General features: G+C 33.8%; 1 long non-coding RNA gene across 11 annotated transcripts; it reads left to right on the top strand.

Annotated features, from left to right (window-relative positions):
• Positions 1–41,777: 41,777 nt before the first annotated feature.
• On the top strand, positions 41,778–46,014 carry LOC131599045 (uncharacterized). Of its 11 annotated transcripts, none has more exons than XR_009282514.1 (8): positions 41,778–42,332; positions 42,440–42,739; positions 42,838–43,006; positions 43,226–43,403; positions 43,516–43,950; positions 44,083–44,513; positions 44,598–45,453; positions 45,647–46,014. It is a non-coding gene; the product is annotated as an uncharacterized LOC131599045 (long non-coding RNA). The 11 variants fall into 11 exon arrangements; XR_009282513.1 differs by having other exon boundaries at positions 41,778–42,355; XR_009282519.1 differs by having other exon boundaries at positions 41,778–42,739; positions 44,083–44,252; positions 44,433–44,513.
• The last annotated feature ends 26,075 nt before the right edge of the window (positions 46,015–72,089 follow it).

The raw sequence follows: 72,089 nt of genomic DNA, 5'->3' as shown, positions 1-72,089 counted from the left end.
TTTTGGTTTCATTTACATTGACATCCTGAATTTTGTAAATATTCGATTTAAAGTCTATTTTTAAAATATAATAGTTTACTATTAAATTGTTATATTTTAATAAATAGCGAAATATTGACTGATGCTTCATAAACTTTCAATTGACTTTTTATTTCGAATAAATAATATAGCACAATTGGTAAGGAAGCAAGGTTTGCAGGTACAGGGTCTCGGGTTCAAATCCCACTTTTGACATTTTTCCTTTTATTTGTTTCTAACTTTAATTTTAATTTTATTTCAAAAATCACAAAAAAATTTATTTTTTTATTGAATTAAGCATTTTTTTTATATTCAATTTTATGCTTTTATTCATTTTTTATGCAAAAATAACCAAAAAATTATAAAATAAAAAAATGATTTAGATGTTATTTATTCAAATATTAGATTATTTTAAATATATATAATTAGGTAGCTTTTTTATAATTATCATTAGCTTTATTTTATTATTTAGAGATTTTCAATTCTTTCCAAAACAGTGAGCGGACAAAATCATTCAACCTTCAAAAACAACTTCAAGACAAAATCTTCAAATATTGAAAGAAATTAACACCGTAGACAAAGCTCATAATATCGGTTAATGTGTTTGTTCAATACCATTTGTGACATGGTTTCAAGACTATAAGGGGGACTAACAATTTCCATCGGCCACTGACCTCAATCTCAAAAAACACCGGCAGCTTTTCGTTCAACACTAACCATCGGACCACATCCAAGCTATTATCTTCATAATCCACCATTACATAAACCAATTTCTCAATGAAATCAGAATTCAATAACAACACAACATCCTTCATCTTCAAAGAACCACTACAAACTCCAGCTTTTCACAAATAAAGTTTACTACCATCATCAAAATCGTGCCTAATAAAACTAATTTTAACATTACTCTAACATCACCCTTACAAAACAATTTCCACAAAATCCAAGATCCAATATGCATCTTCTCCTGCAAATTGCATATAAATTACTTTGTTTTTTTTTTTTACAGTTTGTTTTTGCAGATAAACAGAGAAAAAAGAAGAACTACTCCGCCGTGAAACACATCAACCGCGCACAGCTTCAGTTTAAAGTCGAAGCTCCGACGAAATCATCCAACCACCGCCGGGTCTGGCGCTGCTCAATCCACCATGCCGCCGTCCACCAGCCCCTACGCCTCCATCGACCGCCACGAAATCTCCGATCCGCACACTCCCGCCGTACATCCTCCGATCAACTATCGGTAACGTTTTTTCCCTCTTGTGTGATGCTTGTTGTCTGTATGTTTGGATCTTGTTTGATGTTGCGGTGAAATCGAAAAAGGAATTTGAGAATGTTTTTGTTTAATAAAAAGAGGGATTTCATGGATGGGTGTGTTGTTGTCGTGAAGAGCGTGAGAGAAAGAGGACCGAAGGATTGTTCTCTCTGTTTCTAGAATTTTTTTTTTGAATAACCAATTTTTTAAAAAAAATTTCAGAAATAACCAACTTTTCAAAAAAATTCCCCAAATGTCCATTTTTTGCTAAAAAATACACGTTGTCGCCAGGGGGGTGGCGACAACACTGGGCTTTAAGAGAACTCGCCAGGCCCACTGGTGCCTATATGCATTTTTTAGGTGTTGTCGCCACCCCCCCTGGCGACAACACCCCCCCCCCCCCCCTATTTTTTTTTTCTTTTTTTTTTTGTAATTTTTTTTCTTTAACATTAATTTCTCTTAATTTTTTTTAGTATTTTTTTTTAATAACTACAATTTTTTAATAATTTTTTGTTAGTTTTTTTTTTAGTTTTTTTTTAACAACAATTTTTCAATAATTTTTTTATATTGTTTTTTTTATCTATCTTGTTAAAATTATTTTTGGAATATAAATGTTAATTAACTTATTTATAATTTAGTGTCTGAACATGGTTAATAATATATATTTTATTGGTCAATGAAGTAGTGGAAGTAGTTAATGAATTATAAGTAAAATAATTAATTAATAACTTATATTTTTGTGGTTAATATAGTTGTGAAGTTGGTTAGTAAAACAATGTTATATTTATATTATAAAATAAATTTTAAGATTAAATATTTTTTTAAAAAAATAATATTATTTTAAAAAATATTAAATACATTAAAATATAAATTGGACATTCGTTAAAATAATTATATATTAAGATACAATAACGATACATTGACGATAGAAATACATTAAAATTAAAGACATTTCAAAAAACATTAACGATACAAATACATTATAATTAAAAACATTACAAAATACATTCAAGATACAAATAAAAATCTTATTGCGCGCCACGTGGACCATGGTACGATCCACATTGAGGTTGCCGAATGGGTCGTGTAGACGGGTCACGAGTTGGTAAAGCCCCCCTATTCCCGCGACCACGCCCCCTTCTATTTGGTACGTCTTGTGCCATAGTCGACGGTCCCTGAATGAAACCTGGGTCTTCAACATCTTGACCTATAGAATTCCCTCCATAGGATAGGCGGGTGCCCGCGGCGCTGTCGAAGCTGTGTCTAGGCGGGTTAAAATTTCTCCTAGTGGGTGCAGCCTGGAAGTTTTGGAAGTTGGTGGTGGATCCGGTTTGGTTAAAATACAATGGTTGTGGCGGTGTGTTGAAGTCAAATTGTTGGCTGGGGTACTGTGATGTGTGTTGGTCGAATGTGGTGTATTGCGGGTATTCTTCTTCTATGCCCATGTCGGGGGTCATTGGTGGTGATCTTGAAGAGCCCCCCGCATGGAATTCCTGGAAATGTGATCTAGAAGAGCTCCCTGCATTGAATTCTTGATTTTGTGGTTGAGTTTGGGATGAAAAAAACGGGTGGAGTTGTTGGGAATGTTGTTGGTAAAAAGGTGTTTGTGGTTGCATTGGTTGTTGGTGGTAACTTTGTTGTTGTTGTTGTTGGTGTTGTTGTGGGTAATGTTGTTGTTGGTAATTTGGTGGTGGTTGTTGTTGTTGTTGGTAATTTGGTGGCGGTGGTTGTTGTTGTTGTTGGTGGTAATTTGGTGGTGGTTGTTGTTGTCCTCCAAAATATGGAGGTTGTGCTCGCGGGTCAGCTAAATAGAAAGGGGCAGACACAATCATTTCAAGATTTGTGACGGACCTGTACCAGTTTACATACTCAACAGTTGGCTTCATTTCTCCCGGCGCCACAGGAAATTCTAGAACCGTTTTTGATCGACGAGCCCATATTTTACGCTGCTCTATGGCAAAGGACTTGTAATTTTGTACGTACCACTGTTCGCTAACCTTCGCAAGATGCCAACGTCCCAAACAGTCAGGCTCAGGTGGGTCAGGGATACCTTGATGCATGCCGAATTGGAGCTTCACACGGTCACTCGGGTGCATCTCCACAGTGGTGAACCGTATGATGGGTGATTTTGCTGTCCAAATAGCCGCCTCGTCAAGGTCGGGTACGTGGTCCAATTCCAAGTAAGGACGCCAAATAAACTGCAAAGCAAATAATATTAATTTCAGAATATAGAAGATAGTTATTTTTAAAAATATATTTAGAAAATGGACATTTTTAGAGGTATTACTTCTTGGGGTCCTAGTCGATCTAATAGCTGGCGGTAGAAAATGATTTTGGAATCAGGCGTTTTGGACCAATCCATTCCGAGTGCATTGAACCTAAACACATTAAAAGATATAAATCAATATAGTTACAAATAATAATAGAATAAAAAGCAATAATTAAAATAAGATCCAAAAGTTACCTTGAAGCGTAAGGGAAGGCGTAACTGTTTGGATTTGCAGGGGCCAATACCGGCATCCTCCACCATGCCCATGCTTGTAGCAAGAATGCACATCCACTAAATGTACAACTATCCTTTTTTGCATATTTGCATAAGGAACTATATAGGTATGCCAACACAGCCGAACCCCAACTATATGTCTTTATTGCATCAATGTCCCCAAGTAAACACAAGTACATAAAATTAACACTATTTCCCGTGCCTTCGGGAAATAGAAACCTACCAAACAACAACATAATATACATCCTAGTTTTCCGCAGTATAGTTTCTTCGTCAGAAAACTGATCCAATTTAAGCCCAACATAAGCTTCCTGAAGGCCAGCAAGCTTTATACCTTGGCCCCTACCCCTTTGTTGCCCCTCACCCTCTATTAAATCCACACCCAACAATTCGACGCATAGGGCGTTTGGTTGTTGGACATTTCCATACACTGCCTTTCCATTTGTTTTGAGACCCAACAACATGTACACGTCCTCTAGAGTGACGGTACATTCACCCATTGGAAGGTGAAAAGTATGAGTCTCAGGCCTCCAACGCTCACACAATGCTAATATAAACTTCATATCAACTGAGGTATGTGTTAAGTTCATTACCTCACCAAATCCCGCACGTTTAACGTAGTCCACAATCAAAGGGTCAGGAGCATTCATCTTACCAGCACGGGTCCTAAATCTCGTGACATCCTATAAAAAAAACACCTCCCATAAGTATTTGAAATTAGTAAATTTAAGTAAAAAAAATTAAGTGTTTACTCAAACTTACATAAGTGGCAATGTTTGCAATGGTGCCTCGATGCTCTTGACCCATAGTTAGGAGAGACATGTTTGTTGATGATGAAACACAAAGTTGCTCTGATGATAAGTTGCACTGATGAAAGTATAAGAGGTGATGAAGAAAATGAACAAGTTTGGGAACATATTTATAGCCAAAATGCATAGGTTATTACGAGATTCCCTGCAGTGTCTTGTCCCGTCAAGTCTGTGGTGGGGACGAGATTCCCTGCAGTGTCTTGTCCCGTCAAGTCTGTGGGGGGGACGAGATTCCCTGCAGTGTCTTGTCCCGTCAAGTCTGTGGTGGGGACGAGATTCCCTGCAGTGTCTTGTCCCGTCAAGTCTGTGGTGGGGACGAGATTCCCTGCAGTGTCTTGTCTTGTCATGTCTGTGTTGGGGGGACTAGATTGCTATAGAGGCATGCATTCTTGTCATGCTAAATTATGTTAAACCATTGCATGCACCGATTTATCATATACTTTTATTTTTTATTTAGATGTTGAGAATTTTATATTATAATAGATTTTAATTCATTATCATAATTTGTGACATGCATTATCATAATTTTTAATTCATTTAAAACATACAATTATAATAGATTTTGAGACTTTTATATTAAACTAGCGCAGATATATATTATGGAAAACATTAATTCATTCATTAATTAAAAAGGTTCATTGACAATAACCAACACAGAAACCAAAACATCTAAGAAAATAACACATAACAACTTGTAGTACACGCTCGATCATTGCAACAAACACAACAACACTTAATCTAAACTACTCGAGTATCACTGCAAGAACAAGTGGATTTTCAACGCCTCGGTTAACCTCTCCACTGTGTGTCCAAAACATTAGATCCACGTCCACATCGTCTTTCACACGGTCCCAGTAATACATGTAGGTGCCTTCTGGATTATTATCCGTCAACGTAATGTATGGACAACGGTAATCTATCTGTTTAACTTTTCTGTTCGGACCATCTAGTTGACGAAACCCAGTGTTGATGGCTCTAACAATTCTCTGGAAATTCCAATGGGGGTTAAGGCAGACACGCATGTGACTACCTTCCTCAAAAAAAACGACAGCCCAAACTGAGTTCATTTTTAGTGTTTGCAGTAAGAATGAAGAAAGAGTTGGTACTTCAACTCCACACACACACACACCTTTATTTATAGTGGGTGAAATACCGCGGAAAATAATTTTGCTAATTATTAATAACTTAAATACTAATTGGAAACTTTGTAATGTTAACAAAACATTTCATTAATATATGCTCAGAGCATTTAATTGGACGGTACAGAAGTAGCTGAAATGATAAAGAAACTGCAACATCTAGGATATTACAACGGTTAGGACAATGTCTTCTCTGTCCTCCATCATTCGAGTGCATTGAATGTCGTCCTCCATTGTCTCCCACCAACGCTGTCTTTCAAGAAAAGCACCTCCCCTTGTTCTAAGACTCTTGATAGATCTGATTTGTTCGCCTTGACTCCACTCTCCCTCCAAAAACCTGAGAAGGGTTCTCTTAAGCTGGTCCATGGATTGAATGTTCCAAAACATTACCTGCATGGGAGGTTTGACGGCAGAGAAAATAACGTATCCGTTTCTTCGAACAATGGGAGGTTGATAGTCCAAACGCCTTACAGGTGGTGGAGGCTCAGTAGTCCGGTGCGTGCTATCTGGCCTTATTCGAGATCTCATTTTTTTCGTGTGTGTACTGATGCACACAAGAAACCCTAATTTATAGAGGGACAATTAGGGTTTCATTTACAAGGGAAAAACATAAACAATAATTTTGAAGAATAAAAATTAGGGCCCCACATGGTCCCCATCTGTTTTCTGTCCCTAGCATGCGTCCGAAACGAGTTCCTGTACCCTAGCATGCGCCTGTAATGATTCCTGAAGCGATTCCTGATAGATTCCTGCAACGATTCCCCCTATCTTCATGCATGCAGCCCTATCTTTTGTGGCATGCATTAGTCATGTCAAAGTTACTATCTTGTGCAGAATTATTGGTTCATTTCTTGCATGCATTACCCTTGTGTAAGAGGTGGGGACGAGATTCTCTTGTGGCATGCATTAGTCATGTCAAAGTTACTATCTTGTGCAGAATTATTGCTTAATTTCTTGCATGCATTACCCTTGTGTAAGATTTCTTGCATCATATATAGGAACTACTTCACATACTATTTTTTACAACCATCACAACTTTCCCAAACATTTCTTCCTTTTACAACACAACACAATTCTCACATTTCTTCTTTCACAAACACATATCAAAATTATGGCATCCACCTCGCAGTTCAAAGTTCGTGTTCATATGAATGGTGAGACATACCACTGCGACACAAACGGTTTTCTATTTAGAAACACAAACTCAACACGTTTTGCTCTAAATAGACAATCAGATTTCTCTTATCTAAAAAGGAAAATCGAATCCAAAATAAGAGAACAAGTTTCTCAGATATTTTACCGACAACCCCTTCTTCAACCTAACAACTCAGTCATATTTTGTCAATCACAGATAACAACTGACTTAGAGGTTCAAAACATGTTCCTCACCCATGAGCATTTTGGTTATGATTATCTGGAACTGTACATAGTGGTTGAACAAAATGCTCCTTCGCAAAATATTCAGTCACAAGTTATTGATCCTGTTGTTGATGACGAACAACAACCCGAGCATGTCATTGACGAAGAAACTGATATAGAAGATGTTGTTGATGAGTTGGTGAATCGTGAATCCGAAGATGAAGGTGACGAAGAAGTTCCAGTACCGGATCGAGTACCGAATACACATGCATATTCACCTCCGGCACATTTCACAACGCTTAATTTAGGAGAGGACGAGCCATCGTCCGATATGTTCTACAATCCATACATGAGGTCAAGCGAGGAGTTAAAAGAGGGTGACACGTTTCGTTCGAAGGATGATTGTCTGTTGGCTATAAAAAATTGGCACTTAGCAAATTGTGTTGATTTTAAAGCCGATCGATCAAATCCAGAGAGAGTCACTATTGCATGCAAAAACCCGGAATGTGGATACATGCTGAAGGCATCGTTCAGAAAGAAGTTTAACGCGTGGGTGATACGTTCGATATCTCAAGCCCACACCTGCGTCACCACTAACATGGCGCAAGATCATCGAAAACTCAGTCATGACATGATATGTCATACCATCATTCCTCTGGTCGAAACTGACCCATCCCTGAAGGTGAAGACAATTATTTCTCATTGCGTTTCTGTGTTCAAATACAGACCTTCGTACAGAAAGGCTTGGTTGGCGAAACAGAAAGCAATTGAAAGAGTCTACGGCAACTGGGAGGAATCGTACCAACAACTTCCTCGCTACCTGGCTGCACTGCAATTGTATTCACCTGGGACTGTTAGTATATTGGAGACACTGCCGGCACAGTCCCAGGACGGAACCCCTCTCGAAGGTAATGGAATCTTCCATAGACTATTCTGGGCGTTTCAACCATGCATCGTCGGTTTTGGTTTTTGCAAGCCGATTATTCAAATTGATGGAACGTGGCTGTATGGGAAATACAAGGGAACTTTGTTGATGGCGGTCGCGCAGGATGGAAATAGCAACATTTTTCCAATAGCATTTGCTTTGGTAGAAGGCGAAACAGCTGCTGCTTGGGGTTTCTTTCTGAAGAATCTCCGAGCTAGAGTCGCTCCACAACCTAATCTTTGTTTGATTTCTTACAGGCACGCTTCTATTGACAGCGCATACAACAATCCGGCAAATGGTTGGCACAACCCTCCGTCTAAGCATGTCTACTGTATTAGGCACATAGCACAGAATTTTATGAGAGAGATCAAGGATAAATTTTTGAAGAACCACTTGGTGAACGCGGGGTATGCCTTAAACCAACCTGGATTTCAATACTACCGCCGAGAAATAGCGTTGACAAATCCAGATGCAGGGAGGTGGATTGACAGCATTGATAGAGCAAGATAGACTAGGTCATACGACGATGGGGCTAGGTGGGGCCACATGACTACAAATCTTGTGGAATCAATGAACGGGGTTTTCAAAGGCATACGAAACCTACCTGTAACTGCCATTGTTAGTGCTACGTATTTTCGGATGGCAACTTTGTTCGCCACACGAGGTAAGAGGTGGAATTCAGTGTTACAAACACAACAGGTATATAGCGATGTCTGCATGAAATATATACAACAGGAATCTGCCAAGGGTAACACTCATCGGGTGACCGAGTTCGACCGTCATGGCCACACCTTCAGTGTAAAGGAAACAATTGACCACAACCAGGGACTTCCACGACAACAGTATCGCGTCAATATCCCAGATCGTTGGTGCGACTGTGGCCAATTTCAAGCATATCGCATGCCTTGCTCCCATGTCCTTGCAGCATGTTCACATACTCACTTTGATGCATTATCTTTGGTATCAGAAATTTACAAGGTATCAACGTTGCTCAACGTATACGACAATTACTTTCCGGTGGTAGCAATGGAAGCATATTGGCCTGTGTACGAGGGGGAAACAGTTTGGCATAACGATTTAATGCGTCGGAATAAAAGCGGTCGACCAAACAGCAGGCGTATTAGAACCGAGATGGACGTAACTGAAAAAATGCAGAGGAAGTGTAGTATATGTCGTGAGGTAGGACATAATAGGACCAAATGTCCCAATCGTGGATCTAGTTCCACAACATAGTTATTAGTTTCGATGATGTTTGTAATTTACTCTTTCAATGAAATGAACTTTTTTTTTATAAATTTTATGGGTTACAACACAAAAAAAATTACTAAATAAAAAAAAAGTTCATGGTACATATTGAAAGAAATTACCAAATATTACCATGGAAAAAATATTTGGAACCAATAAAATTTACAAAGATTTAAGAGAAAATAGTACCGAAAACATTAATATTGAAAGTAAAAAATTACCGAAAACATAATACCATGAAAAAAAAATTATTTAAAAAATCCATTTTGAAATAATAATTGAAAAGTATAACATAAAAAAAATTAAGAGAAAATAATGTTAAAGAAAAAAAATTACAAAAAAAAAAAGAAAAAAAAAATAAAGGGGGGGTGTTGTCGCCAGGGGGGGTGGCGACAACACCTAAAAAATACACATGGGCGCCAGGCCCACTGGCGAATGCTCTACAGGCCCAGTGTTGTCGCCACCCCCCCTGGCGACAACGTGTATTTTTTAGCAAAAAATGGACATTTGGGGAATTGTTTTGAAAAGTTGGTTATTTCTGAATTTTTTTTTAAAAAAATGGATATTCAAAAAAAAAAATTCCTGTTTCTATGTTGTGTTGTTTTATTTTTTTTTCTTTTTTAATTATCTCTTTGCCATGTGTCGCAATCTCGTTGGTTATTTGGTTAAGTTTGAAAAGTCAAAGATCATTTATGTGGTCCATCACTAATTTGTTTTTCTACTGGTAGCATGAGATTTGTTCCATAAGTTCCTTTTATAATGAGACCATGTCCATAGTTGCTTTTGGTGAATGAGAAGAATTAAGAAAACCAAGTTTTGGTGATGTCTAAAATTAGGGCGCAGCCCCATTTGAGTTTTTTTTTATTATTTTCCATTAAATTTAGTATTACCAACAATTTCAATTTGTTAGATTAACTTAGTTCTAAAACAAAACAAAAAAAAAATCAATTTGGTTTATTTATTTTAATTCAATGAAGAATAATGAAAATATAAAAAATGTTAGAGTTAGACTTTAGAATTAATTTTTTTTGTTTTTCTTATTAAAAATACCAAAAAAAAAAAATATTTGTTTAATCTTTAAATATTTCTTTATAATTCATGTGTTAATTATTAGAATTCTCTTAGTTAATTTTGAATAATACTTTTTCTTTTTTTTCTCATTATTTTTATGCATTGCTACTAACATTTTCTTGCTTCTTGTGAGGTACAACACTCGAGACTCTTGGACTTTTGTGGACATTCGCAATTTTATACTTAATGTTTTGTATATACTATTTCTTTTTACTTCCGCTTTAGTTTTTGTTCGGGTTTGTAATAATTTTCATCCTCGTTTTGGTTATGTACCCCCCATCCCCGAAGCCATGTAATAGCGTAGGAACTTTATTTTTCCGCACTTTAATTTTTTGTAAATATTAACTGCTAGTAATTAGGCGTGTATGCTAAGACTAAAAACAAATCGTAGCTAACACAATTCAAGATAATATACTCGAATCTAACTCACTCGCACACACTCACCTCTAGGGTACGCCCCTCTTGGTTGTCTTACGAATTAAATGGTCAAGTCCCTCGAACGTAGGGATGTCTTAGCAAGGTTGCCTACAAATAAATCATCATAGCCCCTTCGATAAAAAGATCATGGTCCCTCGATGTCCCTTCGATGTTGCCTACAATAAAATGATCTTGTCCCTCGAGTTGCCTACGAAAATGATGATAGTCCCTTCGAATGCTATGGCATCCTTACATGTTGTCTTCTATGACCATTCGACGACCCTTCGATGTCCCGTACACGTCCAATATAACAAGGACTACCTACTTCTATATAAGTATGGATAGTCCTGGGAACTTTAAAAATTACAGAAAAAAGATCAATCAATTAGGGTAGTGCTCTTAAACTGCCTAGCTCAATAAAAACATCTTTTCAATATTCTTTCAAAAAACTAAGGCTACGCATTTACGCTAAAGTCCTTATACTCATTTTCAACTCAAAAACAAACAAACATGAGCTAAGCAAGTTAAGAGCCCGTAGATAACTACGGATGAAAAGGGTGCTTGCACCTTCCCTTTTCATAACTTACCCCCCGAGCCCGTTTTCTTTCAAATAAGGTATTTTTCTGTACTTTTTACCTTTCCTAACATTGGACAAAATAAAAGTCGGTGGCGACTCTTGCTCACCGCAACATTGTTTGCGATTAAAAATAAAAGTCAGTTCACCGAGTTACAAATCTTAACCATGTGACTCTCACGAGATCCACATCAATCGCACGCCATTTCCTCACCTATTTAAACCATTGATTAAGCCAGTCTGATCCTTCTCCTGTAAGGGCTTCAAGTTCACCAGGTTTTATATCTTCAAGTAAGTACATGTAAGCCCCCAAAGGAGTAACTTTGAACGAAAATAAACCCTCATAGTGGAAAATTTGTTGCATGATGTAAGTGAGTCTTGGGTTCTCCGTTATGCCCACGCAAGCCTTCTCGAATCTGGTTAACTCGTCATCCCTTTCCTAGAAATTTAAGTGTATCGTAAAGGTTTTTCCAGGTAAAGAGTCATGGTCACCATTGCCATGAAGTTTTTTAACCTCTACATAAGACAGCCCTCCAGCACCCTTCGTGCGGTCACCCCTCGAACCAATACCAAAAAAACAATCTTTGTTGTCGTCAACTAAGAGAACATTCTTCAATCTCTCTCTGATAGTCATCCCAACATCCTTATTCTCCTGAAACCTAACTTGTTTTCCCATCACATCGTTCCTCTTCCGATGCAGATCACCCCTATGAAACTTAAGCACATTAGCAAAGTGCTTACTACTATCGATAGATAGATTATCAATCTTGTTTTCCATGATTCTCACGTCCCTAACATCAAAAAAACGAACAAAACCGAACTTCTTCCCTCTTTTATCCCTCCTGGCAGGAATGATCACCTCATCAATACCTCTTAGAGTTGCGAAGTGAGAGTAGAGATCTTTTTCCCTCAGACCTTCGTGAAACTCAGTGAAGAAAAAGGAGGTTGTGTGACGAATACCCTTGACATCTTCCTTCTTCTTAGCTTCTAATCTACCTTCAAGAAACCTTCTGTTGTTCTTGTGAGAAACCCTTTTCCAAGCTTCATGAGCCTTACCTGTAGAAGAATGAGCCATCTGTAACAGTGAAGAGAAAACATAGAGAGAGGTTAGACTTTCCCTCTCATTCATTCCAAATGAAACACTCACCAACCACTACAAATATAACAACATAGACGTTCTTAGGCATTGCAGAGGACATGGTTACATTGCGGAAACAATGACTAAAGAATGCCTTATATATGTGAATGCGTTAATCCCTTCATTTATTTCTATTAATTTACATTTTTTATATTTATGAGATATTTAAAATTTGATTAATATATATATATATATATAATCAAGATTTTATAGAAATAGTAGACAAATAGACAATAAGTTGCACCGCTATCCCTTTTTGGATGACAAATTCAATTCTCTTAAAAACTACATCATCGTCCTAAGAGAAACAACATTATTATTCATGGGACTTTACACTATTTGTAAAATATCTAGTGTTTCTGGTGCTAGAAAATAAAATGTTTCAAAGACAAGTGGTACGAAAGCATGTTGATTGTCATAACACGTTTTCTCATGTTAGGCCACTGTACTTGAAGCGGCTTTGACAGTTATGTGTCCCATACTATAACCTCCACTCCTCAGTCTCACAAGTTGGGAAACCTCAATCAAGTCTACACATACATATTTCTCTCCTACCCACACATACACAAGAACATATGTTAGCCTATGTGTCAATCTTCCCTCATGTGCGTCACATATACCCCAACACGCCTCTTTCTTCACTGTTTTGTTGGCACATCAAAATATATCAAATAAGACATCACTAATATAACCATGTAGGTATAAATCTTTTAATAATTTCCAGATTTTCCACCTCTTCTTCTTTTACAAATTTTTGTTGAGTTTAGAGCAAGGTTTTAATACATTTTTCATTTCAAGAGTTGCAACTATAATGTTGATTATTGAAGAAACTAATAACTACAAATAAGAAATTTTAACCTCAAAATATATTAGAAACCACAATCTCCATTATTTATAAATAAATTAAGATATGGCAAATCACTAAGAGACCATTATGAAAACTTGCAAATGAGATGCCATTTGAGTCTTTGTTGTGTTATTGATATTCTACTTAATCTTTGAGTTCACTTTTGACATGTTGTAACTTTGGATCCGCAATCCATATATCCTTGGACTAGAGTTTGTCTATCTTAAAGAGATGTTTCGTGAGATCTACTTTATTGACCATGGGAAAGGTGGGTGTTTTATAGGGGGTAAGGTGTGGAATATTCAATGGAAGAGGTCTCTTCAAATAGTGCAAGGGGTTTTCCTTTCGCACAAGAGTGATTGATAGGAGTGGCATGGTGGGAAAGAAAGGTGAGTACTCAATTGCTTTTACTTATTTTTTTTCTCCTTCATACTAAGTTTGGTTTTAGTCTTCATTTGAATAGAACTCATTGGATCTTGTCTTGTCTCTAGTTTAGCTGAGCTCTGTCCAAGATTGTAGTCTTGTTTTGTCAACTTCTCCTTGATAAGTTTTTTTTAGACAGAACATGTTTAAGGGTGATGTTCTTTTGGACCCAGTTGGGATGTCATGTGGCCTACGTGGTGGCTCCTTAGAGTCGGTTTCTCTCTTTTTTTATTTGTGAGAAAGTTATTAACCAAAGTTCAATTATTAAATTTATTTAATGATCAATGTATCTGGTTTAATTATTAACCAAATATATTAATCATTCTATGAATTTAAAAAGTAAATTTTAACTTATAATAAGAATCAAAGGGAGTATAATCCCTGAGTGACTAAGGTGGTCATTATTTGTTCTTGTTAGTGACGTTATGTTGCGTTTTAAGACTTTCTTATGGCTAAATGGCCGACCTAGGATTAGAGGAGGGTACTTATGGTTTGGCATGGACATGGTTTTTTTGGGCTACTACCATTTTATTCCTTGCCATATAAGCGACTTTTAGTTTTTTCCTCTGTAATATTTTTTTTGTTGTAAAATCACCCTTGCCATTTGAAGATTCTATTGTTTTAAACCTTGAAGTCCAATGACACACGACTGATGCTTATTTGACACGTTGACTGGATTTTTTTTGTGTTTTAAAATTTAAATATGATGACATGACTTTATTATATCTATTTTGAATTATTTATATTTCCACATGTTATTTTATTTTCTTTTTTCATTTATTTTAGTTTTAAATTATATTAAATTATTAAGAATACAATAGTTTTGGAAAACTCTGGTAGGTCAGACTTCAGATGACATGCCTAGACATCTGATCCAACATTTAACACAGCAAGGTATAAACATAGCAGACAAAAAAACAATAATCAACACCAGAATTGTTAACCCTGTTCGGTGACAAACACACCTACTCTGGGGGCAACCAAGCCAGGAATGAAGTTCACTATCAACAGTATCAATTCGAAGCTAAACAATTCCAGTTTACAACTTCTCACTTAATCCCTACCCAATGACCCTTCAACCTAGATCCTCTCTAGATATGGAATATCCCCATCCCACTTTCTAACACCGCAGTTATGTTGTACAGTTCTGCAGTCCCAGGAGCTGTAGCAACGACTTAATCACTCTCCTAATAATGATTACATTCTTCAGCATACTAAACTTGAAGTTACTTTAAAGCTTCCTTCAAGAACACTACACCTCTTACCTACATGCTTTAAGGTTCATATGGTAACCTTCCCACAGCCCGGGAGGGTTACCTCGACAAACCCTGATGATTACATCTTGGAATGCTCGGTTGTCCACACCAACTTAGGTTACAATGCTTCTATTTATAACCTATTCCCAACTGGATTTGGGCTCCTAATCATAACATATTTGTTGTCACCTTTTATAGAAAGTCTTTATTCTTCAATATTCTTCTTGATTATTTTTTAACTTTTATTCTGCGTCAATTAGGATTTGCATAATATTCTTTTGAATATTCTGCATCTGTTTAAATCAAACTGAATCTTCTTGAATACAACTCAGTAGGCGCAAATGTCGAATGCAACAAGTCTCGACATCTTCTAGGATATGTTGTTTCAGAAGTTGAATACCTTCAACCCAACATGTTTCATCATCTCCCGTACCTGTTCTTATAAAGACATACTATATTCCATTCTTGTAGCTAGTATTTGTTTTACAAGAACTAATGCCAATTCTAAAAATACATAACTTACAATGTATTCTGGTGTTTCAATGATGTTTGTGATTATGTTAGGTTGATGATGATGAGTATTAGTGGTATGTTCATGATGATGGTCGAGTTAATGTTGAGGGATTGTTTTAATTTTATGGTGAATAGGTGTGAATGAAGAAAATTGTGGTTATGGTATATGTGTATTTGGGTTTCTTTTTGAGAAGGTGATTAGTGTTTTTGGAGTATGCTTTAGTGTAGCACTTAGAGGGAAGTTACACCTGAAAGAGTGGAAGATAGTGTTTTTGGAATGAGTGTGCGTATTGGTGTGGTTCCTTACCTTTGGTGTTTGACTTGTGTAAAAAAAAAAAAGAGATTGACTTGGGTGTTAGAAATTGTATAAAGAGTGGATGTAATTTACTACATATACAATTCCTTGACAATAATAATAAACAAACATACAATGTCACAAAAAATTACATATATGACAGAGAGATAAAATGGTATTTTATACAATTCCTTGACAATAATAATAAACAAACATACAATGTCACAAAAAATTACATATATGACAGAGAGATAAAATGGTATTTACCCCTGTCTTTTAAGATATGCGTGTAAACATGAAGGACTTAGAAGACATAATCATTGTTTTGTCGAAATATTTTAGAAAATCTATAAATTATTCATGTCGTTTTTATATTTGATTGGAGAACTCAATCCTTTGTCTTTAATAGCATCTTTTGTCTATCTAAGTTAATAACAATTCAAGTGTCTTTGGTAAATTTTTTTTTTTTTTTTGGTTTGGAGTGATCTTGTTGTTTTCCTAAATGAATGTCTTTTTTTATATATCCATATACATAAAAAAAAAATCAAAAAAGGTTAAAAGTGAGGTGAATATTTGAAAATTAAATATTTAATTTAAAAAACAAATTAAAATTATTTAAATTTTGTAGAGGTCAAAATAAAAAAGTGTGAGATATATTCTTTCTAACACAATTTATTTTAATTACTTTAGTTTTATGATGTGTTGATCTGTTGATGTCTCAATATGATTTCATCTATTTTGTAAAAGGTTCTATCTTTTTTTTCATTGAAATAACAAAAGCTGATTTTATTACTAACAAAAATTTATCATTTTTAAATACATACTAATATTTATTCATTTTTATATTGCATGTTATTCTTGTGTTAGATATGTAAATAAAATATATATATATATAATTAATTTACACAATCAATTTCTGCTTATTTATTGATGTAGATATTTTTAATTCAGAACTATAATTGAAGTTCTTGCAAGATATATTGAATATGCTTAATTTTGTAGCTATTAAAAAACAAAAAAGCAAAATACAATAAAATGAAATGTTGAAGATATCTATCTCAATTGTTGATTAAATGCAGAAACAACGACCCCAGTGGCATGTTGCATTCAAAGGAACATGGCACCAATCAGTTGAAGCACAATCAGAACTCGACTTGCAGGAATCCAAAAATGCTGTTATGTGAAACAAGAATAAATAAAATGATAAAAATAAATTATTTAATTCAAAATTGTAAGATAAAGATAATTACCTCCTCTAACTTCAGTTGCAATGAAAAATAGAACAAAAGAGAGGAACATAGCATATACAAGCTTGAAAATTTTAGTCATTTATTTTTAGATGTAAGTATTACAAACATGCAATTATTTCATCACTATATAATGTAAAATTTCATGCTATGTCAACTTCAATATATTAATGTATCTTGTTTGTCTCTAGCTCATTAGATTGATCGTATAACCTTTTTTGCACTTAAAAATATTTTGTTTATTTTCTTTTTTTTATGACCAATGTTTCATTAGTTTTTTTAATTTTCATTTTAGCTTTTCATGATTGACATGGAGCAAAATGAAAATTCATGATAATTGTACACTCATGGCAAACGTTATTGTACGATTAATGCATCAATGTAGTGACCACAAGTTTTGATTTGTATTGTATATTGAATATTGTTTAACTTCTAATATCAAATTCAATGTAGAACCTCTTAGATGGGATAGAAGAACACATGTTCACTACGCCAAATAAGCTATTTAATAGCGTATTTTTTTGTTTTTGATAGCGCTTAAAAGCGCTATTAACCACGCCGCTATTGTAAACGGTTTTTGTTTAATAGCACTTTAAAAGTGCTATTAAAATACTGTTTTTTAATAGCATTTTTCTTTAAGCGCTATTAAAGAGGATATTTCGCACATTATTTTATTTGATTTTGATAGCACTTTCAAACTAAGCGCTATTATAGGACACATGTTTGATAGCACTTACAAACAAAGTGCTAATATATAACACATGTTTGATAGCACTTTCAATGAAAGTGCTAATATATGTCTCATGTTTGATAGCGCTTTTTCTTAAAAGTGCTATTATAGGATGTTTCACTAATAGCACTTTTTACAAAATGCTATTGTAGTACATTTTTATTTTTTATTTTTTACACAAAATCATTCTTTTGGTGTGCAAATATAAAAAAGTTACATTCTATTCAATACCAAATAATGCTTTAAGTTACTCATTGCATACATATTATGATCCATTAATACCAAATAACATTTTAAACCAAATCCACTTGTTTACAAATATCATAACATATATAGAGGGCATATAGTGTACTAAAAAAATAGGACATTTGCATAGCCAAATTTGTAGATGCATACATTCCAACTAAGAGTATTTCAATCCAAATTTCAAAGCAAATAGTCATATTCTCTAAACAAAACACCTAAGAAAACAAGAAAGGACAACAAAACAATACCAAGTAGTAACCAAACTTCATGAACCAAAAGCGCTGAACCCACATATACAATCACTTAACTAGGCAAAATAACTGCTTCTTGTTTTCCTGTATCATAGAAGGAATATATTGATTATGTATTGTACAATAAAAATCAATTCAAGATATATAGAGTAATTAAACATTTACAATAAAAACTAGTACCGAAGTTTGATATAAAAAACAAAGTTCAATCAAGCATGGTTAGTAGTGAAGATTAAAGAAAAACCAATTGAACCGCGTTGAAAAAATTGATTTGTGACTTAAATTTCGCAAAATGAACTCAATGGTTCTAATTGTCATTCCGTAGAAACAATTTAGTATAGTCAGGTTCATGAAAAATCGGATAAACTCAAAAAAGTACAACCTGATTCATTTAAAGGTAGTTCTGATATAAAATCACAAAACGAATTAACCAAATTTCTATACCAGTTCAATTCGGGACAGACTGTTAACACAATTTGATTAATTTTAATCGAACTATTGCACCTATAAATTTATACTGTTTTATTATCAGAGTCAATCTTATTCAAGATCGGCAGATCTAACCCGAGACATTACACTAAGAAGTATACATATATGTTGATAAGTAAGTTGGCATTGTGAGTAGCCTAACAAAACGAGTGGATCTGAAAGTGTAACGAGTGGAATCGAGCAAAAATGAATTGATGTTTCTCTTGTGTTTAGAGGGCTGAAAGTGTAACATAGTTTGGTACTCTAACAGACTTATTGAAAGTTCTTCTGTGATTGGGGACTGATTTGACGGGTGATTCGGAGGCGAATCTGAATCGACCGTGTTTCCTCTTTCCGATAATGAAACGATGGTTGACGAATGTATTTTGTTCGTTCTTTCTTTCAGGTGAAACGGTGATGAATCGATGAAACGAAAGAAGGGCTGACGGTGGTGAATCGATGGATGACGAGGAAGAATCGATGAAACGAAGGAAGTGAATCGGTTGGAGAATCAGTGAGACAATGAAGATCATGTTTTAGTTTTTGGTAGTGAGGGTCGTGTTTTTGTTTTTGGCCGTGAGCGTCAAAAATATGTGGCCGAAAACGAAAACTTTCTGAACAAAAGTGTTTTAATTTTTTTATTCATTATTAGTTAATTATATATTATATGAAACATAGCGCTTTTGATAAACGCTAATATAAGTAATCAAATAATAGTGTTTTATAAAAAATGCTATCTTAAAGAAGAATATTAATAGCGTTTTAGAGAAAGCGCTACTATAGTGAAGTTTAATAATAGCGTTTTGCCAAAAAGTGCTATCAAAATCACATTGGATGTATTTTATAATAGCGCTCAATCATAAAGTGCTATTATAGATATGTTTTTTCCTTTTTAATAGCACTTTATTTAAAAGTGCTATTAAATAAGGCGATACAAAAAATCAATTTTGGCGTAGTGGTTCCTCGCCAATGCTCCCTTGTTTTGATCGTGGGCCTTTTGTCCTGGACTTTGTGAGTGGTTCGAAAAAGTTTTCTCCGAAGCCCTTGTGCCTACTCTACAAGATGAGAGTTTGTCGTGCACACTCTAAGTTGGCTACTTTGCTTGAGGAAATGAAGAGCCTTGACGAGACATCATTGTCGGACATATGACTCCTTACACAAGAGGGAATGAGTTATAGGAGTTTGAAAAACTTTGGTTGAAAATAAAATTATTTGCAAAATCAGAGTTTTAAAACATTTTTGTTAAATAAATGAATAAATAGAAAGCGAAAAACCAAAGGAAAGAAAATTACGAAAAAATAAAGGGATAAGGGAAAGAGAATAGAGCACAAGAGAATTATACAGGTTCGGCCTTAAGATGACCTACTCTTATCCCAAAGGATTATTCTTGAGAGTATCCACTAAACTTGAGAGTTTTTAGAAGGATGTGCCAATGAACCTCCTTATATAAGGAAATGACGTTTTCAGGCTAACTTCTAACAAAACACCGAACAAAACAAAAAATTTCTACGGGTTGATCTCAAACCAAGGCGGAGTTTTGAGTTAGTTATCCTCTAAACCGAATCGAAGTTTTACACAGGCAAAACACGAAGAAAAATTATATTTTTATCAGGCTGATCTCAAACCTACTGAGCTTTTACATCAAGCTGAACTCAGGAATCAAGAGATATTTTAACTGGGCCACTCTGCCATATAAGAACTTAGGCGGCGCTTATAAGTGTTGTTTATTCTAGCGCTACTATAGGTATAGACAACGTTTTTTTTAATGTAAAAGCGCATGCTTAAGTGCACTTTACGCTGCCCTTTTTGTTAAAAGCGTTGGCTTTAGTGCACTTTAGGCAACACTTCCTGCTAAAAGCGTTGGCTTAATTGCATTTTAAGTAGCAATTCCTGTTAAAAGTGATGACTTAAGTGCACTTCAGGCATCACTTTTTGTTAAAAGCGTTGACTTAAGTGCACTTTAGGCAGCGCTTTATGTTAAAAGCGTTGGCTTAAGTGCACTTTAGGTATCACTTTTTGGTTAAAGCACTGACTTAAGTGCACTTTAGGCAACGCTTTATGTTAAAAGCGTTGTCTTAAGTGCACTTTAGGCAACACTTTAAGTTAGAAGCGCTGGCTTAGGTGCACTTTAGGCAGCGTTTTTTATTAAAAGTCCTGGCTTAAGTATACCCTAGACTACGCTTTATGTTTAAAAATGTTGTCGTAAGTTCTCTTTAGGAAGCACTTTCCAATAAAAGCGTTGGCGCAAGTCCTTTTTAATATCAATATCAAATTTTTCTCTTCATTTCAAATATTATAAATTCTAGAATTCTCATAATCATTGATAAATATTGTATGATGATCAATAATAACCACAAGTGAACTAACTTGAATTTGCATAAATTTCATAATCTCTATAATACAATTTCAAAATTACATATATGGAGAAAAATGATAACCTATATCTATTTAAAATTATATAATTTCCATGATATATTGAAGTATAATTCCTTCTTTTTTGATAATATGATATGTAATTACTTCAATAATGTCTTCTTTCAAATCTTTCATTTTTATATATCCTACACATAAGACATTTACGTGATCAATTAGCTTATGTCATATATATCATATTTATTATATTTCAATCAACATTTTAGTGAGCAATCATCATATGTGATAAAGAAATTTTGAAACTAGTAAGTATCATATTTATATATATGCCAATTGAAAATTTTAGTTCACCAAAATGCATATTTTCAATGATTGCATTTAAAGTGGTGGGATAAGCCATTTGAAAGTAAGCCAAAATGACACTCAGATATTATATCTGTATCATATTTTTTTTGGAAAAATCAATTAATTAATGTGAGATATTGGATCGAACTCTAGTATTGTCGAAGGGTAGCTTCTTGGTTCGACAGTTCGACAGAGTTAAGCATGAAGTCGAAGGATTGTTCACATGCTGGTGTCGAAGTGTGCATGCTGTAGTCGAAGATGGGTCTAGCATGCAGATGTCGAAGATGCTAGGGTTGTTAGCATGTTAAATTAGGTTTTAGTGTTTAAACCCTAATTTGTTAAGTTAGCTTGTTTATTAAGTTGGCTTGTGTAATGGGCCTTGCTGAAAAAGCCCATTAGTTAGTATGTTAGGTTTTATTATAAATAGCATACTAGTCTCTCATCATTGCCAAGCTGCAAATCCTAATTTAGGGTGAGAGAGGTTATTTGTTATTCTTGTAAACTTGTAATCTTGTTTTAAGAGAAAGTGAAAGAATAGCAGTTATAACCAATTCTTGTGTTCCTCTTCTTCCTTGTCCTTTATTCTTCCTTGTTTTATACTTTGTTCTTGGCATTGAATTCACAACAAATTGGTGCGGTGAGCGTGGAGAAGATGCCTTCAACAAAGTATGAGATTGAAAAGTTCACCGGAGTGAATGATTTCGGTCTGTGGCGCTTGAAGATGAAATCTCTACTGGTTCAGCAGGGTTGTGTGGAAGCGTTGAAGGGAGAGGCAGCCATGAATACAGAATTGACGGCAGCGGAGAAGACGAATATGATCGAGAAAGCACACAGCGCAATTTTGTTGAGCCTTGGTGATAAGGTTCTCCGGCAGGTATCAAAGGAGACGACGGCATCAGGGTTATGGGTGAAACTTGAAAGTTTGTATATGACCAAATCGCTGGTAAATCGACTCTACCTGAAGCAAGCTTTGTATTCATTCAAGATGATTGAAGATAAAGTATTGGCTGAGCAGTTGGATATGTTCAACAAGCTGATTCTTGATCTTGAAAATATTGATGTGAAGATCGATGATGAAGATCAAGCGCTGTTACTATTGTGTTCTTTGCCTCGATCACATGCTCACTTCAAAGAAACTCTCTTGTATGGAAGGGAGTCCCTGACGTTTGAAGAAGTTCAATCAGCCTTGTACTCTAAAGACTTGAATGAACGAAAGGAGCATAAACCTTCGACTGTTGGCGAAGGTTTGGCCGTTAAAGGAAAACTCTTACGAAAGGATGGTAAGTTCGACAAGAAGAAAGGCAAAAGCCAGTCGAAGACTTACAGTGGCGAAGCATCTGGCATTCGATGCTACCATTGTAAGAAGGAGGGTCACACAAGAAAGGTGTGCCCTGAACGCTTGAAATATCATGGAGGTAAGGATAATGGCAACGCTGCCATTGTTCAAGATGATTTCGAATCATCTGATGTTCTTGTGGTTTCAAGCAGTGACTCTAAGAAGGAGTGGATTATGGATTCAGATTGCACTTGGCACATGACTCCAAACAAAGACTTGTTCGAGGAATTATGTGATCAAGATGGTGGATCAGTATTGCTGGGAAACAACAAGGCTTGCAAGATTGCAGGTGTTGGATCTGTGAGATTCAAGCTCCATGATGAGTCAATAAGGTTGTTGACTGAAGTCAGGTATGTTCCTGATTTGAAGAGAAATCTGCTTTCTCTTGGTGAATTCGACAAGAAAGGATATGTTTTTCAAGGAGAGAAAAGTATCCTAAGAGTCATGAAGGGTTCGAAGGAAGTCTTGAGAGGCGTGAAGAAACAAGGCTTGTATACCCTTGAGGCTGAAGTTGTAAGTGGTTCGACAAATGTTGCATCCACAAAACCTTTGTCGAAAACAGAAATCTGGCACATGAGATTGGGCCATGTCAGTGAAAGGGGTATGGTCGAGTTAGGGAAACAAAATCTGCTTGGTGGAGACAAAGTCGAAAAGCTGAAGTTTTGTGAACCCTGTGTACTTGGAAAATCTTGCAGAGTGAAGTTCAACAAAGGCAAACAAAGAACACATGGATCCCTTGATTACATCCATGCTGATCTTTGGGGGCCTGCAAGGTGTCCATCACATTCAGGAGCAAGGAATTTTCTATCCATAGTAGATAATTATTCCAGAAAATTATGGGTATTCATCCAGAAAACTAAGGATGAAACTTTTGAGAATTTCAAAAGTTGGAAGACTCTGGTTGAAAATCAGACTGGCAGAAAGGTCAAGAGGTTGAGAACCAACAATGGCCTTGAATTTTGCAATGAGGCATTCGACAGTTTTTGTGCTGCCTCTGGTATTGCAAGGCATAGAACTACTGCAGGTACTCCACAGCAAAATGGTTTGGCTGAAAGGTTTAATCGAACTATTTTGGAGAGAGTCAGATGCATGTTGACTAGTGCGGGGTTAACAAAGGTGTTCTGGGCTGAGGCTGTTTCGACAGCAACATATCTGATAAACAGATGTCCTTTGACAGCGTTAGATATGAAGACACCTGAAGAAGTTTGGTCGGGACATCCACCAGATCTCGACAAACTGAGAGTATTTGGCTCCGTAGCCTATGCTCACATTAGGCAAGACAAGGTCGAACCTAGAGCTCTGAAATGCATGTTCATGGGATACCCTGAAGGAGTCAAAGCTTATAGGCTATGGTGCCTAGAGCCAGGTCACAGGAGGTGTATCACCAGTCGAGATGTAATTTTCAATGAAGCTGAAATGGCTTTTAAGAAAACTGATGATGTTGGTCGAAGTACAGAAACATCTGACGAAGAGCTGGAACAGGTAGAGATTCCTGTTGAGGTGGAGCATGTTGATGCTGAATTGCATATCCCAGATGAAGTCGAAGAAGAAGCAGAAGATGCTGAAGTTGAGGAAACTGACGATGACTACCTATTGTCGAGAGATAGGTCGAGAAGAGTCATCAAGCCACCTCAGAGACTTGGATATGCAGATCTTATAGCTTATGCCTTAATCTCTGCAAGTGAGGTTCTAGACGAAGAACCTAGAGACTATAAGGAAGTTATGAGGAGTCGAAATAAGACTGAATGGCTGAAGGCCATTGATGATGAGATAAAATCTCTTCATGATAATCATACCTAGGAACTGATCAAGAAACCTGCTGGGGCAAGGTTAGTCAGCTGTAAATGGATTTTCAAAGTTAAGGAAGGAATTGAAGGAGTGACGTCGAAAAGATACAAGGCAAGGTTAGTTGCAAGGGGTTTCACTCAGAAAGAAGGTGACGACTTCAATGATGTGTTTTCTCCTGTTGTGAAGCATAGGTCCATTCGAATGTTGCTTGCCATGGTGGCACAGTTCGATCTTGAACTGGAACAGATGGATGTGAAGACTGCGTTCTTGTATGGTGATTTAGATGAAACGATCCTGATGAGGCAACCTGAAGGGTGTGTCGAAAAGGGGAAGGAAGATTATGTGTGCATGTTAAAGAGATCTTTGTATGGGCTGAAACAATCTCCTCGACAGTGGAATAGGAGATTCGACAAGTTCATGGCACGCATAAGTTTCATTAGAAGTCAGTTCGACCACTGCGTTTACTTCAGATTTCGATCTGGTAATTCATTTGTTATTTTGTTGCTTTATGTGGATGATATTCTCATAGCAAGCAACAATGTTGAAGATGTGACGAGGGTGAAGGCTGAACTCAATAAGGAGTTCGATATGAAGGATCTGGGAGCTGCTTCCAGGATTCCTGGAATTGACATTCGAAGAGATAGAAAGAAGTCGAAGTTATGCTTATCTCAAAAGGCATATCTACGGAAGATTCTTGAAAAGTTTGGTATGTCGAATTCGAAGCCAGTTGTGACTCCAACAAACCCTCAATTCAAGCTGAGTATTGATCAGTGTCCCAGTACTGATGTCGAAAGAGCCTATATGAATAGCATTCCGTATGCTAATATAGTTGGTTCTTTGATGTATGCTATGGTTTGTACTAGACCTGACATAGCTTACGCAGTCAGTCTTGTAAGCAGGTACATGGCGAATCCTGGAAAGGCTCACTGGCAAGCATTGAAGTGGATTTTAAGGTACATATATAGGTCTCTGAATAGAGTCCTAATTTATGGTGGAGCCTTGGGTGAAGATAGTAAAGCAGTAATAGAAGGATATGTCGACTCTGATTATGCAGGTTGTATGGATTCCAGAAAATCTATTTCTGGATATGTTTTCACTATGTTTGGCACTGCAATTAGTTGGAAAGCAACACTTCAGAAGGTTGTTGCTCTATCAACCACTGAAGCGGAGTATATTGCCCTAACTGAAGCTGTGAAAGAAGCATTGTGGCTTGAAGGTTTCGCGAAGGAGCTGAAACTTCAAGGTCGAGGTATCACTGTTAAATGTGATAGTCAAAGTGCAATACACCTGTCGAAGAATTCAGCCTATCATGAGCGAACTAAGCACATTGATGTGAGGCTGCATTTCGTCAGAGGAGTAATCGAGCGTGGAGAAGTCCAAGTGCTGAAGGTTTCGACTGAAGACAATGCTGCTGATATGATCACCAAGACATTGCCGAGTTGCAAGTTTTTCCACTGTATGCAGTTGATAAAGCTGCATGAAGAAAGCTAGTTTGTTCCTTGACGTTGTAGAGTTAGGTCCAAGGTGGAGATTTGTGAGATATTGGATCGAACTCTAGTATTGTCGAAGGGTAGCTTCTTGGTTCGACAGTTCGACAGAGTTAAGCATGAAGTCGAAGGATTGTTCACATGCTGGTGTCGAAGTGTGCATGTTGTAGTCGAAGATGGGTCTAGCATGCAGATGTCGAAGATGCTAGGGTTGTTAGCATGTTAAATTAGGTTTTAGTGTTTAAACCCTAATTTGTTAAGTTAGCTTGTTTATTAAGTTGGCTTGTGTAATGGGCATTGCTGAAAAAGCCCATTAGTTAGTATGTTAGGTTTTATTATAAATAGCATACTAGTCTCTCATCATTGCCAAGCTGCAAATCCTAATTTAGGGTGAGAGAGGTTATTTGTTATTCTTGTAAACTTGTAATCTTATTTTAAGAGAAAGTGAAGGAATAGCAGTTATAACCAATTCTTGTGTTCCTCTTCTTCCTTGTCCTTTATTCTTCCTTGTTTTATACTTTGTTCTTGGCATTGAATTCACAACAATTAACCTTTAACTTCTAGGATCACAATTGATAACTTACAAGCTTCTCTAAGCAACTATTATTTGACATATATGTATTCACTCTAATTCTCCTTAATTTTATTCAATTTATCTTCCTAGTAAGTAACACTTGAAGTCATCAAAGTACTGCATAAAATAACATAATATGATTAAGTTAAAATTAATTAGAAAAAAAATCAGTAAGTATCAAAATAATAACTAAATGATAAAGTCATACCATTTTTAGAATATGATATTCACTATGTACTCTAATCTGTGTAATGTTGTTTGATTTAGTCTTTGATACTCAAGCTCTTATTTGATAATGTTCCACTATTTTCTTTATACTGAAACATTTTCATTGACAAACAAACAAGCATCAAATTAAATTTATTATTACTAAAGTTATCTTACAATTAAGAGAATCACTGTAACCTCTCTCTTGTCTCAAAATAAAGAAAATGCCACAATGCTTCCAACATTCATTATTTTGAATTGGATAAAATGAAATTTAGTAATTGAATTAGATCCAAAACCACTAAGTTAATAGTAAATCTTACAATATCACATATTGCTTTCATTGTCCTACATGTTTCAATTCTTCATACAATTCTTACTTTTATTTTATATAGATATAATTAAAAAAAATTGTATACTTTTTTAACATGGTTCAATCTTAACAACTATTAAGAATTGATTTCTAAACTCATTATAGTTATTTGTAACCAAACAGAAACTTCACTAAAAACTCACAAAATTAAAAACTAAACCCTAAAGAATCAAATTAAAAATATTACACTAAAAACACAAAAAGAAACAAAAAATTTCATTGTAAGCTCAAAGAAAAAGAATCAAAATATTTCAAAAATCTTAAATAATAAAAAAAATCATAAAACATACAAAAGGAAAGAGAATAAGTGAAAAACTCTTAAAATAATGGAAAAGAAGGGAATGAAAAATAAGAGAAATAATTGAGTAGAAAGAAAAATAAGAGAAATAATTGAGTTGAAAGATAAATAATTTTGTATTTTTTTAAGTTTATTTTTAAAATATTTATTAACTATTAAATAAGATAATAATAGCAAGAAATATAGTTGAGTGATTGAGAAGTTTGTGGATATCCCTAAAAGCATGGCTTCGATCCCCTGTTATAGCATTTTTGTAGAATTTAAATTATATATATAAACGAAATTTCAGGGGTTCGATTCTCACATATATTAATTTTTTCAGAAATTTTAATTAGTTAAAACTTTAAAGATTCTAGGTGTACATTAGACAATATTTTTAATTTATTTACAGTCGCCGCCTAAAGTACTACTTAAGCTAACGCTTTTATTTATTAATAAGTGTTGCCTAATGTACTACTTAAGGCAGTGCTTTTAATTATTAATAAGCGCTGCCTAATGTACTACTTAAGGCGACACTTTTATTTATCAATAAGCGCAACCTAATGTACTACTTAAGGCAACGTTTTTATTTATTAATAAGCGCCGTCTAATGTACTACTTCAGGTAGTGCTTTTATTTATTAATAAGCGCTGCCTAATGATGATTTTTTTTGAAAATTTTAATGATTCTATGTGTGTATTAGACATTGTTTTTTGTATATTTAAGGGTGCTGCCTAATGAACTACTTAAGGCAACGCTTTTATTTATTAATAAGTGATGCCTAATGTACTACTTATGGCAGCAATTTTTTTATTAATAAGCATTGCCTAATGTATTACTTTGAGAGTGCTTTTATTTATTAATAGGCATTGTAACGCCCCGAATTTAATTAATTAGTTAATTAAATTATTTAAGAATTTAATCACTGGATTTAATCGAAGTTCGTGGATCAATCGGAATTGTCGGTATTATTTTGGGAAGCGTATTTGGATTATTAAGTTAAAGTCGGATTTTATTCGGCTAGTCGGAGAATTAATAAAGTTGATTTCATGAAGAAATAATAGTAGAAATAATATTATTATTAATATTGGACTATTTGTATTTAATTCGAATTTTATCGACGAAGTCGGAATTATTTTATTAAGTTGGCATGGTAATTAATCGGATTAATTTGGTGAAATAAAGTTGAAGTGTTATTTTATTAATGAGCTTAAAAATAACTTTGGGTTTAATTTGAGTTGTTGTGAAGTAAGGAGAGGGTATGTCACTTAGGCACAATTAAGTTATTTAAGTGATTAAATAAAATAACCTTACTATGTTGGATTTAGAATTGGAAGAAGGAAGAGCTATCATAACACAAAGAGGAATAGGGTTTGGAGGAGAGGTGAAGAAAAGAGTCATGGCGGAAGAGAAAAGCTAGAGGAAGTCCAATTTTCGCAGCAAGTTTCTGCCGTGAGACACCTTAGGAAAACGGACGTTTCTCCCAATCCAACCGTTGGATCGTCGCGGTTCTTGGACACAATGTTCCAAACTCGTAGAGGTAACTTTTGACCGGAGCGATTTTCGTTTTGATGATTTTAAGTCCGTCTGACAAAGCGATTTCCGAACAGGTTTTTGGTTAGTCTCTCCACGTTGTTAGAAAAGATTTTCGGAGAAAAGTTGGAAGCGGCGGCATAAGCTATGGCAACCGGGAGAGTAGAGCAATCTCATATCCAAGGTTAGGGTGGGGTTCTAGCTCTATAAACGGGATTATGATGAATGATATGTGGGGGTTATGGTTGTGTGATTGCCTCTGTTTTGTGTGTTGTGATTGTATTGTTGAATGTTGAAATTGATTGACGTCGGTGAATAAGGTTATAAAAGTTCAATCAATGGTTGTGGGAAATTAACCTAGGGTGTATAATTATTATTATTGAGGAATTAGTTGTAGAAAATTGCTAGATGTTGGTGAAATATAACTATAATATTGCTATGTTCCTGTGATGGTCGAAATTGAATTGTACTGGAATCGAAGGAAGAAAATTGAGTTTTAATTTTGTTGGAAGATGCTGTCAGCGCAGGTAAGAATTTCTGTAAGACTCAGCTCGCGGCGCCAAGGATTGGACGCGGCGCAAAGAGAGGTTCGCGGCGCGTGCTATACGAGTTTTAGAAATATGTTTTGATTTCTGGCTGTTGATGTTTTATGTTGGTTGTTGGGATCAAGCCTTAGTAGGATTAACTTGAGAAGAATTATAATTATTATTAGTGAAGAAATTGGTTTAAATTAATTAGAATATTATACCGTTGGAATTGATTAATTTAATTAGTAGAAATTATAGTGACGATTCTTAGTGATAAGATATGTAGTTAATGGATTAAGTTGTATAAAGATGGAATTGGTGTGAAGAAGAAATAGCAGTAGTAATAACGATGATATATGTAGCAGGCTGAATTAGTAGCATAATTGGAATTAATAATATAATTAACGAATAGTAGAATTGGAATTAGAATGATAAGAATTGTTGGTAGTAGATTAATTAATAAATTGAAGAATTAGTACCTAGATGTTTAGGGGCTGTTTTGTAATGATTAAGTTGATGCAATTGATGCATGTTTAAGTTGTTGTTTTCGTTGCTGTTGTTCTGGTTGTTGTTGTTGATACGTTGATTAAGTTGCAGGTCTTATGACCAATGTTATTTAAGTTATTGATGATGCGTTGATTAAGTTGCAAGTCTTATGACCAAGGTTGATTAAGTTGTTTGCGGTTGTTGCATTGTTGTGTTGTGACGTTGTAGTTGTTGTTATTGTTGCATGCATACATTTGCATATTACGTTGGCCTGGATTGGCAAAATGTTTAAGTTGGCCTTGACGGCACCTGTTTAAGTTGGCCTTGACGACACCTGTTTAAGTTGAAATGCCTCGATAACCTGGCATATGTTTAAGTTGGGAGTTCTGCTCCAATGGTACCACATGCATTTGCACAGTTGAGTCGCATTTGAAGTTGTTGTTGTTATTACGTTATTGTTGTTGTTATTGTTATAAGTTGTTGTTGTTATACTTGTTGCTGATGATTGTTATTATACTTGTTGATAAATAATTATTATAACCGTTGTTGCTATTTGTTATTATAACCGTTGTTTGAATAAGTATGAAGTGGTGAAATTGTATGATCTAATCTTAATATATTATTTATCATACGCTTGTTTATATTGTTGGATATCTCACCCCTTCTGAATGATGTTTCCCTACCATGGGAAATGGACAGGTACTCAAGATACCGGTGGAAGTTTGAAGTGATTTTATGAAGTCTTTAGTTACTGTTAGTTCGAGTTGGGTCTTGTTCTGATACGTAGCACTCGGGGGGATGAACGATTGTCTTTTAATTGTTGTTATAACTATAAGTTGTTAACTTTTAAGTGGAATTTATGAAGTAATATGATGTTGGTGAAGTTGTTTTAGTTTAATAAAAATATTATGCGAAGTGAAGTTGAATAATTGATATTATTATTATTAATAAAAGTTGTTTTATTTTTTAAAAGAGTAAACAGGTTTTATCGGTTCATCCGAGTTATGTGCTATGTATCTATGATATATGTGATTAAGTTATTTGTTGTTTTACGTTGAATGTGACATCCCAATTGTATGTTGAATTTCCGCACTTTGATTTTATTAAATATTCTTGGGTAGATTTGGGGTGTTACAATTGGTATCAGAGCAGGTCGGTCTGTCCGGCGAGTGTTGTCTAATATTATTTATCCCTTTGTATGCGACAAGTGTATGAAACAATGTCGGTACTTGTTTATTTTCTAGTTGTTGGTTGCAGGAGTTGGCTTGAAGCTAAGTGGGGGAGAAGCGGTGCTTCTCGGATCTATTCAGTTGTAAGATGTTGGTGTGCTGCAGTTGGCGACAGTGCAAGTATTGTTTAAGTTGTGTTGTTTTCCGAGGTAACACAGATTTAAGATTTTAGTTGTTTGACAAGTTGGAGCGTCTTGAATGAAGAAAGGATGTTGGTAGATCTTGGAAGCAAGAGAAAGAGATGGAACTTATGTCCATCAACCTCAAATTTTGATTTTTGCAATTATGGAACAGCTGTCAGTAAAAGGGGCATAACTTTTTACTCGTGATTCTGATTGAAGTGATTCTGGACTTTTTAGAAAGCTTACGAAATTCCCTATAGTTTGCATATAATATTTGTCTTCAAGAAATTTGTGAAGAGGAAGAAAAGTGCATTTTAATAATTGGGTCTGATGCTGATTTTTGGAAAATTCTGCATACGGGAATTCTGGACCAGTCCCATTGCAAGGATGATAACTTTATACTCGTAAACCGGATTTAAGCGATTATTGAAGTTCTGGAATCTACACGAAATTCCCTTTATTTTGGAATATAATTTTGTGTCTGGGAGGTATGTATTGAAAGAGATAAGTGTGTTTGAAGTTGGGTGATTCTTGCTGAAAATTTGGAAAAAGTTGTAGAAGTTGTTGAAGTTGTTAGGAAGTTTTGAATTGTGAGTTAGGATCGGAAATGCGAGTCGGTGAGTACAACTCGGAAAAGAACACTATTAATGTTGGTAATGATGGTTTATACTTCGATATCGTTGTCGTCTGTCTATTGACAAATTGAGGACTTGTTCACCCTTAATCCCTTGTTGATAGTGGTCGAAAATCGTGTTGGATGGTATAGACGTATCTTGCTATCTTGATGGTGAGTAAAGTGATGGATGCTATAACGAGAATCTTGTTGATAAGAGTATGTTGTGATGTTGTATAGTCGAGTATAAGCGAGGTTGAGGATGGTTGTGTCGGATAGATTTTCGAGGACGAAAATATTCAAGTGGGGGAGAGTTGTAACGCCCCGAATTTAATTAATTAGTTAATTAAATTATTTAAGAATTTAATCATTGGATTTAATCGAACTTTGTGGATCAATCGGAATTGTCGGTATTATTTTGGGAAGCGTATTTGGATTATTAAGTTAAAGTCGGATTTTATTCAGCTAGTCGGAGAATTAATAAAGTTGATTTCATGAAGAAATAATAGTAGAAATAATATTATTATTAATATTGGACTATTTGTATTTAATTCGAATTTTATCGACGAAGTCGGAATTATTTTATTAAGTTGGCATGGTAATTAATCGGATTAATTTGGTGAAATAAAGTTGAAGTGTCATTTTATTAATGAGCTTAAAAATAACTTTGGGTTTAATTTGAGTTATTGTAAAGTAAGGAGGGGGTATATCACTTAGGCCCAATTAAGTTATTTAAGTGATTAAATAAAATAACCTTACTATGTTGGATTTAGAATTGGAAGAAGGAAGAGCTATCATAACACAAAGAGGAATAAGGTTTGGAGGAGAGGTGAAGAAAAGAGTCATGGCGGAAGAGAAAAGCTAGAGGAAGTCCAATTTTCGCAGCAAGTTTCTGCCGTGAGACACCTTAGGAAAACGGACGTTTCTCCCAATCCAACCGTTGGCTCGTCGCGGTTCTTGGACACAACGTTCCAGACTCGTAGAGGTAACTTCTGACCGGAGCGATTTTCGTTTTGATGATTTTAAGTCCGTCTGACAAAGCGATTTCCGAACAGGTTTTTGGTGCGTCTCTCCACGTTGTTAGAAAATATTTTCGGAGAAAAGTTGGAAGCGGCGGCATAAGCTATGGCAACCGAGAGAGTAGAGCAATCTCATATCCAAGGTTAGGGTGGGGTTCTAGCTCTATAAACGGGATTATGATGAATGATATGTGGGGGTTATGGTTGTATGATTGCCTCTGTTTTGTGTGTTGTGATTGTATTGTTGAATGTTGAAATTGATTGACGTCGGTGAATAAGGTTATAAAAGTTCAATCAATGGTTGTGGGAAATTAACCTAGGGTTTATAATTATTATTATTGAGGAATTAGTTGTAGAAAATTGCTAGATGTTGGTGAAGTATAACTATAATATTGCTATGTTCCTGTGATGGTCGAAATTGAATTGTACTAGAATCGAAGGAAGAAAATTGAGTTTTAATTTTGTTGGAAGATGTTGTCAGCACAAGTAAGAATTTCTGTAAGACTCAGCTCGCGGCGCCAAGGATTGGACGCGGCGCAAAGAGAGGTTCGCGGCGCGTGCTATACGAGTTTTAGAAATATGTTTTGATTTCTGGCTGTTGATGTTTTATGTTGGTTGTTGGGATCAAGCCTTAGTAGGATTAACTTGAGAAGAATTATAATTATTATTAGTGAAGAAATTGGTTTAAATTAATTAGAATATTATACCGTTGGAATTGATTAATTTAATTAGTAGAAATTATAGTGACGATTCTTAGTGATAAGATATGTAGTTAATGGATTAAGTTGTATAAAGATGGAATTGGTGTGAAGAAGAAATAGCAGTAGTAATAACGATGATATATGTAGCAGGCTGAATTAGTAGCATAATTGGAATTAATAATATAATTAACGAATAGTAGAATTGGAATTAGAATGATAAGAATTGTTGGTAGTAGATTAATTAATAAATTGAAGAATTAGTACCTAGATGTTTAGGGGCTGTTTTGTAATGATTAAGTTGATGCAATTGATGCATGTTTAAGTTGTTGTTTTCGTTGCTGTTGTTGTTGATACGTTGATTAAGTTGCAGGTCTTATGACCAATGTTATTTAAGTTATTGATGATGCGTTGATTAAGTTGCAGGTCTTATGACCAAGGTTGATTAAGTTGTTTGCGGTTGTTGCATTGTTGTGTTGTGACGTTGTAGTTGTTGTTATTGTTGCATGCATACATTTGCATATTACGTTGGCCTGGATTGGCAAAATGTTTAAGTTGGCCTTGACGGCACCTGTTTAAGTTGAAATGCCTCGATAACCTGGCATATGTTTAAGTTGGGAGTTCTGCTCCAATGATACCACATGCATTTGCACAGTTGAGTCGCATTTGAAGTTGTTGTTGTTATTACGTTATTGTTGTTGTTATTGTTATAAGTTGTTGTTGTTATACTTGTTGCTGATGATTGTTATTATACTTGTTGATAAATAATTATTATAACCGTTGTTGCTATTTGTTATTATAACCGTTGTTTGAATAAGTATGAAGTGGTGAAATTGTATGATCTAATCTTAATATATTATTTATCATACGCTTGTTTATATTGTTGGATATCTCACCCCTTCTGAATGATGTTTCCCTACCATGGGAAATGGACAGGTACTCAAGATACCGGTAGAAGTTTGAAGTGATTTTATGAAGTCTTTAGTTACTGTTAGTTCGAGTTGGGTCTTGTTCTGATACGTAGCACTCGGGGGGATGAACGATTGTCTTTTAATTGTTGTTATAACTATAAGTTGTTAACTTTTAAGTGGAATTTATGAAGTAATATGATGTTGGTGAAGTTGTTTTAGTTTAATAAAAATGTTATGCGAAGTGAAGTTGAATAATTGATATTATTATTATTAATAAAAGTTGTTTTATTTTTTAAAAGAGTAAACAGGTTTTATCGGTTCATCCGAGTTATGTGCTATGTATCTATGATATATGTGATTAAGTTATTTGTTGTTTTACGTTGAATGTGACATCCCAATTGTATGTTGAATTTCCGCACTCTGATTTTATTAAATATTCGTTGGGTAAATTTGGGGTGTTACACGTTGTCTAAACTAAAAGCGTTGTTTAATATATAATTTTTAAAAATTATTATTTTTTATTTAACATACAACAATACTTATATTACAAAGCGTTGCCTATGTGTAGACCTTATGCCATCGCACATTATCAAAAAGTGATGTCTAATGTCCTCTTTTATTTTTAGCAACGTTTTTATGCGCTGGTAAAGAAGGTGCTTCCTAAACTCTTTTTGGCATACCTGGTCTCAAAACGATAGAGCTTTTAACAAGGTTGAGCTCAAAGTCCTGTTTGTAACTATGAGATGCAATCTAATAGAGGGAAATAGGATTTCTGAATTTTTTCTCCTTTTTGTGCTAAGTTTCTTAAATTATTAAAATGTTGGAAAGAGAAGATATGAATGTTACTTAGGAACAATGTTAAGTGCATAATTTTAAAGTGCATAAAGTAAAGAACACAAGAGATTTATACTAGTTCCCCTTTTCAACTCGTCTACTCCTTACAGGATTTTCCACTATGTTTAGATTCTTGTACAAGTCTCACACCAAGACCTCTTTACAACCTTCTAAACATACACAAACACCAAAGTCTATGGTGGAGTTTGAATCACCCCGACTAAAAGAGCCTTTTATTTATATTTTCAAGATTTTCTCTTAACTTAATTTAAGGCTTCACTTTGATAACTTATCAAATGAATGTTACTTTTTAGTTCCTAAAAAACTATTTCATTATCCAAACTATAACTTATCCAAATTGATAACTTATCTAACGAAAGTCATTTATGTTGGATAATACTATAAAACTTTTAAAATTTGGATAACTTATCTAATGAATGTTACTTTTTAGTTCCTAAAAAACTATAAAAAAACTATTGAATTAAAATTTCTTTTAAAATATGTTGGATAATACTATAAAACTTTTAAAAACCTATGTTCAAATGCCTGTGTTGGATTAAATATTGTTTAAATTGTGTTAATTTAGTGTTGATGACAAAACTCTGTTAATGACAAAATTGAGTTGCATTGTGTTGGTTTAAATTACTTGTGCTAATGATAAAACTATAAAGCATCATTCATTCCTAAAAAAATTTCAAACCATGTGTTCAATGTATCATTCATGTCTAAACAATTTTCAAACCACATGTTCATGTCATCATTGCACTATAAACCTCTCATGAACAACCTTTATTGCAAATCACTCTCATACGCTGATTATAGTTTTTCTTGAATATCAAATTCCTGCCATAATGAATAGCATATGTCATTATACCTTCTCGAAAGTCTTGCTTTGTAGCAAAATATGTCCCACATTCCCACTTGTCACCCTCTATTCTTTTTGTAAGCTGAAGGCTTTAAAAATAGAATTTGAACAATCTTCATCTTCATTGTCATACTCATTAGGTAACTCATCATAGTTATATTCTTCAATGTCACTTGAACCTCTATAGTTTACCTTTGTCTCATTATATTCATTCACATCATCACTTAAATTCACTTCTGCACTATATTCAGTTGGTCCTGGTTGTTTGAATGGTCTTCCAACCATGCCTTATATTTTTCTTTCCCCTTTTCTTGCCTTTCACTTGGCCTTTCCGTTTCTTTTTCCCTTTTTTCCCTTTCTCTTCACACATTCCTTCTCTAATAATTCTTCACCATCAAAAAAAATTCAACAATACCTATATCATCCTTTAAATCTTCAATGTTTTACTTCTAAGGAATTTTTTCACTAGCATCGTTTGTTATATGGTTCCAATTTAAATCTACATATGTTTCAGTGTTACAATCTAGTCCCACGTATGTTTCAGTGTTGCAATCTAGTTCCACATCTATTTTAGGGTCACATTTCCAAACATATTATAGTCCATTGTAATCTAATTTCTTAAACTCAAGCAATTCACCCCGATGATACAAAATACTCTCAATACTTTCATCCACGACTATTAAAGCTAGATAAGTAGATGTTGAAAGAATCAGGGAGACAAAGATGCCAAAACTAACAAGTTCATATATTTAACAAGTTTAGATCTTCATACCTTTTGAAGAATGGAGATGAATAATTTTCCATCTTTGTTCGTCTTCTCTTTGTTCGTTTTTGTGTTATCTTCGTTCGTGTTCGTCTCCTAGGAACTTACGGTTTTGCTCTTCATTCATATTCTCTACCTTCATTTTCGTGTTTGCAACAAATAAAATGGAGACTAAGCTCAACTCATTTGTGTCTTTTGACTGTTTCCAGATGATAATAACTTCTAAAAAATGTCATGTTGAATATATTATACTAATTAGATTCCTACACAACCACAACTTTATGTTTTTACACAAAATTTAACACAAAGCACCAAGTTGGCTAACATAATAGTTTTTGAAGGACTAAATAGTAACATATATTATCTAGGGGACCAAAGTGAACCCATAACTTAAGTTAAGGGAGCAAAAGATGATTATTGAAGAAACTAACAACCAAAAATAAAAAATTTGAACCTCAAAATAGATCAGCAACTACAAGATTCTATGTTTATAGAAATTAAAATACACCGAATCACTAAGAGACCCTTAAAAACTTGCAAATGAGATGTCCTTGTAGTCTTTTGTTATGCTTGTCATAATATTAGTCCATTTTTAACATGTAGTATCTTTGGATCCGCAATCCACGTGATAATTGATTTTCTATACTATTAAAAAAGGATTAATACTCATTTTCTTCACTATCATATTGGGCGCATTCAAAAAACAACCTTATAAAAAAACACAGGTTTCATTCTTTCCCTCTCAATATTTCTCAATTGTGGCCCCTGAGTGGATTTGATCAATAGAATGTGATATGGCGCTGGTACATTTGGCATTATGTTATTTTTTTACTTTGACCTTGAAATGCCAACTAGGATATTCTATTTTATTTTTTATTTTTTTTAATTCCATCGTACTTTTATTATTATTTTTTTTTAAGTTTGAAGAAATTGAAATTTTAAAAATTCAAAAATTTGTGATCCATGACCATTAGTATGGATGGGGTGGGGTGCCTACCACTAAGCCAATTGTTTTTATTATTTATTTTTTTTCTCAAATGTATATACTAGACAGAAATTTTATCATATTTAAAAAATCTCATTTTAAATACATTTTTATATAAATTATTTTAATAATATTTAAAATGAGTATATTATACATTATTATTCTCTTTGTCATATTTGAATATTCATTTTATTTAATATTAATACATCAATATATTTAAACATTAATTTTATTTAATTATTACTGAAAACATTAAAATTATGATGTTACATAAAAACATATATTTATTTAAATATTAATTTTTAATGGTTTAAACATTTCAATGGATTTACAATATCTATTTTACATTATTGTTCTCTTTGTCATATTTATGTCTCTTTAAATATTTTAAAAATAAATTTCAAACATATCTCATGCAAGGAATTTTAATTTGTGTCAATATTATTCAAATATATTTCATGGAAGTAATTTGAAATTTGAAACTAGTATATTTATTTAAAATATACCATGGGAGATATTTACAAAACAATTAAATATATAAAATATTTTATCCATGCTACGTACTTATTTTAACCAACCAAACTATTATATATTTATAGATTAACATTAAATATATAATAGGAGAAAAATATATATTTAAACTAAAAAAATAGATTAATTAAAGAAAATAAAACTTCAAATAATACATAGATAAAATCAGTTTTGGAAATAAATATAAGTTTTAAGTATGGAATAATTGAACACAATAGTTAAATCATCCTGAGAAAGAAAATAAATCACAAGAAATAAAATGGCCTAGTGGTAGCCATTCCCTCCGTGTATGTTAGTGGTCTTGAGTTTAACACCCTTTTGCCACAAAATTTAGGATTATTAAAATTTTATTATCTTCAAACTTTAAAAAAAAAAAAAAGCAATGTGGAATTATAAAATGAAAAAAAAAATAGAAAAGTCCAGTTGACATTTCCGCGTCACAATACAAAAATAAAAATAATTAAAAAAAGTCAAATATACAGTGCCGCGTCAAATATTTTGTTAACTAAATTCACTGAAGGGTGAAAATAGGGGAATCTTGAAAAGGCAATGAAGGAATCCGTGTTTTTTTACAAAGTTGTTTTTCGAAATCGCCCAATATGATAAAGCGAAATTGGGTATTAACCCTTAAAAAAATACATCATTGACTTTAAAGTGGGGAATTCTTCTTACCGGTTTCTTAAGGGTCTTCAGAAGAAAGTGAGGCTCTAGCCATCCTAATTCCTTTTGGGATAATTCTTTGTTAGGGTTTTTCCCTTTTAAAGAGATGTTTCATAAGATTACCTTATCGATAATCATCGAGTTAGGACCGTGCGAGAACTAGGTTGGTGTATTAGGTGGATGAAGTCTTTCTTTGTTTGAGAATTTGAGTTGGTTGTGAATTTTTTTTAAGTAGTGTAGGTGATTATCCTCTCGCACAAGAATGATGGATGGAAGTAGGGATGTCAATGGGGCGGGGCGGGACCGGGGGATACATTCCCATCATAATCCCCGCCATCGAATCTATTCCCCGTCCCCTCTTCGGGTCCCTGCTACGGGGGGATTTTGTCCCCCATCCCCGTCCCCGCGGATCCCCGTGGGTCTCCACGGATACCCATGCGGAGATCCATAGACATGATTATTATTTTTTTTAAACCAAATTAACAGTAAAAGTTTCAAAAAGTAACCACGAGAAATTTATAAATTATTCCTTTACGATAAATAATATTGTTTTAAGAATATTTAATCTATAATATTGAGTGTCATGACTACCAAAATTTAAAACTTAAAGTAAACTTGAAATAATCATTTAGATCTCACTCTTTTACTAACAATGCATATATATTTTAAATTTGTGTATAAGATTAATTATATGAAATGACAAATAGACTTACATAATAATTTAAAATTATATATATAATAAATTAAGGACATTTGGCTATTTTATGCGGGGCGGGGACTCCACGGGGCGGGGGATATTTACGCCACCCCCGTCTCCGAAGTCCTTCGGGGAGACTTTGTTCCCCATCCCCGTCCCCGCGGGGGGAAAAATCCCCCTCTTTGGGGCCCCAAATGGGGAATCCCCACGGGAATCCCCGCTAACAGAGGCAAGTTGACATCCCTAGATGGAAGTGGGAAGTTAGGAAGTAAGGTGAATACTCAGTTGCTTATCTTTCTCTCATTCATACTAAGCTTGATTCTAGTCTTCCTTTGAATAGAGTGGATAATGTCATGTCTTGTCTATAGGGGTACTTAAGCTCTTTCCAAGATTTTTAGTCTGTCAACTTTTTCTTGATAAGTTTTCTTTTAGAGAGAATCAGTATAAGTGTGGTATTCTTTTGGACCCGTTTAGAATGTTCTGTGGTCAATGTGGTTGTTTCTTAGAGTCGAATTCTCATTTTTTTTGTTACTCGTAAAATTGTTTTGGCTTTATGGTTTATGATCCTTAGGTGGCAAGGGTGGCCCTTTATTCTTTCTAATGACTTTATGTTAATTTTTCAGGCTTTCTCAGCCCTAATGGATTGCTTAGGATTAGAGGAAGGTAAGTTATGGTCTGACATGTGGTGGTTTGGCCTTTTTAATAATCATGAAACGATTTGGTTTTTTCAGGTATGCGTGTAAACATGAAAGACTTAAAAGATATGATCGTTGTTTTGTCTATGAAATGGTATCTTGAAAAATCTATGAATTAATGTCCTTTCTATATAGAGTGTCATTTCTATATTAATGTCCTTTTAAACCTTGTATGATTCATTAGCAGTTCGAGTGTCTAACTTTTTTTTGTCGGGGTTGGAGTGTTTTTTATGTTTTCCTAAATGAATGTGATTTTTATACATTCATATATTTAAAAAATTCAAAAAAAAGTTTAAAAGCAAGGTGAATATATGAAAAATAAATAATTAAGTTTAAAAAAAAATTAACACTGTTGAAATTTTGTAAAAGTCAAAATAAAATTGTGAGATATATCTATCATATAAGAAAAGTCTACCATTTGGGACTTTCTTAGGCTATCCACATCAGCAACTCTTCTATGGTTGATCCACATCAGCTTTGGTGGTTACTACAGAATTTTTGATCCTTCAACTGCATGGTGGGCTGCGGCAGTTATTGTTGTGTAATTTTCTCCCTCCATCTTCCACTATGCATTCGTTACTTATTTACTTCATGGTCTTAAATTCAAATGGTTTCTCCACTTCCAACACGGTTACGGAATTGAAATGCTTACAACTTCTCATCCTTATTCATAATAAATACTAGGTTGTTGATTTCTCTATGGATTGATTTTTCTTCTATGCGACTTCTGCTTCCATCTTCCTTCTCCCTCTTCTTCTTTCATCTCCATCTCTTTTTCATTGATATTATTGAGTATTAGACAGATTCAATTTTGATTTTGATTTTGATTTAGTGTTTGTTGTTTCAGGTTTGATGGTGTTGACTCACACGGAAGGGGGAAGATTCGTCGGCGGTGCGGCAAAATCAAAAATCATTGGCGAGAATATCAACCTTCCCATTACCGATTCACACTCTTCCCTTTCCCTGACTTTCGAACCGGAGCTTCAATCTTCGATCAGCCTGATTCCGACAAGTCATTTTACGGTCTCAACCTCCATTCTGGGAATTCCGAGAACAAGAAACAACTAGGTGACTGTGATGGTCTGAGGCTTGAGTTTCAATTGAAGTTAACAACACGTTTTCATTAGCTAATGTGAAGAAATTTTTTTTATGCTTTGGTGGCGGCAAAGAAATTGCACAATCGATTATTGATAACAAAACTGCTTAGACTTTTGCTATTATTTTATTTCTGTCTGAAGATCTATGATGATGTCTTGCTCATGGAAGGTTCCCATTTCTTCTGCCTTCCAATCAATATCATACTTACTATCTAAAAGTTCTTTAAACTGCCGAAGAGGTGTGTTTCTCATAATCATTAAAATTTCCCCTTGAAATTCATTTATTTCTGTGATTGAAATCATGCCCTGAGAAATGAAAAATTAGTTCCAGTTTACTGCCTTACAGACATGATTCAAAAATACTGATTTAATTATTTACATGTTAGGCTTCCCCTCTAATTATGTTGGTTATTCTCATTTGTAATTATTTCATGTTTGTATTATGTTGATGAAATGCATGCTTTTGTACAATTCATTCAATAGTTCACATATATATCTGTTTTGAAATTTGAACAGAGTTTTAATTTGTTTTTCTACCTTTTTCCCACTCTTATAATGTAGGATGATGCTGATTGGGAAAGGTTAGGAGTGAAAGCAGTTAATGGTGCTAGAATGTGTTTTTCAGTAATGTTTTACTCTATTCCATACACATTTTATTTGACTGCCCTAAATTATATATCTTTTGTAGGGTCAAAAGCTAATGATGATGGGAACTGCTTATGAAATTGTGAAAACTCCAGAGAAAGGAACAGTTTTTGTTGAAGATCTTTCTGAAGAAGAACAAGTAGTTGCTGTTGTAAGTTTCAAGTTTTTCTTATTATATTAGCTGATTGCCCCACTCAAACAAGTATCTTTTCAAGTCTTTGTCTTGATGTAAATTCAATAATACATCAAAGAATCAATAGAATTCAGAAGTGAAGTCACAATTGATGTTGCAATTGAATACAAATTGATTTTGGCAATGTTTAATGGACAAATCATGTATCAGGTATATCGAATTCCTTTTCAACTGGTGTTCAGATTGATTTCAAATTTTAAAACTCAATTTCTATGAATTTGTTGGTTGGTTATCATTTTTGTGTTCAGATTCATTGTTTATCGGCCGTCTTAACATCGGGAAGCTCACGAAAAGTTGAATGTGATCATAGAACTTATCTTGAATATAGGTGGGAAGTGTTGATGTGTTACACTGCTACTATGCCCATGGAGAAGAGAATGAAAATTTTCAGAGGCGAAGCTATTGGATGCTTGAACAGTGAGTGTGGTGACATATTATACTTATTAATATTTTGTGTAATGAGTATTTTCAGTCACAATACATACTTAAAATGACATATTATACTTTTTAATTTTCTGATTGGCGTTATGATATTGAAGCTTCAAAACCCCCTCTCACAATCCACAATCCATTTTCTCTTTCTCTTTCTCAGTCGATTCTTTTCTCTCTTTCACTAATTTGTTGTCGGTGGTGCAGTTTCTGGTGATTTGTCGGTGTTGGTTATGGCGAATGACAAACTTTCAGAAAATATGAACAATTAGAGGTGTTGTGTTTGTTGGAATTGAATTTGTGGAACGACTACGTATGATGGGAACAATGGAGAGATTTATGTCGGCTCTGGAAAATCAGAATCTAAGAGGAGAATCTGTGTCGGGTTTAATCAAAACCCTAAACTTGATGTTGAATTATCATTTTTTTCTTTCATAACCTTGATGTTAATCGAGTTAGTGATAAAAATATCTTTCATTGTTGTTTCATGCTTGCAGCTCTCAGCCTGATTTGGAAGCCAACCTTTTTAAGGTACGTCAATGTTTTCTTGCCTTTTAATGCGTGTTTTAGGGTAAAAATTATAGTTGATTGAAACAGTTGTGTCATTAAAATATCAGTACCACAGGGATACGAAATGCTGATAATGTTCGTGGGAGGGATGGTTTTGAAAGTGATGGGTGTGGTGTTGATGATAACCTCTTTTGACAACAAATTGTGTGTTATTTCCCATCAAAATCATAAATAGAGTCTCTCTAGATTTTTGTATTATTTACAATGGGAAAAGCAACTGAACCAATATATTAACAAAAAAACACAATAATTGAAGCTATTTGAGTCAAATTTACTTCTTTTGAAAATTGATAAATCTATTGTTGTAATTCCTATTCTGGAGAAGCAACCAGGCCAATGTTATAAGATATTTCCCCACACAGGTGAGTTATTCATCTCATGGCATTGTCATTTTGAAATGGTGAAATATACATATCATTTTGTATGTAGTTTTAAAGAATATAAATTCCAATTTTGCTTGAAACAATGTTTAACTAATTTTATTGATCTTCCAGGAAGAACACGTTGAAGACAAGCTACTCACTTGAACTGAACAACCATGATTTTCATTACCAGCTACCAATTTGATATAGAGAAGAATCTAATGAAAGTTCTAATGCACCAAAGACAAATGACTCAGGAAAGAAGGGAAAGAAACATAATCGAGTACTTCTGTCAAAAGCTGGTAGCAGGCGTTATTGATTATTTGTTTTGTAGATTACATGTATTTTACACTGAGATTACTTATTGATTATTTGTTCTGTCAACAGCTGGTACAGTGTTTTTTTATGTGTTTTGTTTAAGCATGCATCATAAGTTGTATCTAAATATTTACAATGTTCCTCCTCTGAATCTTCCATACTAGAACGCAGTAGCTCGCAAAAGACATATTGGCATAACTTTGATTCGATTGAGTATAATGGTTTCTTCGGGCGCTGATTCTAAGGTATGTTTAACCATGATTTATGTAAGAAAACTGCCATGTTGTCATAGAAGATTTTAACTATCATTTGTATGTATGCATCTGTAGGTTGTGTCATGCTTCACGGGACCATGGTTTAAGAAGAAATCGCTCATACTCCCAAGGCCGGGTGGTGGACATGCACGCTTAGGCAAGACTAAAGTTTGATTTCACATTGATCAAACAAAGTTGCTGGTATGCCATGAATCGCATATAGCAATATATGATGCCTCAAAAATAGAATTGATTCATCAGGTAAGCATCTATTTCCTCATATATTCAAAGTGTCGAATTTGGCACACACCCTGCGCACCAACCTCTTACGCTGTTGTGTTGATTTTGATAGAATTAATGACATTTTTGTTTTTGTATGCAATAGTGGCCGCCACAGGATGGATTGTCTGGTACAATAACCTCAACTGCATACAACTGCAATGGACAAATAATTTATGCTACTTTCAGTGATGATAACATTAGAATATTTGGTGCTGAAAATCTCCATCTAAGATATCAGATCGATTCATCTGCATACCTATCTCCATTAATTAACCTTAATCTCGAAAAATTCGTGTATATGTTTTAGCGCATAATTCATGAATTAGCACAATGTTGTTGATAGCGGTTTGCGGAAAATACTATAGCTATGATTGTGAAGTACTGATGTTGATTTTTGTTTAATATGGTTAGGTTAATTCACGTACTGGAAGAATGAGAAAGGCTGTCATTAGTGCTGCAGAAGCTGCTGGACTAAATGTTGTGCCAGTTTCGTTTGGGGTTGAAGAGGAATCAGGAAAGACTTTTAAAGTTGGTGGAAGGGAGTTTCGTGTGAACGGTCCTTCTGATAGAGAGGGTTTTCTTCAATCGGTTGTCGATAAATATCCGAATTTGATTATTGTGGACTACAGGGTACCAAATGCAGTCAATGGTAGGTATCCGTATTTTGAAGCATGTTTTCTTAACATTGTAGAGAAGTATATATAACTTAATATTAATTTCTTTTATCCTGTTTTAGTATATGTGGGTTGTACTTTCGATGTTATAATATACGATTAGGAGTATTTTATCAAAATTATAATGGTGGTGCTGCTGCTATAATATTAATTCATTCTCATTTGCAGGCAATGCAGAGTTATACAGTAAGGTCGGAATACCATTTGTGATGGGAACCACTGGTGGAGATAGGGATTTGTTGCACTACATGATTATTCTGTTGATCAGGGACAGAAAATAAAGTGTTGCAATTTCTTTATTGATTGCAGCATATTTGGTTTTCCAGCATTTCCTAAGAACAGGCTTGGAGAAATCATTTAACCAAGGTTCAATTTGTTGCCACCTTAGCGGTCAAAGATATCACTGCTGCGTCTGTGTTGCTTCTTATCTGAGTTGAGTTTGAAATGAGTTATGCTAATAGTACATTGTAAATTAGAATAATACCTGTTGAAATGTTGAAATTGGTTGGATATATATAAAATGTTTGACACTCAAATCCTTTACTCTCTACTTGCTAATTTTAAATAATAGAGTTAGAAGAGATATTTATATTATAAATTGGTATTTAGTACGTAAGTTTTTATGCTAATTTAAATAATAGAGTTAGAAGAGATAAAAGTAAAAACGTTGAATATTATAAACCTTTTCCAAATTTTTCAAGTTTTTATATATACTTATATAGTGACTTAAGTTATATCATTTCACAATTGAAATTGTTTTATTTCAGTTCTATCTACAAGAGTAGTTTAAGAGTATAAATAGTTTGTAGATTTCAACTCTTGGAATTACTTGGTGTGAATGAGTATATTGATAGTACAAATAGTTTGTAGATTTCAACTCGTGGAATTACTTGGTGTGAATGAGTATATTGATAGGCAGTGTTAGTATAATGGCATATATGTTAAGATGAGAAAGGTAGAGATAGTTAGAATTAGTAATGAGGGAGATAGTTAAAGAGAAATGCTATGTTTAAATAATAGGAGGTGATTATATGGTGACTTAGCCTAATTTGTGAGAGGATTAGGGTGTCTTAAAACATAAAGGAGGTTGCATTTTGCTTACTGATGCGAGGAATTTTTTACTAAATTTTTTAGTAAACAATTGGAATTAAATAATTGATCTAATCAATTTTTTTAATATTAGTAATTTTATAACTTTTTTCATTTTAATCCAAATTTAATTTTTTAGTAATATCTTTTATTTTTCTCAATTCAAATGCACGGGTATCAAAGTGACGGCTACCATTCAACTGTACTGGTAGGTTGCATGAATTTAGATATCTATAGAATATGGGAACAAGCTCAAACGTTGGTGCCTACACGAATATGAGCTTCAGTACGTGATTTTTTTAAACTGTGAAAATGAGAACGGGTCTCTACTAGCATCTATCATTTGTTACGCCATTATCTTTCTTTAGTTATAAAAATAAATTAAATATATGTACTCTGATATATATATATATATATATATATATATATATATATATATATATATATATATATATATATATATATATATATATATATATATATATATATATATATATATATATGTGTGTGTGTGTGTGTGTGCGCCTCACTTTAATTGTATTTTAATTTTTCAAAAATATATCATTTATCAGTTTAATTATCTTTCTCTTTTTAATCACTTTATTATTCAACATTCAATTTTTTTAATATTAGAAATTTCATAACTTTACTCATTTTAACCAAAATTTAGTCTTTTACTAATACCTTTTATTATCCTCAATCCAAATGCGTGTTTGACTTGGCTGTTATAGATGTTATATTTTTTAATCCATAGGACACGGGACCAGGCTCAAACGTTGATGCCCACGCGAATATGGACTTCAGTACATGAATTTTTTAAACTTCATATACGAGACCAGGTACTATAATACCCTATCCATACCCTACTAATTTATAACTTTTCCAATTTTAACCAAAATATAATCTTTTACTAATACCTTTTATTTGACTCAATCCAACGGTTACACATTATACCATTATGCTATGTAATTAAATATTAATAATATTAATTTTTTAAGCCTATTAATCCCAATATATTAAGTAACATTAAAATATTAGGTTACCAACTTAGGCCCAACCTATTAGGTTATACCATTAGATAACATACTTTGAAAAACAGTTTACCCCAAACTATTCAAAAATAATTTATGTTTATCACACATCTTTTTTCATTTTTTTTTTTTTTTATAAGCAAGGCAGGCCTGGCCTTCGTGTTCCGTCTCTCACTCTCTCATTTTATTTTTCTTTTTCTTTATATATTTTCCTATTTAATAATCTCTGGCCTAACTTTTAATCTTTTACTAACACCTCTAATTTCCCTCAACCCAAATACGTGAAAACGACGGGTACGCGTGCGATGCAGTAAAATATTATTAAATTGACTTATCAAATTAGGCCCAACATATTTTTACAAACATTTAGGCCCAACACTTTAAAAATAACTTATGTTTTCCACACACCATTTTTCTTTATGATAATCTCTAATCTAATTTATAATTTTTTCCTAATATTTCTGATTTTTCTAAACCCAAATGCACGGAAACGACGGGTACCCGTGCGAACGCACGGGTAAGACACTAGTTCTTTATAACACTTTACTTTAATTACTTAAATTTTATGATGTGTTGATGTCTCGATATGATTTCATCTATTTTTGTAAAAGGTTCTTATCTTTTTTTTTTTGTTTGAAATAAAAAACCTGATTTTATTATTAACAAAAATTTATCTTTTTGAATACATACTAATATTTTTTATTTTTTATTTTTTATTGCATGTTATTCCTATGTTAAATATATAAATAAAATAAACATATAATTAATTTACACAATCATTTTCCGCTTATTTATTGATGTAGATAATTTTAATTAAGCACTATAATAGTAGTTCTTGCAAGATAAATTGAATATCCTATTATAGCTGTGAAAAATTAAAAAAAGCAAAAGACTATAAAATGAAATGTTGATAGTTTTCAATACTTCACTACCACATGCAGAAACAATGACCCCAGTAGCATGTTGCATTCATAGGAAGATGGCACCAATCATTAACAGAACAATCAGAATTCGAATTGCAGGAATCGAAAAATGCTGTTATTCAAAACAAAAATAAATAAAAAAGATAACAATAAATTATTTAATTCTAAATTGTAAGATAAAAGTTCTTACCTCCTCTAACTTCAGTTGTAATAAAAAATAGAAGAAAAGAGAGGAACATAGCATATAAAAACTTAAAAATTTTAGTCATTTATTTTTAGATGTGCATATTACAAACATGTAATTATTTCATCACTATATAATGTAAAATTTCATGCTATGTCTACTAAAATAAAATTAAATAGTGTCGGACACTTAGATTGGTTCAAAGAATACTTTTACATATTGAAAATATTTAGTCTGTTTGTTTCAGATTTTTTTTTAACACTGTGTTAGAAAATTTTACAAATATTTTTTATAAATATTTTAATGAAAAAATTGATTTAAATAATTATTTTTAAAATTTTATTTTAGATATTTCACCCTTTTTGCTTTAATTTCTTTATATCAAAATTTTAGAAAATCACTTAAATTTAAAATTATTTCAAATAGTTTTTCATAAAAATTATTATTGAAATATATTTTTTTAAGTTGTCATTTTGACTATGTTTTAATCTTCAATAATGTATATTTGCATTATAGGATGTCAAAATGAGTATTTTAATTTATAAAAAATGAATCTGAAAAACTTTTAAAATTTTAAAAAGTATTTTTCAAAAAACCACTTTTCAAAATAAAAAAAATAAATTAAATCTATAACAAATGAGTCTTATAACGATGTAATTAATTTTAACAAGCTAACAATTTCTAATTAACAAGAGAAAATTCTAATTCAAAATTTAATTTTAACATTTTTTAATGAGATTTAACATATTGTTTTAGAAAACTATCACACAAAAATATTATTAAGTGTCTCTTTTAAGTATATTAACGTATCCTGTTTGTCTCTTTAGCTCATTAGATTGATCATTTACCCTTTTTCTCACTTAAGAATATTGTTGGCAAGTTTTGTTTTAAACACTATTAACGTATCTTGTTTGTTTCTTTTTATACCAACCTTTCATTTGTATCTTTATTTTCTTTTTAGCTTTTCATGATTGACATGAACCAAAATGCAAAATAAAAATGATTATTGTACACTGAACAATGGCAAACGTTTTTGTACGATTAATGCATCAATGTAGTAACCACAAGTTTTTGGCAAAAATTGATTTGAATTGTATATTGAATATCATTTAACTTGTAATATCTAATTCAGTTATCCGCTTCATTCACATAAACCCTTATTAAGATTATTTATGTTTCGTGTGGAATCAAAATTATTAGATGAACGGTGAAATAGAACTTCAGTATCGTGGAGTAAGCTTCTGATACAATGGAGAAAAGGACTGACTAGCAAAATTGTTCGATACGGTGGAATAGAACCTCAGTATAGTGGAGTTTGTCGCGTAGAAGTGAATAATCTTATGTGTTATATGGATGGTTGACAGTTTCTTAGAGGCGGAATTGTCTGCTCTTATATGGGGATAGAGGAACACATTTTCATCACCAGCACTCCCTGGTTTTGCTTTTATGGGCTGTCATCCTAGATTTTGTGATTGGCTCGAAAAAGCTTCCCTCAATCCCTTGTCCATACTCTATAGAACGAGGGTTTGCCGTACACGCTCTAAGTTGGCAACTTGGCTTGAGGAGACAAAGAGTCTTTATGAGACGTCATTGTTGGATATGTAGCTCCATACACAAGAAGGGGTGAATTGTCGAGGTTTGAAAAGCTTTGGTTGAAAATAAATTTATTTGAAAAATAAGAGTTTAAAAAACATTTTGTAAAACAAATGAATAAATAGGCAGCAGAAAACCAAAGGAAAAAAATTACTAGAGAATAAAAGAGGTAAAGGAAAGAGAAGAACACTAGAGAATTATACAGGTTCGGCCTTAAGATTCTGTTCCCACAAATTATTCTGGAGAGTACCCCCTAAACTTGAAAGCTTTTGGAAGGATGTGCCAACAAACCTCCTTATACAAGGAAATGAAGTTTTTAGGCTAACTTCTAACCAAACAATGAACAAGGCTTAGAGCGGTTAGTCTCTAAACCAGACAAATATTTTCGAAGGGATGATCTAAAATCAAAATGGAGTTTTGAGTTGACTATTCTCTAACCCTAATCGGAATTTTGCACACGCAGACCACGAGCCCAAATGATATTTTTACCGAGAAGATCTTGATCCTACTGAGCTTTTGCACCAAGTTTAACTTAGGAACCAAGAGAGATTTAACCGGGTTAATCTCGAATCGATAGAGCTTTTAATCGGGATGAGCTCAAGAACCATTGTGGAGATTTTTATTGGTAGATCATCAAGAACCAAAAGAGAGATTTTTTCAAGGTGAAACTCATGAACCGAGCGGAGACGTCTGAAACAATCCCCCAAAATTACAAGATCTTTTAACTGGTTTAGCTCGTAACCAAAATAACAACTTCCTACGGAAGAACCATTTACTCAGGAAAAATACACTCTTGGTAAATTTATAATTTTTCCCTCACCCAAAACAATTATCCTCGCTAAGACCCAAAAGTACTCTCGAAGCACTATGGCTAAAAATATGTGAGAAAATGAGAGATTTATAGAAAAATGAAAAGCGAGGTTCATACTCATTTTCTAGATGTGAAAAAGTGATAGAGAAACTATCTATTTATATGTCAAGGCATGGTATAAATTTGGAAACAATCCATGGGCTAAATCAATTCTCTAATTAATTAAGCTAATCGATTAGACATTCTAAATAAACGATTATTAAGGCCACAAATGGAAGGTTTGGATATATAGTCGCTACCAATTATTAAGAGATTATTCCAATAGATCTTAGACTCAATCAAGCATGACCAAATATGTTAGTTAAATAGTCTAATCGATTATTCAGCTAGACAATGTCTTTCAATCAATCAAATACTCTCTTCACCAACTGGCTAGGCCTCAAATATTTTTGGTGGCTTAAATAAAATATGAGAAATTTCTAGCTATGATCTTGGTTTGGAGCAACTGAATAGATTATGTGTAAGCATATGATCTTAATGCTTCTGACTGCTATTGTTGTTGTTGTGCTTAAACTCTGATATACTAAATCATCAAGATCATATGCTTACACATGATCCATTCAGTTGCTCCAAATTAAACAAACAATCCCACATGTAATCATTTACAAACTTAGTCATGCATGTACCCAGTTAGCACATAGTTAGTAGGATACAATCCTACTAACTAAAAATTGTTAGTATGCAATCATTCACAACTTAGTCATGCACAAAAGAAACAATTGGTAGTTAATGATTAGGATGCAAGATCTAGCTACTAACACAAGTAAACTAACTTTTAGATCTGTTTGCACAGATACAAGGGCCAGATACCCTGCCCAATGCTCCAGCATAGAGCACAATATTAGTACTTCTTGAACAGTTAGTACTAAATAATACCATGTTTACCTACACATAACAGATACACCACATTTCCTCATCAATCCTCCTTTTGCCATAATTTGGAAAAGGGTTAGTACTTCAAAGAAGTCAACATGCGCAGAAGATAGCATGCACAAGTCCAGTCATGCGAGATTAGTATTTTAGAACATACACACCTAGATCATGAGGAAAAACTCACTAGAATTAGCATCAAAAGATGCATAACATTATTACATAACCCAGCCTCAATAAGCAAAAGTGCCATTACAAATCCAGATTACAGAACCAAAGGCATGTAAAAAAAACTGACACATAATTTTTGGAGACAACTCTCCTCAAATTTGGTCTTCAATCCATTTTCTTGAGTCCATGAAAGTGACCCAATCATCGTCTTCCTCTGAGTCACTATCTTCCACAAGATTCTTTTTCATAGTTTTCATCCTAGTAACTAATGTCATCCCAGATACAAAAGCTCCAGTTTATGGTCCTTGTGGTCCCTCAACAATTGAAAGAATATTCTTTCTAAACGAAATCTTCAGCCAACAGTATCATATTTATATAAGCAAATTGAAATTTTGGTTCACCAAAATGCATATTTTCAATGGTTGCACTTAAAGTGGTGAGATAAACCATTTGAAAGTAAGCCAAAATGACACTCAGATATTATATCAGTATCATTTTTTTTTGAAAAACCTATTAATTCATCTTTAACTTCTAGGATCCCAATTGATAACTTATAAAATTCTCTACGCAAGTATTATTTGACATATATGTATTCACTCCAATCCTCCTTTATTTCATTCAATTTATCTTCCGAGTAAGTAAAATACTTGAAGTCATCAAAATTCTGCATTATATAAAAAAAAAATGAAATTCATACCATTTTTAGAATATGAAATTCACTATGTACTCTAATTTGTATAGTGTTCCAATTCACTGGGTGTTAGATTAAAAAATAGTAAGCATCAAAATAATAGCCAGATGATAAAGTCATACCATTTTTAGAATATGAAATTCACTATGTACTCTAATTTGTGTAATATTGTTCGATTTAGTCTTTGATACTCAAGTTCCTATTTGATAGTGTTCCAATGTTTTGTTTATACTGAAATATTTTGATAGCCACTTGAAGGACTTTATCATTTTGAGCCCGGTAAATTATTATTTTTAGTAAGACCAACTTTGTCTGTCATATTCTAGAGGGTTTAAAATGACATAATCTACAAGATTATAAGGTTTAAAATGACCGAATCTTCAAATGGCAAGGTTGATTTTAAAAACAAAAATTTTACAAGGTTTAAAATGAAAGAATCTTCAAATGTTAGGGGAATTCTTGCAACTTTTTTTTGGCAGGGGGATTTTTCAAACCAATCTGGTTGAACCCATGACCATTTTAAATGTATATATTAGACAAAAATTATATCATATTTAAAACAAACTCATTTCAAATAATACACTTTTATATAAACTATTTTAATAATATTTGAAATGAGTATATTTTACATTATTGTTCTTTTTGTCATATTTAAACATTAATTTTATTTAATTATCATTGAAAACATTAAAATTATAATGTTACATTAAAACATATATTTATTTAAATATTAATTTTTAATGGTTTAAACATTTCAATGGATTTTTAATATCTATTTTACATTATTGTTCTCTTTGTCATATTTATGTCTCTTTAAATATTTTAAAAATAAATTTCAAACATATCTCATGCAAGGACTTTTAATTTGTGTAAATATTATTCAAATATATTTCATGGAAGTAAATTGAAATTTGAAATTATTATATTTATTTAAAATATACCATTGGAGAAATTTACAAAACAATAAAATATATAAAACATTTTATCCATGTTACGTACTTATTTTAACCAACGAAACTATTATAGATTTATGGGTTAATATTAAATAAATAACAGTAGAAAAATATATATTTAAACTAAAAAATAGAGTAATTAAAGAAAATAAAACTACATATAACACTCATATAAAATCGTTTTGGAAATAAATATAAGTTTTAAATATGGAATAATTGAACACAATACTTAAATCGTCATGAAGGGAAAATAAATCACAAGGAATAAAATGGCCTAGTCGTGGTAGGCACTTCTTCCCTGTATGCAGAAACAATGACCCCAGTAGCATGTTGCATTCATAGGAAGATGGCACCAATCATTAAGAGAACAATCAGAATTCGAATTGCAGGAATCGAAAAATGCTGTTATGCAAAACAAGAATAAATAAAAAGATAAAAACAAATTATTTAATTCAAAATTGTAAGATAAAAGTTCTTACCTCCCCTAACTTCAGTTGCAATAAAAAATAGAACAAAAGAGAGGAACATAGCATATAGAAACTTGAAAATTTTAGTCATTTATTTTTAGATGTGCATATTACAAATATGTAATTATTTCATCACTATATAATGTAAAATCTCATGCTATGTCTACTTAAATCAAATTAAATAGTGTTGGACACTTAGATTGGTTCAAAGAATGCTTTTACATATTGAAAATATTTAGTCTGTTTGTTTTAGTCTGTTTTTTTTAAAATAACTTTTATAGTGTTAGATATTTTTGTTTAAGAAAATTTTACAAAAAATTAGTTTAATAAAAAATTAGTTTAAATAGTTATTCTTAAAATTTTATTTTAAATATTTCACCTTTTGCTTTAATTTTTTTATATTAAATTTCTTAAAAATCATTTAAATTTAAAATTATTTTAAATATTTTTTAATAAAAATCATTATTGAGATATAATTTTTTTAAATTGTGATTTTGAATATGCTTTAATCTTCAATAATGTATATTAATATTATAGGATGTCAAAATTATCTTTTAACTTATAAAAAATAATTTTAAAAAACTTTTAAAATTTATAAAATATTTTTAGAAAAATCATTTTTTAAAATATAAAAAATATCATTTTTTTTAAATCTATAACAAATGAGTCTTATAACAATGTAATTAATTTTAACAAGCTAACAAGTTCTAATTAACAAAGAATTGTTCGAGAAAATTCTAATTCAGAATTTAAATTTAACTTTTTGTAATGAGATTTAGCATATTGTTGTAGAAAACTATCATACAAAAATATTATTAAGTGTCTCTTTTAAGTATATTAACGTATCCTGTTTGTCTCTTTAGCTCATTAGATTGATCATTTACCCTTTTTCTTACTTAAGAATATTGCTGGCATGTTTTGTTTTAAACAATATTAACGTATCTTGTTTGTTTCTTTTTATACCAACCTTTGATTAGTATCTTTATTTTCTTTTTAGCTTTTCATGATTGACATGAACCAAAATGCAAAATAAAAATGATTATTGTACACTGAATAATGGCAAACGTTTTTGTACCATTAATGCATCAATGTAGTAACCACAAGTTTTTGGCAAAAATTGATTTGAATTGTATATTGAATATCATTTAACTTGTAATATCTAATTCAATTGTCCACTTCATTCACATAAACCCTTAGATTGGTTCAAAGAATGCTTTTACATATTAAAATTATTTATGTTTCCTCCAGTGCTCCTCCCTTGTTTCTCTTCTCTCTTCTATTTTTCATTTCTTCCCAAAAATGAGTTATGAGACTCCAACTCTAAAACCCTAATTTTTTACTCTTACTATCTCTTTTCTCTTAATGGGCTTAACCCATAATCCATCTATTATGTTTCTACTACTAAGGCCTAACTAACTATAACTCTCATACAACTTAATTAACCCAAATAACACAAACACACATACAATTAAATATTTTAAATAATTATTATATCACATAATAACTAAATAAATAATTAATTATTAAAAATATCAAATACTATAATTACTAATATAATTAATAAAAATATTAATAAAATCAGGATGTTACATTGGGTAAGGTGGAATATTAAGTGGATGAACTCTTTCTTTGTTTTGGGATTTGAGTTAGTTGTGAATCTTTTGTAAGTAGTGTAGGTGATTATCCTCTCGCACGAGAATGATGGATGAAAGTGGAAAGTTAGGAAATAAGGTGAATACTCAGTTACCTCTCCTTATATTTCTCTCATTCATACTAAGCTTGGTTCTAGTCTTCATTTGAATAGAGTCGATAATGTCATGTCTTGTCTATGGATTACTTGAGCTCTTTCCAAGATTTTAGTCTGTCAACTTCTTCTTGATAAGTTTTCTTTTAGAGAAAATCAATATAAGTGTGGTATTCTTTTGGACCCGTTTGGGATGTCATGTGGTCTATGTGGTTGTTTCTTGTAGTTGAATTCTCTTCTTTTTTTTGTTTGTTACTCGTATAATTGTTTTAGTTTTATGGTTTATGATCCTTTGGTGGCATGGGTGGTCCTTTGTTGTTTCTAATGATTTTATGTTGATTTTTCAGGCTTTCTTAGCCCTAAAGGATTGCTTAGAATTAAAGGAAGGTAAGTTATGGTTAGACATTTGGTGGTTTAGACTTCTTAATAATCGTGAAACGATTTGGTTTTTTCAGGTATGTGTGTAAACACGAAGGACTTAGAAGATATGATCGTTGTTTTGTCTGTGAAATGATATTTTGAAAAATCTACGAATTAATATCCTATTTATATTAATGTCCTTTTAAACTTTGTATGACTCATCAGCAGTCCGAGTGTTTGACTTTTTTTGTCATGGTTGGAGTGTTTTTTATGTTTTCCTAAACGAATGTGTCTTTTATACATTCATATATTAAAAAATTCAAAAAAGTTAAAAGTAAGGTGAATATATGAAAAATAAGTAATTAAGTTTAAAAAAGTAAAATTAAAACTATTGAAATTTTGTAAAAGTCAAAATAAAAGTGTGAGATATATTCTTTATAACACTTTACATTAATTACTTAAATTTTTTTATGTGTTGATATCTCGATATGATTTCATCTATTTTTGTAAAAGGTTTTTATCTTTTTTTGTTTGAAATAACAAAAGCTGATTTTATTACTAACAAAAATTTATCCTTATTAAATACATACCAATATTTATTATTTTTATATTGCATGTTGTTTCTATGTTAAATATATAAACATAATTAATATATAATTCATTTACACAATCAAGTGCTGCTTATTTATTGATGTAGATAATTTTAATTAAGCACTATAATAGCTGTGAAAAATTAAAAAGAGCAAAAGACTATAAAATGAAATGTTGATAGTTTTCAATACTTCACTACCACATGCAGAAACAGTGACCCCAGTAGCATGTTGCATTCATAGTAAGATTGCACCAATCATTAAGAGAACAATCAGAATTCGAATTGCAGGAATCAAAAAATGCTGTTATTCAAAACAAGAATAAATAAAAAAGATAAAAATAAATTATTTAATTCAAAATTGTAAGTAAAAGTTCTTACCTCCCCTAACTTCAGTTGCAATAAAAAATAGAACAAAAGAGAGGAACATAGCATATAGAAACTTGAAAATTTTAGTCATTTATTTTTAGATCTGCATATTACAAACATGTAATCATTTCATCACTATATAATGTAAAATTTCATGCTATGTCTACTTAAATAAAATTAAATAGTGTTGGACACTTAGATTGGTTCAAAGAATGCTTTTACATATTGAAAATATTTAGTCTGTTTGTTTTAGATTTTTTTTAAAAATAACTTTTATAGTGTTAGATATTTTTGTTTAAGAAAATTTTACAAAAAATTAGTTTAATAAAAAATTAGTTTAAATAGTTATTCTTAAAATTTTATTTTAAATGATTCACCTTTTGCTTTAATTTTTTTATATTAAATTTTTAAAAAATCACTTAAATTTAAAATTATTTTAAATATTTTTTAATAAAAATCATTATTGAGATATAATTTTTTTAAATTGTGATTTTGAATATGTTTTAATCTTCAATAATGTATATTAATATTATAGGATGTCAAAATTATCTTTTAACTTATAAAAAATAATTTTAAAAAACTTTTAAAATTTATAAAATATTTTTAGAAAAATCATTTTTCAAAATATAAAAAATATCATTTTTTTTAAATCTATAACAAATGAGTCTTATAACAATGTAATTAATTTTAACAAGCTAACAAGTTCTAATTAACAAAGAATTGTTCGAGAAAATTCTAATTCAGAATTTAAATTTAACTTTTTGTAATGAGATTTAGCATATTGTTGTAGAAAACTATCATACAAAAATATTATTAAGTGTTTCTTTTAAGTATATTAACGTATCCTGTTTGTCTCTTTAGCTCATTAGATTGATCATCTACCCTTTTTCTCACTTAAGAATATTGCTGGCAAGTTTTGTTTTAAACAATATTAACGTATCTTGTTTGTTTCTTTTTATACCAACCTTTCACTAGTATCTCTATTTTCTTTTTAGCTTTTCATGATTGACATGAACCAAATTGCAAAATAAAAATGATAATTGTACACTGAATAATGGCAAACGTTTTTGTACCATTAATGCATCAATGTAGTAACCACAAGTTTTTGGCAAAAATTGATTTGAATTGTATATTGAATATCATTTAACTTGTAATATCTACTTCAATTGTCCACTTCATTCACATAAACCCTTATTAAGATTATTTGTGTTTCATGTGGAATCAAAATTATTAGATGAACGGTGAAATAGAACCTCGAGTAAGCTTCTGATACAATGGAGGAAAGGACTGACTAGATAAATTGTTCGATACGGTGGAATAGAACCTCAGTACAGTGGAGTTTGTCGTAGAACGTGGCTAACCTTATGAGTTATATGGAGGGTTGACAGTTTCTCAAAGACGGAATTGTCTGCTCTTATATGGGGATAGAGGAACACATGATCATCACGAGTGCTCCCTTGTTTTGCTTAGGGGCTTGCCATCCTAGATTTTGTGATTGGCTCGAAAAAGTTTTCCTCAATCCCTTGTCCATACTCTATAGAACGAGGGTTTGTCGTATACGCTCTAGGTTGGCAACTTGGCTTGAGGAGAAAAAGAGCCCTTATGAGACGTTGTTGTTGGATATGTGGCTCCATACACAAGAAGGGGATGAATTGTGGAGGTTTGAAAAGTTTTGGTTGAAAATAAATTTATTTGAAAAATAAGAGTTTAAAAAACATTTTGTAAAACAAATGAATAAATGGGAAGCAGAAAATCAGAGGAAAGAAAATTACTAGAAAATAAAAGAGATAAAGGAAAGAGAAGAACACTAGATAATTATACAGGTTCGGCCTTAAGATGACCTACTTTTGTCTCCAAAAATTATTCTTTAGAGTATCCCCTAAACTTGAAAACTTTTGGAAGGATGTGCCAACAAACCTCCTTATACAAGGAAACAAAGTTTTTAGGCTAACTTCTAACCAAACAATGAACAAGGCTTAGAGCAGTTAGTCTCTAAACTAGACAAATATTTTTGACGGGCTGATTTAAAATCAAAATGGAGTTTTTAGTTGGCAATCCTCTAACCCAAATCGGGATTTTGCACAAGCAGACCATGAACCAAAATGATATTTTTACCAGGATGATCACGATCCTACTGAGCTTTTGCACTAGGTTTAACTTAGGAACCAAGAGAGATTTAACCGGGTTAATCTCGAATCGATAGAGCTTTTAATCGGGCTGAGCTCAAGAACCATTGTGGAGATTTTTATTGGTTGGTCTTTGATCAGTGATTTTCACACATATATTTACCGTTGTTTTTAGTTATCTTTAAGTTATTTTATTTAGTGTTTTATTTCATTATTCATCATTTTATGCTTTGGTTGTGTGTAGTGTTTGTAGGCTCAAGTAAAAGAAATGAGAAAAATCAAGGCGGAAAAGTGAAAAACTGAAGAAAAGTGAATAAAGTGGCAAAACGCGTTCCCAGACGCGTGTGGAAGAAGAAAAATGCAGTCAGTTGCCAAAAAGCGTCCTCAAACGCGTTTGGAAGTGAAAAGTGTCATCTGCTGCCCAGACGCGTCCCATTGTCCCAAACGCGTCCCTAACTCTGCATGCATGCCAGACACGTCCCCACACGCGTCTGTTTACCTAGAAAAATGGTAAACAAGCGCTAGTTTCCTTTTTAAAGGTTACTTTTGCAGAATCAACTAGAATACTCCAGGACTAATTGCTTTATTTTGTTATATTATGTGTATTTGGTTTGTATTAAATGCAATAGTGACTTTAAAGTAAAAGTAAACGCTGAAATTAAAGGCTTTAAAGTAAATAAAAGCAATGAAAGGGCAGTAAATGTGCATTGAAAGATGAAATATAACGTAAAATGATTGCATTAATTAAACTGGTACGCATACATACATTCCAAAGTTGCACTCTTTACTCATTTTTGCACAGAGATTTGAGTTTACTTGTGTTTATGTAGAAAATGCGGACCCCTAAATTGTTCCTATTGAACTTGCTTAAATAGTAAAATAAAATAACTACTTATAACCGTTGACTGATGATCAGCCGACACGTGTCTTCGACATGCAGCATCTTCGATGTATAAGGCCTCCACGCGTCTCTTGTAACTGCTGAAAACTGTCTCCTTTTAACTTCTAACCTCTCAACTTCCACTTCAGTTTCTGCAGCAAAATTCTTAAGTCTTCGCATACTTTTGGTCGAACGCTGAAGCCTTTGATAATCTTTCTAGTCGAACAGATTCGACTACTAAGCATTACTTAGTCGAACCACTTCGACCCAAATGGCAATGTAGTTATCCAATGAGGCCCAATTACTAATTTAGGGCCTTTTTACCAAATTGAGGCCCAATTACCAATTTTGAGCCCCAGTTGCCCATTTATTGGTAAGTCGAAATCCTAGGGTAACAAATTGCCCCCCAAGCGACTTCTTTCGACTGACTTTAGAAAAGAGAAAAGATGGCGTTTCAGTTCTTTCTTGGGTTTCGACTTTTGTTAATTCCCATTACGCCATGATTACATTTCATTTTCTCAGGCACTAATTATTACCTAAACACTAGGTAGTGGGTTGTTTACCTGTTCCCAACTTGTTTGTGTCAGTTTCCAAGATATTTAATACGACCTTTGATTTTCTAACTTCCTTTCCCACGTTTGTCTTGCTGAAGTAACTACATATTCTCTATATATATAGCCTCATTCCTTCCATTTCCTTTTGCATTTCCCTACGTACAACATCTTAAACATTTTCATCCTTCAATCTTTGTCTTCAAACCATGGCACAACCTTTAACAAACGCCCACATAAGATCCTGCATCAAGAAAGAATTTAAACTTTCTGAAGAAGAGTTTGATGCGAACCACATCAATGTTCGTGCTCTTTATGCTAGTCAGGGACTTGAGTTTTATCCTGAAATTTTAGATGGTAACATCTATCCCTGCATGCTAATTGAATTTTGGAGGTTCGCATCTTTGCGCATAGATCCAGAAGGGAGGACTACTATAACCTCTAACATTCGAGGGGCTCATGTTATCATCACTCCCTCAACAATCTCTGATTTGTTGAAATGCGGTAATACCGGTGAAACTTTTGGTGACAATATTTTCAACATGATCACTTCTAATATGTTAAAGGATCTCATGGACAATGACCCCTTTTGTGCCACAGTAATCAGACTTTGGCACCAACTTTTGGTGGGCAACTTTCGTCCACGCAACCATGATGAAAATAGCATCATGGTGGAAGACTTAGAATTCATTTTCTGTGCCCTTCAGGGGAAGAAAATCAACTTTCCTCTATTGATTTTTAAGCAACTTGTGGAAGTTGTCTCTTTGACTGCCTCAGGTCAAGGAATGGTGACTTGTCTTCCTTATGGAAGATTCTTATCTTACCTATTCCTCAGGCAAGGTGTGGTGAGGAAAATGCGCAAGACTGGACGTATGGATATGTTCGAAGCCGAAAGTCTGCCTCTACTATCCTTGGAAGACATCGACCGAAGGGTTAACTAATATTGGATATTTTAGTGGCTTTGGTTTTTTTTTTATATTCTTCGATCCCTCCGCTTCTTTATGATTATTTTTGTAATAGTTGGCTATTTTTGTAGCCATCTTTAATCTAATATTTCAGCTTCAGTCTATTATGCGTATTTCTTGAAGTGTAGGTTTATATTTTTGTAATGACAATGCATTTTATGAAGGAACTTTTTGTAATGATTGGCCAAGTTTTGGCCATTTAATATAATCTCTTAGTTTTATTCTCTTATGTGAATTTCTTGAAGTATAGGTTTATATTTTTTCAAATATTTACCATTTATCCTCAAGATTCGACCATCTGAATTTAGTTCTTCAATTTCATATGTATTGTTTGAAAACACTTGCAAAATTTTAAACGGTCCTTCCCAACTTGGGGATCATTTACCCAATAACTTATTCCTTTGATCCATGGGTAGAATAACTTTCCATACATAATTACCTACCATGAATGTCATCTCTTTAACTTTCTTGTTGTAAGCCTTCGCTACTTTTTCCTTTTGTCTTATTAACCTATCCAACGCTATTAGCCTTTCTTCGTCTAATTCTACTAATTCACCTAACATCATATTCCAGTATTCGTCAGACGAGAGACTGTTTTGTCGTTGAATTCTTGTTGACTGTAGGTGAATTTCTGCAGGCAATACAGCATCATGCCCAAAAGTCAAACGAAATGGGGTAGTATTTATTGCTTCTTTTGGTGACGTCCGACAAGCCCAAAGGATTTGGTCGAGCGTTTGATGCCAATCTCTTGGCTTTTCCCCACATGCTTCTTTATCAAATTTATAATAACTTTATTAGCAGCTTCGACCTGACCATTGGCCTGGGCGTCATATGGAGTGGATGTTAGCAATTTAAATCCTGTCTCTGCTGCAAAAGCTTGCATCTTTCGACCAACAAAAACTGGTCCTTGATCAGTAGTAATAGTTTATGGAATCCCATATCTGTAGATAATGTTTTTTTGTATGAAACTAATCACTGCTTCTTGATCAGCATTAACTAGTGGGATTGCCTCTATCCATTTAGTAAAATAATCTATTCCTACTAAAATGAATCTTTGTTGCTTAGAAGATGCAGGTTTGATTTCTCCTATTAAATCCAAAGCCCATCCTCTAAAAGGCCAAGGTTTGACAATGGCATGCAATTCACTGGCTGGAACATGTTGAATGCCTGAAAATTTCTGGCACTCTTGGCATCCTCTTGCATATTCAATACAGTCTTTTAGCATTGTCGGCCAATATAAACCTTGTCTAAACAACAACCATTTCATCTTATGGCCTGACTGATGAGCTCCACAAACACCACTATGAACCTCTGACACAGCCAAATATGCTTCAGCTTCACTTAAGCATTTCAACAACACACCTTCAGTTGTTTTCTTGTATAAATCATTTCCTAATATCACATAGTTTAGAGCTCTGTATTTAATATTTCGATCAGTTCCTCCGACTGGATTATTTAGGTACCGGATCAATGGGTTTCTCCCATCAGCATAAGTCATATTGTCGATGGCAAAAATTTCCAAGGCATACAAATCTTTACTTTCAACATTATCACCTACCCCCTCGAATTTTGACGTCGACAATTGACCTAACTTGTCTAACACTTCGTGGGTTTCTTTATTCTTGATCTCGACCATATCTTCTAACTTGTTTTTAGAAACTCTATACCCAGAAGCAATTTGTGCCAATTCATTGGCAATGTAATTGTTAGATCTTGGTACATGCAAGATCTCAACATGTTCGAATTTTTCTAATAAACGTATCACAATTGCATAATACGTTATTAGATTTTCTTTGATGCATTTATACTCTTTTTTTATTTGTCGAATTACTAGCTCAGAATCACCTCGAATCTCAACTCGTGTTGCCCCTAAATATATTAGGGCCTTCAAACCAGTTATCAAGGCTTCGTATTCGACCTCATTGTTAGAGCATACTTCTTTCATTTTATAATGGAACTTTGTTGGGAGTCCTTTGGGAGAAATAATCAAGACTCCAATTCCTGATCCATTTTTGTGACTAGACCCGTCAAAAAACAGTTTCCAGTTAGTTCGTTCGACTTGATTTACAGACAACTCGACTAACCCATGGTCGACTGTAAAATCAGCCACAACTTGTCCTTTCATAGCTTTTAAAGGAACATATGTTAAGGAAAATTCAGTTAGCGCTAAGGCACACTTACCAATTCGACTATGCAAAATTGGTTTAGACAACATATGTTTAATAACATCAAAATGAGAGGACACATACACATCAACAGGCTTTATATATTGCTTAAGTTTATTACATGAGAAGTACAAGCATAAACATAACTTTTCAATATCATTATACCTAGTTTCAGCATCTACTAGGGTTCGACTTAGATAATATATAGCTCTTTCGACGCCATTATCATCTTCTTGGGCTAACATATTCCCAATTGTCGAGCCTGATGCAGCTATGTACAATTTCATACTTTTTCTCCTATTGGGGGGTAACAAAATAGGAGGGTTAGTTAAATAAGCTTTTATTTGGTCGAATGCCTGTTGATGTTCTTGCTCCCATTTGAATTGATCTTGGTTCTTGAGCTTCACAAGTGGTGAAAATATCTTCGTTTTGCCACTTAGATTTGAGATGAATCTCCTTAAGAAATTAATTTTCCCCAACAATGACCGGAGTTGTTTCTTTGTTTCTGGCGCCTTTAGCTCCAAGATTGCTTTCGTCTTATTTTGGTTTATCTCAATGCCTTTCTTGTGAACCACGAAGCCCAGGAAATCCCCTGCATGTACACCAAAAGCACATTTTAAAGGGTTCATTTTGAGTCCATATTTCCTCATTCGTTCAAAAGACTGTCGAAGATGGTCTAAGTGACCATTTTCAGATTTAGATTTTATTACAATATCATCAATATAAACCTGCATAAACTTGTCAATAAAATCATGAAACATGGAATTCATGGCTCGTTGGTATGTAGCTCCAGCATTTTTTAAACCAAAGGGCATTACTACCCATTCATAAGTTCCTAAAGCACCTGGGCATCAAAACGCCGTTTTAGGTACATCTTCGTCAGCTATAAAAATTTGGTTATAACTTGAATATCCATCCAATAAGCTGAGATATTCAAATCCGGCTGCAGAGTCGACTAACATTTCAGCAACCGGCATGGGATATTCATCTTTAGGGGTAGCCTTATTTAAATCTCTGAAATCTATGCATATACGAAGGCTACCATTTTTCTTTATGACAGGCACTATATTAGCTAACCATTCGACATACCTCGCAGTTCGAATAAACTTGCTTCTCAGCAATCTTTCAATTTCTACTTTGATTTTTTCCATAACCTCTGGCGCAAATCTTCTAGGAAGCTGCTTGATAGGTTTCTTACCTGGGTTTAATGGTAGTCGATGCTCACCACATTTCGACTTAAACCAGGCATTTCATTGTAATCCCATGCAAAACAATCTTTGTATTCTTTTAGGAGTCGAATCAACTTGGTTTTTAAACAACTTGCAAGCTTCGTGCTCACATATGTAGGCCTTTTAGTGATCCCATCACCCAAATCAACTTCTTCCAGGGGATCTTGAGCTTGCATTCTTTTGACTGATCCTAATGGATCCATTTCGAAACCTAAAGGTTCATCATCGTATATCCCATCAAGTCGTTCGACATGGTGATCGACTTCAGGACTGTCCTCATTTTTTACCAACATGGCCTCAATAGCCATATTTTTCTCTACTTCGGCTTCTAAAGCCGTTCTTTCTTTGTTTTCGGCCAAATAAGCCGTTATTCGAGCCAGGTATTCTGACTCAGTGGTCATCATCTTTGACTGATGTCCTCTGCTCTGGAGGACTTTCATGGTTCAATGGTTCATTAGGGTCTTCTTTATTCCAAATGAAACCATAATTTGGGTCTAAGTTCAAATACTTAGACACACTTTCATCAGAAGAATACACCTCTTCTGCTTTGTAGCAAGGAGCTACATTTGCCAAATGCTGGTCGAAGTGTCTGCGACCACTTTCAGTTTTGTAATAACTTTGGTCAGCTTCAATATTCTCCACTATACCATCTGATCTCCAAATGGCCACACGCTGATGTAAAGTCGAAGGAACTGCCCCTATCTCATGGATCCATTCGCGACCCAGCGGCAGTTTAAAATTTTCCTGAGATGCAATCACCATAAAGATGGTTGACCTGACAGACGAACCAACAACTAGTTTTACTTGAATTACTCCAAGTATTCCACTTGTCTTGCCCTCATAATTCGACAGTACCATATTATGGGGTCTTAAGTCTTTATCATACTTTCCTACTTTCTGGAGGGAGGAGTAGGGCATTAGGTTCACGGAAGCTCCACCATAGACAAACACTTTGTTTATAGGCACTCCATCCACTTTTGCCCTTATGAATAGGGGTTTCAAGTGGTACTTCATCCCTTGACATGGCCTCTCAAACACAGCCTTTTGTTCTTCTACCACTCCTTTCCCTATTACATAGTAACAAACAGGCGTTTCTTCCACATTCTCGTCAGGAAGAAAATCATCTTCGTTCTCAGATACCTCAGATACCCTGTCGAACTCTGCTGAAAGTACAGAGACGATTCCACAGTCAATCAACAACTCATATTACTCTATGTCAAAGTTGTCGTCGACTTCTTCGTCCGACAGTGGAGAATATTCAGGCTCTTTCCCCGTATTGAGAGCCGGAGCATCATCATCAACTAGTTCTTTGATGAGTTTCTTTCCTAGGATCATCCCAGCAGCTAATCTTTCATTTGCTATTTTAGCCTGCTCCTCAGTCAACTTCCTGTGAAAAGGTTTTGATTGATAGTGAGAAAATCCTGCCTACACCATTTTCGAACCTTCTTGTCCATTCTTGTGGCTTCTTTGGTAACGCCTCCACTGCGTTCGAGTCATGGGGTTCTTTCCTTTGTAGTTTGGAGATATGTAATCTTTTCTTTTAGATCCACTATCCGTCCAAGAGCCTTCAGCATTGGTTCCATCGCCTTGAATCTGCCATTCTGGATGTTTACCTCTGAAGTTAATGGGTTTCACCCATTTGTCTTCAGGGACATCCGTCTTGGGACGGAAAGTCTTTGGTTTTTCAAACATCTTCCTGTATTCTCCAGCCCTTCGACCACTGTTTTCTCCTGTATACATGAATTGACGATTCTTGCCTCGACGAGGGTCGAACCTCACTTTGCTTGCAGCATTGACATTGAAAACAGCATCACACCTTGGGCATAATCCAACTTGAGAGTTGTTATTGTGGCATCTATCAAGGAATTTCAAAAGACTTTCTTTTGGTTCAGGATAAACCATGTTCAAAACTTTGCCATCAGTAGCGCCGTTTTGCTTTCTAACGAAACCATCAGTAGTCTCGACCATCATCACATCAGCAAGCTCAGTATAGTGAGCCTCTCTGACTTGCAAAGGATCAGTATCAACTTGCATTGATGACTTTGGCTTTTCTCCAAACTGCAGCCTTCCTTCTCTCAAAGCCTTTTGCACCAAATCCCTGAAAAGGACACATTGAGAAGTTTTATGACCCAAGAAATTATGAAATTTACAAAATCCTCTTTTTTTCTTTTGTTCAAGAGGAGGATTTTTAAGTCCTGGGGGTACTATGATTTGCCCATCAGAAACCAACAAATCAAATATTTCATCACATTTTGTTATATCAAATGAATACGTTTTACTAGAAAAATTTTCATTTTTACTTTCAATCACATTTTGTCGCTATTAGAGTCGAACTCACTTGTAGTAACATAAGCTATCTTTTCTTTCTTATGATATTTACTAACTCTGGCTTTTTCAGCTTTTAGCCTTTCGTCCTGGCGTACTCTATCTGCCAGTTGTGCCATGTCTCTCAAATGTCGGGTGTCTAATTTCTTCCTTATGGAATAATCTAACCCACCTGCAGCCATTTCGACTAACTCATGTTCAGGAATTTGTGTGAAACATCTAGCTTTCAGTAATCTAAAATGGTTTAGATAGTCATCGACTGGTTCTGTACCCTTTCGCCTAACTCCAGCTAACTCTTTCAAACTAATTTTCGACTGTCCCATATAAAATTGTTCATGGAACAATCGTTCTAATTGGTTCCATGAGAACAAAGATTGGGGAGATAAGGTCGTGAACCAAGTAAATGAATTTTTTGTTAAAGAACTTGGAAAATACTTCATCTTTAGATTTTCATTGTTTGCTATTTCTCCAGCCTCTGTCTGGAACCTAGCAATATGTTCGACCGTCGACTCGCCAGTCTCACCAGCAAATTTAGTGAATTTTGGGACTTTCCACCCCCTAGGCAACTTTGTTTGCCTTACATATTCTGACAACGGGGAAACGAAATTTGGTCTATGCAAACCTACATTTATTCCATTCTGCACTAAAATTTGTTCGACTACATTAAAGATGTTATTGTGTCCAATATTGACATCTTGCTGGATGTTCCTAAGAACCTGGTCAGCATCTTGATGCCTTTGTACTATTCTAAGGACCTCTTGCTCAATTTGATCTCCTTGTCCTATAGGTTCGACCCCTCTCACATTCGACCCTTGAGTAGTCGAAAGGTTTGGTTGTGGGGGCGCTCCAAAGAAATCTGCAATTCTGGCCATTTGTCCAGCCAATATTTCATAACTTTGGTTCGTGTTATTTATCATGGGAGTAAAAATAGTTCTCATTTGTTGAGTAAGGGCATTCACCATTTCATGATTACTTTCGTCTATGCCTATAGGTCGACCCCCTGGATTTGATGTGCTTGTAGCCACCATGCTGTCAGAATATAATGAAGGATTTGTGTGCAAACCTTGCATCATAGACGTGGGCATTCCAAACTGAGGGTTAAAACCTGGTGGAGGCATCATTCCATGAAACGGCGGTCGTAATGGATTAAATGGTGACCGTACATTCGTTGGTGATGATACCAATATTGCTGTCGTCGATCCACCAGTATTTGTTGTTCCAACTGGGGATGAATCTGCGGCATTTTGTGGTGTTGTTCCGGTCAGAACAACCCCTTGATTTCCAGAAAGATCAGAATTATTTGTATTAACTTCAGCCATGTTAGTTAATTTCCGACCACTTCTTAATATCATACAAAACTATTATACTAACAAATATAAAACAAACAGCAATTGACGAGTCCCACTGGGCGTGCCAATTTGTTTACCCAGAAAAATGGTAAACAAGCGCTAGTTTCCTTTTTAAAGGTTACTTTTGCGGAATCAACTAGAATACTCCAGGACTAATTGCTTTATTTTGTTATATTATGTGTATCTGGTTTATATTAAATGCAATAGTGACTTTAAAGTAAAAGTAAACGCTGAAATTAAAGGCTTTAAAGTAAATAAAAGCAATGAAAGGGCAGTAAATGTGCACTGAAAGATGAAATATAACGTAAAATGATTGCATTAATTAAACTGGTACGCATACATACATTCCAAAGTTGCACTCTTTACTCATTTTTGCACAGAGATTTGAGTTTACTTGTGTTTATGTAGAAAATGCGGACCCCTAAACTGTTCCTATTGAACTTGCTTAAATAGTAAAATAAAATAACTACTAATAACGGTTGACTGATGATCAGCCGACACGTGTCTTCGACATGCAGCATCTTCGATGTATAAGGCCTCCACGCGTCTCTTGTAACTGATGAAAACCGTCTCCTTTTAACTTCTAACCTCTCAACTTCCACTTCAGTTTTTGCAGCAAAATTCTTAAGTCTTCGCATACTTTTGGTCGAACGCTGAAGCCTCTGATAATCTTTCTAGTCAAACAGATTCGACTACTAAGCATTACTTAGTCGAACCACTTCGACCCAAATGGCAATGTAATTATCCAATTGAGGCCCAATTACTAATTTAGGGCCTTTTTACCAAATTGAGGCCCAATTACCAATTTTGAGCCCTAGTTGCCCATTTATTGGTAAGTCGAAATCCTAGGGTAACAGTGTCCCACTGGCCCAGACGCGTCCCAGGAGAAAGAAAAACAAAGGAAAAATGCATGTCTGTCCAAACGCGTCCCGCTGTCCCAAACGCGTCCCACTATCCCAAACGCATCCCCACACGCGTGTGCACGTACTGTCTGGGCCTTTTGGTCTGAAAATCCCAGAAATGCTGGATTAAAAGAAGGAAGGCGCATTGGGACAAGGGTTTGACGAATTTGAGAGCAAAAATACACTGTAGAAGGCTGGAGAACTCAGATTTGATGCAAGGATTGAAGAATTTTATGAGCTTTTGCCATTAAAGATTGGATTTCCTTCATTTATCTGTAATGTCTACAATTAACACTATGTTTACTGTTATTTTTATGAGTAGCTAAACCCCCCATTGTTAGGGAGGTGACCTTGATTCTGATTGTGATGAATTTGTTCAATTGATGCAATAACTATTTTAATTTTCATATTTGTTAATTTGTTCTTCATCTGTTAGTAATGCTTTATTCGTTAGAAAAACGAATTCTGAATATGATTGAATAGTGTAGTTGGACGGCATATTATTTGTGGACACGATTAAGAACATATAATATTTATATCACCTAGGACTAGGGATGTCATATTGTAACCGGAAATTCTGGTTATTGGAATGTTTGATCATAACCGCAATTATCTATGGACATAGTAATTAGGTTGTGAGGTCAAAGATCTCTTCACTAAGGTCTTAGGATTAGATACTCTAAAGGACCGGTAATTAACCATGAAAAGTATGTTGTTGCATTGAGAGAGAAAATTCGTTGCATGAAGAATCATTTACCAAACCCTAGCAATCTACTCATCTCTGTGCATCGTCAATAATTCATTTGCTTACTTTTATTACAAATTATATCAAATCAACCAAAACCCCTTATACCTTTTGTTTAATTGAAATTGCTGTAAAACTCTATATCGTCAAGCAGTCCTTGAGATTCGGTACTTGTGATTTTCCCATTACTACTCCCTAGGCAAAATAGTACACTTGCTATTTATCTATCAAGTTTTGGCGCCTTTGCCGGGGACTGCCGAAGATTATAGAGTTTTTAGATTTATTGCAATTAGAATTTTGTTGCTTTGCGACTAAAATTTTATTTCCTGCACATTTTTATTTTTGTTCCTCATTCTGATAATTGTCTAATCTGTTTATGCGAGGTAAGGCCTCAGCTGAATTTATCTTTGACGCAGAAATTGAAAGGACTTTGCACGCAAGGCACAGACAAGCTCGTCAAGCTAAACTAGAATCCAAGAAATAAGTGGTTACAGTTCATTATGGTTCAGACACCGAAAGTGAAGAAGAGATCATGGGAGAGGTACCACCACCAGAGAGACTTCTCGGAGACTATGGTGCTACAAACACGCCGGGGGGTAGACTAACTATTGTCAACCAACCAGTGAATTCTGCCAACTTTCAATTGCATCTGAGCACGATAAATCAGCTTGAAAGAAAATCTTTCACCGGAAAGGTTAATGAAGATGCAAACAAGCACCTACAGAGGTTTCTGACCATGAGTACAACCTTAAAAATTGAAGGTCATACAGAAGAGGCAAAGAAGCTGAGAATGTTCCCATTCACCTTGGACGAAGAAGCAGAAAAGTGGTTCTATTCTCTTCCAGCGGGCAGCATTACATCATGGGAAGAGATGGAAAAAGCTTTCTTGAGTGAGTATTTTCCCGCATCTGTATTTATAAGGAAGAGGTATGACATCCTGAACTTCAAGTAGAAGGAGGGTGAGCCCTTAGGAGATGCCTACAAAAGATTCAAAAGAATTCTAGTAGCATGTCCCACTCATAATATGGACAAGACTGAACAGATGCAAGTATTTGTCAATGGGCTTAGAATGAAAACAAAGTAGTTGATTGATACAGCAGCTGGAGGCTCAACAAATTTCACAACAGCCTCCGGCATCATAAAAATCATTGAAGCAATAGCTGCAAATGAGCATTTGGAGTTGTATGACAGGTGTGCTAGCAAACCGGAAGGAATCATTGATCTTAAACTGGAAACATCAAAAATTCGGGTTGAAGATGCTATAGCTGCAGAAGTTGAAAAGAAACTGAAAGCTATGAACATAGGTACACAACAGGTGGCTCAAGTTCAACAAGCTCAACTTGTATGTTGTGAAATTTTCCATGGTCCTCACCAAACTGTATGCTATGTTGCTACTCTAAAACAGATTGAAGAAATAAAATTCTTGAGGCAAAACAATCCATATTCTAACACCTATAATCATGGGTGGA

Source organism: Vicia villosa, linkage group LG4, assembly GCF_029867415.1.
Source record: "Vicia villosa cultivar HV-30 ecotype Madison, WI linkage group LG4, Vvil1.0, whole genome shotgun sequence".
Classification (NCBI taxonomy): Eukaryota; Viridiplantae; Streptophyta; class Magnoliopsida; order Fabales; family Fabaceae; genus Vicia; species Vicia villosa.
Note: the sequence above shows the minus strand (reverse complement) of the source record. Positions and strands in the feature narration are given on the sequence as shown.